We start from the raw sequence: 69,808 nt of genomic DNA on the forward strand, positions 1-69,808 counted from the left end.
ACCGACTGAGTTACCCAGGTGCCCTGTAGTGCCATTTTTAAAAGGACACAGATAAGAGCTGCATTATTCTAGTGATTGGTTAATCATTGGCACCTTCATATCCCTCTAATAAATTCCACAAAGTTGTAGATTTCACAAAGTCTGTTATTAAAGTTTATGTTAAGCATTTATTGAAAATCCTCCCCTGAATGTCCTGCCTAGGCCCCACATTAGACTAGACCAAGTTTTTCAAGAAGATTACTAGTCTACTAGGGGATGCAAACAAAAACATCAGGGCATCGTAATAATAGAAATGAGGTAGGTCTGGGTGTGGTGACACAAAAGGTGGTGATGGCCCAGACAGATCTGGACCATCAAGTAGGAATTTGCCAGAAAGAAATAATGAAAATTAAATCAAAATCTCAATAAATGTGAAACAACTAGGGAGCTTTAGGAGTTGAGAAATCCCAAGCTTATTTTTCACATGTCTTTTCAAGTATACCGTTAAGTTCCACTAAGGTGAAGACTACATATTTTGTTAACTATAATCAGCACCAACCATAATGTCCCATATATTTGGTGCTCCATACACTTTAAAACAATAGAATATCTTGTATGCCAGGGGCACCTGGCTGGCTTAGTCGGTTGAGCATCTGACTTCGGTTCAGGTCATGATCTTGCGGTTCGTGAGTTTGAGCCCCATGTCAGGTTCTGTGCTGACATCTCAGAGCCTGGAGACTGCTTCCAATTCTGTGTCTCCAAATTTTTTTTAGAAGAATATCTTGTATGCCAGGTTAAGTTATAATTTTATACAGAAAGTAGTAGGCATTATTAAAAGAGTATTAACCATGACAATTAGGCATTGTTAGATGTATGTTTTATAGATTGTTGGGAAGGGAAGGCTCTGAGGAAAATGGAGGGAAACAGGACCAGAGGCCTAGTTGTGGACATTCCTCCAGCACTTGCCCCTCTATTTCCAACCATCACTTTCCTCCTGTTTTTCAGATCAGCTCTCATCATAATAAACAGAACTCCTATGAATTCACATCCACTCCACAATAAAAATTGGTCTTGCTGTTTCTAGTTCCCTTTCAGGCTTTGGTTCTGGGCAAGATGACCAGCTTTTGGAAGGTTTTGCACAGAGAAATGACATAACCTGACTTAAGTTTTAAAAGACCACTCAGGTTGCAGTATAAGTGAACAGACTATAGAGGAACAAGGATGAAATCAGACACATGCAGGCCTATTTAAAGAAGACAATGGGGCGCCTGGGTGGCTCAGTTGGTTGGGTATCTGACTTTGGCTCAGGTCATAATCTCAACATTCCGTGAGTTCGAGCCCCACATCAGGCTCTGTGCTGACAGCTTGGAGCCTGCTTCAGATTCTGTATCTCCCTCTCTCTCTGCCCCTCCCCTGCTCATGTTCTGTCTCTTTCTTAAAAATAAACATAAAAATATTAAAAATATGTATATATATAATGGGTTGGACTAAGGTGATAGCAGTGGAAATGGAAGAACAGATTGGGTAGGTGTTTGCAAATCTGTCTGATAAAAAGTGGTAATCCTATGTTCTTCAATGGGAGAACTCAGTATTATAAAGATGTCTATTAACCCTATACTTATAAATTTAATATTGCAATAAAATGCCAAAAAATTTTTAAATTTCTAAAATTTATGGAAAAGTAAACAAGAATGATAAGCAAAATGATAATGTGCACTCATATAGTGCTTACTCTGTGTTACCCTGCATGCATTTAATGCAACAACTCTATGAAGTAGATGCTAGCAAAATGATAATGTGCACTCATATAGTGCTTACTCTGTGTTACCCTGCATGCATTTAATGCAACAACTCTATGAAGTAGATGCTATTATCAACCCTTCTTATAAACTGAAGCCCTGACTGGTTAAGTAGCTTTTCCAAGGTGACATAACTAGTAAATAACAGGATTTAACCCCAGGTAGACTGGTTCCAGAACCTCTCCATTTAACCACACTGAAAGAAGAATGAAGAGGAGCTGCCTCTTCTATTAAAAAAAATTATATAGGGGCACCTGGGTGGCTCAGTCGGTTAAGCGTCTGACTTCGGCTCAGGTCACATTCTCACGGTCCGTGAGTTCGAGCCCCGCGTCAGGCTCTGGGCTGATGGCTCAGAGCCTGGAGCCTGTTTCTGATTCTGTGTCTCCCTCTCTCTCTGCCCCTCCCCCGTTCATGCTCTGTCTCTCTCTGTCTCAAAAATAAACGTTAAAAAAAAATTTAAAAAAAAATTATATATATATAGAGAGAGAGAGAGAGAGAGAATACAAATATGTATATTACATACACACACACATATATATACCTTATGCTATACATATAAAGTTTTAAAAGCTTAAGTGTGTAACAGTGCATGAATGAACGGACCAATGGAAAAGAAAAACCAGAAATATATATGCGAATTTAGAATTCGAAAAGAATGAAGCCAAATACATATGGGAATTTAGTATTGGAAAAGGTGATACTTCAAATTAATGAGAAAAAGAATATTTAGTAAATGATATTGACAACTGAGTATCTAGAAAATATAAGTTATAACTTACCTAATACAGTTTTAGATAAAAATAGGAGCCTTTAGGGGCGCCTAGGTGGCTCAGTTGGTTAAGCATCCGACTCTTGATCTCAACTCAGGTCTTGATCTTGGGGTCATGAGTTCAAGCTTCACATTGGGCTCTGCACTAGGTGTGAAGTCCACTTAAAAAAAATTGAAGTGCTTAAGTATTTTGTACAGTATTACAAAAAATGATACAAGTAAAATATAGAACATTATAAAAAAATCTCAGAAATATAAGAAGTCTCTTAGAAGGTGGGGTCAGGCATTGATCTGTTTTCATGGTATAGATCTGGACTCTTACCCAACGGGTCATCTATTATTGCTTTGAATAGTGAAGATCTAATCATGTGATGCTGGAGCAATTGGACATCCAAAGGGGTGGAGGTGGAGAACCTCAACCTAAGTTTCACACCTTATACAAAAATTAACTCAGGGGGTGCCTGGGTGGCTCAGTCAGTTAAGCATCTGACTCCTGATTTCGGCTCCGGTCATGATCCCAAAGTTGTGGGATCGAGCCTTGCATCCGTACTCAGTGTGGAACCTGCTTAAGATTCTCTCTCTCTCTCCCTCTGCTCCTCTCCTCAATATATATATATATTAGAAATATTTTTTAATTAACTCAAAATGGATCACAGACTTACATACTTACATGTAAACCTATAAAACTTTTAGAAAAAGCACACGAGAAAAAATTCAGGATGTAGAGCTAAGAATACTTTATCTGACTCCAAAAGAATGATCCATAAAAGAAAAAAACTGGTAAGTTGGACTTCATTAAAATTAAGGACTTAAGTTCTATTTTAAAAAAAGCAAACCCTGTTAAGGGGATTAAAAGACAAGCTGTAAACTGGGAGAAAATATTTGTAAGCCACATATCAAAGGACTTGTATCTAGAACACATACATAAAGAACTCTTAAATATCAACAGTAAGAAAAACAATCCAATTAGAAAATGGGCAAAAGATATGATCAGACATTTCAATGAAAAGGATATACAGATGGCAAATAAGCATATGAAAAGATGTCCAACACTAGCCATTAAGGAAGTACAAAAATAAAATAAAAACTAGTAACACAAATGCTACTGAGAATGCAAAGAAACTGGATCACCCCATATTGCTGGTGGGACTGTAAAATGCTGCAGCCATTCTGGAAATAATTTGTCAATTTCTTTAAAAACTAAACATGCAACTGGGGCGCCTGGATGGCTCAGTCAGTTAAGTGTCTGAGTCTTGATTTCAGCTCAGGTCATCATCTCACTGTTCATGAGATCAAGCTCTGAGTTGAGCTCTGTGCCTACTGCGCAGAGCCTGCTTAGGCTTCTCTCTCTCCTCTCTCTGTCCCTCCCCTGGCGCATGCTCTCTCTCTCTCTCTCTTTCTCTCTCTCTCTCTCTCTCTCACACACACACACACACACACACACACACACACACACAGTCTCCCCAGATAAACTTTTAAAACAATAATAATAAAAAAACTAAACATGCAATTGCCATATGACCCCGCAGTTGCACTCCTGGGCACTTATCCCAAAGATTTTCATTTAACATAAAAACCTGTATACAAATGTTTATAGCAGCTTTATTCATGATAACCCCAAAGTAGAAACAACCCAGATATCCTTCAATAGGTGAATGATTTTAAAAGTAGTTTCATTTTCGCACCTGGCCGACTCAGTTGGAGGAGCTTGTGACGCTTGATCTTGGGCACATGAGTTAGAACCCCACATTAGGCATAGAGATTACTTAAATACATAAAAACTAAAAAAAAGTGATTTCATTTTATTCATACCTTTTTTGCACACTTTTATTAAAAAGGAACACTATTGATACAACACCCTGAATAAATCTCCAGAAAATTATGCTGAGTGAAAGCAGAGAATTCCAAAAGGTTGTGTAATGCATGATTCCATTTACATGACATTCTTGAAAGGACAAAGTTATATGAAGAACAGGTTAGTGGTTGCCAGGGGGTGTGGTTATAAAAGGGGAAATGAAGGATCCTGGAAGCTATGGAAAGGAAATGTTCTGTATCTTGACTATATCAATGTCAATATCTGGGTTGTAATATTGTACTACAGTTTTGGAAGGTATTACCATTGGTAGGAACTGGGATGAAGAGTACACATGATCTCCCTCTATTATTTCTTACAACTGTAAACGAATCTACAATTATCTCAAAATAGTTTAATTTTAAATATCTAATTGATGGGGTTTTGGGGTGATGGTGGGATTCTGAGCCAACAGCCAAGAAGGAATTCTTGAAGACATCTTTGGTGCAAAAAGGTGTTTTTACTAAACACGGGACAGGACCTGTGGACAGAAAGAGCTGCACTGGGATTGTGACGGGTAACTGATTATATACCCTCATGTTGGGAGTGGGGTTAGGGGCAGCGTAAGTCTCTAAGAAATTTTGGAGGCAAGGATTCCAGGACCTTGAGGGGCTAGCTGTTGTTAGGAAAATGGCATTTATTACCGTTTAGTAAAAACGGTATTTATCTCTCTGTTATGAGACCCTTCAGATGTATATCAGGGGACCACAAGCTTGGAATATGATTCCCTGCATATACCTTGGGGGAGTTGAGATAAAGGAAGTTTCCAAAAGTAAGGGAATTTTTCATTTGCCTTAGTTTCCCACATCACCATGGCAAGCACTTAAACCCCTTTCCACCTTGGGCAGGGCAAGTAGGTGGTGGTGGTGCTAGTTTGTATTTTGCCCTCAGCTGTGTTATGCTCCCTCATCATTAATCATGTGGCATGGTCTTTCCTTCCCCTCCAGTGGTTTTCCATTGTTCTTAAGATATGAGATCCTAGAATGCTAAAATCTGTCCTCCTCCCAGGACTGCCAGCTCCCTTCAGGATTTCTGTGTTCCATCTGAGAAGGAGAACAAAGGAAAAAGGAAATGTAGATAAAATTAAATTTCCTTACAACTTGCAGCCCTTTGACATACTTGAGACACGCAGATTATGACATTCCTCCAGGAACTCTCAACTGTCTTAATACTTTACTAGAGGCAAAAAGCAACCTTAGCTTAACAATAACCAGACCTGCAGGACACTGCAAGTCCTCGTTAACATATGAAAGTCCTTTTGGAGGGGCACCTGGCTGGTTCAGTTGGTTGAGCCTCCGACGTCAGCTCAGGCCTCGATCTTGCATTGGGCTCACTGCTGTCACTTCTGAAGGACTGTCTCTACCCCACCCTCCAACTTAAAAGTATATAACCAATTGCTCTTCACAATTCCAGTATAGATCTTTCAGCCCACGGTCCTGTCCCATGCTTTAATGAAACCACCTTTTTTGCACTGAAACATCTCAAGAATTCTTTCTTGATCGTTGGCTCTGGGACGCCAACATCACATCACATCCATAACTGGCATTCTTTCAGTTCCCCGGCTTGACCTTCTGGGGAGTTTTTGCAAATGCTGTTCCTGATGGGGTTTTGGAGTGATGGTGGGGTCTGAAGCCCACAGCCAAGAAAGAATTCTTGAGATGTCTTTGATACAAAAAGGTGATTTTTTTAAAAGCACAGGGACAGGACCCATGCGCAGAAAGAGCTGCCTGGACTGTGAGGCAAGAGTGGTTATATACTTGGGAGTTGGTGGAGGTAAAGTCAATGGGAAGTTTCCAAAGTCATATGCTAAAGGCTCATAGGATTCTGGAGGCTTAACTATTGTCAAGCTAAGGTTGTTTTCCTCTCTAACAAAAAACATTAATCAGACAGTTGGGAGTTCCTGGAGAAATGTTACACTCTGCCTGCCTCAAGTATTTGTCAATGGGATGCAGGTTATAAAGGAAATTTAATTTTATCTACCATTTTCTTCTGCCTTTATTTCCCAAGTCACGATAAAGGCTCAAATCCTAGGACAACCTCCCTAACTTCTTTGACTAAGTCAAAACCTCTTTTAAGTTCTTCTTACCCAGTGTTTTCCTCTTTGTACTTCCGTTTACTGCTGCACCTTTGCATTTGTTTGCACGATTACTTGATTAATGTGTTTTCGTTACTAGGCAGGTAGTTCTACGAGAAGAAGACCTGTAGCTGTTAAATTGTTCGCAAAACAGCTAGCTCCGCAAGACGAACGCTTACTCATATTCAGGATTGACGAACTGCAGGAATGCCAACCTACTGGCGAGGCTCTCTGGGCCGGAAGCGTTCTATAGGCGTCGCGCGCGTAGTACGTCACTTCCCCCTACCGCCTCTACAGGAACCACTCAAATTCCTGTCACTTCTCTGACTACCTTCGTCGTGGACATGGCTCTGCCGCCCTTTTTCGCCCCAGGTCGCCCAGGCCCGCCGCCCCTGCAGCCGCCGCCTCCCGCTCCCTTCGGCTGTCCGCCACCGCCGCTGCCCTCCCCGGCTTTCCCGCCGCCTCTTCCCCAGCGGCCCGGCCCCTTTCCGGGGGCCTCCGCCCCCTTCCTCCAGCCCCCGCTGGCTCTGCAGCCCCGGGCCCCCGGGGAAGCCTCTCGCGGCGGTGGCGGCGGCGGCGTCTACTACCCGGTGCCGCCACCGCCGCTGCCTCCGCCGCCGCCCCAGTGCCGGCCCTTCCCGGGGACTGACGCTGGTGAGCGGCCACGACCGCCGCCGCCAGGCCCGGGGCCGCCGTGGAGCCCCCGTTGGCCTGAGGCGCCGCCGCCGTCCGACGTACTCGGGGACGCGGCCTTGCAGCGCCTGCGCGACCGGCAGTGGCTAGAGGCGGTGTTCGGAACCCCGCGGCGGGCGGGCTGCCCACTCCCTCCACGCGCGCCCGCCGGGCCCAGCCTGGGCGAAGTGCGCGCGCGGTTGCGCGGGGCTCTGCGCCTGGTGCGACGGCTGCGCAACCTGGGCCAGGCCCTGCGCGAGGCCGAGGCTGACGGCGCGGCCTGGGTACTGTTGCATGCCCAGGCTGCGCCGTTGCGCGCCGAACTGTCCGAGAGACTACAGCTGCTGACCCAGGCCGCCTATGTGGGTGAGGCGCGGCGGAGGCTGGAGAGGGTCCGGCGCCGCCGGCTTCGGCTTCGCGAGAGGGCTCGGGAACGCGAGGCCGAGCGGGAGGCGGAGGCCGCGCGAGCAGCGGAGCGCGAGCAGGAGATTGACCTCTGGAGGGTCAAGTGCGTGCAGGAGGTGGAGGAGAAGAAGCGGGTAAGAGCGGCAGATGTGCGGAGGCTGGGGGGTAGTTCAAGTCTGGAACCTGAAGGGCCGTGAGGTTTTGCGCTGTCGTTTCCTACAGCTAAGCCTTTTTTTTCCTCAGCCGTAAATTAAAAGGTATCCAGCATTTCCGACATCGTATCCCTATACTGATTGCCTGTTAATGTTGTATAATACAAAACACAAATGGTCTAGGTGCACCGCGAGTTCTGTAAACATAAAGTATAGGATTACACAGTGGCGTTGCAGGGATGACGGACGCCCTGCCTCCTATTACAACGTTATGTCCGCTTACTAACATTCAAGGCAAACAAGAATCTGTGTCCTTGCTTCTTGTACTGGTCTGGGTGATTTTAAGAATACAAAATATAGAACACGTGGGTCCTTGACGCAAGGAACATATACTCTAATTGACTGTTGGGGCTATAGTGATGACTTCTGCAGGATCCCTTTGTTTAGGAGTTTTAAACCAGATATTACCAACACCCTCCCCCCCCCCCCCCGCCCCGTTAAACAATGGTGTTTTTGAGCACTTGCCAAATACTAGGTGCTACTCTAAATTCCTTGCATATAACAGATCTTTAATCCTTGTAACAACCCTGAAAGGTAAGCCATTTTACAGATTAGGAAATTGAGGCCTAGAGAAGTTAACTTGCCAACAGTCACACAACTGGTTCCTAGCTGTTTTGCTCCTGATTTGAGCCCAGGTTGGCTGATTCCAAAGCCTCTTGATCTTAAGCTCTTAAGTAGGGGCCACAGTGAAACTGGAAATTGGTCAGATAGTTGTTTAAGGCATTCTCATTACTTCTGAGTGCCTGTAGGTGCTTCCCCTGTCCCTTCACTCTACAACTAGTTAGTATTTCCTCCTTCTCATACTCCTTGTGTCTGTTACTGCCTAGATTCTGATACAACTCCTTCCAGAAATGTAGTGATGGCAAACTTTGTCTTCACACCTCCAGGAATATCAGTACTTTTAAGGAGAATACTTGGAGGCAACACTGTAATCTAAGGAGTTTGTATCAGTTTCACAGACATTTAATAAGAACCCATTATGTGCCAGACCCACTGCTGGGTGCTGGTGATAGGGACGATTAGGATATAGTGCTTGTCCTTGAGGGGCTTAGAGCCTCATGGGGACCATGTCTATACAGCATGGTATGTGTTAGGGTTTCAACTGTAAGTGCTATTGGAACCCAGAGAAGGAATATCCAATCTGTTGGGAAACAGGGTAAGGGAAGGCTTTGTGTATGAGATAGGGGACCTTTGACCTGAGTCTTGAAGGAAATGTCAAAGCCAAGTGAAAGCAACAGGTGCAGTTCCAGGCAGAGAGAGTAGTACAAGCAGAAGAAGGAAACTGTATGATGTCTGTATGATGTGGTGGTATTGGTGAAATTACAGGCACTTATTTGATACACGGGTTGAGAGCTTTAGGCAAAAGGATCTTTCTTACCACCCACAATGAGGGGGTTGGAGACAGGGTCCTGTGAGTGGTGGTTTAAAGAACCAGAGTTATTTCGTCTACTTGTGAACCAACTTAAGAGTAGGATAGGGTCTTATGAAATCTTGCCATTTGCAACTACGTAGATGGAACTGGAGGGTATTATGCTAAGTGAAATTAGTCAGAGAAAGACAAAAATCATATGACTTCACTCATATGAGGACTTTAACAGACAAAACAGATGAACCTAAGGGAAGGGAAACAAAAATAATATAAAAACAGGGAGGGGGACAAAACAGAAGAGACTCATAAATATGGAGAACAAACTGAGGGTTGCTGGAGGGGTTGAGGGAGGGGGGATGGGCTAAATGGGTAAGGGGCATTAAGGAATCTACTCCTGAAATCATTGTTGCACTATATGCTAACTAATTTGGATGTAAATTAAAAAAAAATTAAAAAATTAAAATAAAGATGGTAATGGTGTATATTTCAAAAAAAAACCAAAAAACAAAAACGAGTAGGATAGGGTCTTCCGTGTTTGAAAGGCTGTCGTGTCACAAGATCCTTGGCACTTTAGAACACTGGAGTGCAAGCTATGTGTGTTGGGGGTCACTGACAGAATTGTAGAGTCCTGGGCCTTTCCAACCCCATTCCTTATCTTCCATTCTAATCTAAGTCTTTGGGTCCAGGAATCTGCACTTTGAACAAGAGAGCTCCAACTTAAAGTAAGTTAGATGCAGATGTTCCTTGGACTGCACTTGGAGAAATTCTGAGGAAAAAACAAAGATGAGCTCCCACATGGAAGCTGCAGAGATTAACCCCTTGGCTGGACCGGAGTGGAGAGCAGTTGTGTATAGCCCAGGAAATTGGGATGTAGATCCTGTGGAAATTCTTATCCCTGAGACTGCCTAATCCTCTGAAGTCTCACTGCTGGGCAGCTGTTCTCTGCTTTGAGGTTGTTCCTAATACTAGGTTTCATAGACTCTCTTTCTTTTCCAGGAGCAGGAACTTAAAGCTGCTGCTGATGGTGTCTTATCTGAAGTGAGGAAAAAACAAGCAGACACCAAAAGAATGGTGGACATTCTTCGGGCCTTGGAGAAATTGAGGAAACTCAGGAAAGAGGCAGCAGCAAGGAAGGGTAACCATGGCTTTGCATTTCTACTTGGATTTATTCATCTCATGCCCCACTCCTTCCCTTTCTTTATCCTAGCGCCCTCTCTCCCCCAAATTTTTGAAGGAAAATGTTTGATAATTAATTATTTTCACCCAGTAAGGTAACAAAGTTTGTCAGTAGTACCTCAGAACCTTTGAAGCAGGAAGCCTCAGAAATTGTTCATATCTTGATTGACAGGGTTGAAAAGAGAGGCAGGTGTGGGAACCCACTGCACTGCCTTTCCCTTGATTCATCATCCCCTCCTCCCCCGCCCCCAGGCATTCCTGGCCACTTTTCTGAGTGAGGTTGGCATGGCTAGTCACCTTTGCCCATGTGCCAAGGCAGAAGCTGTCCTATATTTACTGTTTACTTTACTTTGCTTTAGAAGGTGTTGAAAACTTGGCATGCTCCTTTGGATATATTTCAAACCTGAAACATTGATATTTTTAGAGTTATGAATGGTTGGATAGGGCAGGGAGCACCTTGCAGAGTGTACATGAATGTTTTCAGCTTACATGGCTGTCACTTTTGGATCAGAAAATCTCATTGGTTTCCTCTTGCCTCTAGAGGGAGCACTGGTTTTCTAGAAGTTCCCTAGTTGTGCTTTGAACATTTGCCTATCTTGATCTTTGCTTTTGCCAGTCTATTTGTGTGGAGGGCCTTTAGTCCCATCTTTGCCATTTTAAGTTCTCACTGTTCTTCCAAAACTAAATACAGATGCAGCATCCTCCATCCTTACCAGAAATGGGCTGAGGTGACCTGCTCCTTCTCACTTGTACCTGGTTTGGACCACATACTGCCTTATTTAGTAGGCTATAGGCCGTTAATATTCACCAAGGATATTTGAGAGTACACAAATTAGCAAGTACCATGGTAGCAAATTATTTCCCCTGTGTGGCTTAAAATATAAATGAAAACTGTGAGTCAGACCCTTCGTAATTAAGTTTCATTGGGTTGTGATCATTATGTATTCAGCCAAGCTCATTTACTAGCTAAATGATAAGTTTCTGCATGCCAGCCTTTAGAGCGGTTGATTCAGATTCAGGCCTCAGATGACCCCCATAGCACATTCATGAGTCAAAGGGGAGTTTGCATCTACTGTGTCTAGCCTTACCTCTTTTTTACGAGAATGAAAACCTGAGAGCTATTATTTAATATTCCCCTACCCTATGTCCTCTGTGAGGTGAGTGGTCAGTAAACTTTTGCCAAGTGAATTTACTAGCATAATTTCTCACTCTTAGTCTTCCTCACTTTCATCCAAAAGAAGGAGGAAATTTTGGAGGAATTGTGATCTATAAAAATAAGCAGCCTCTGTGGAGTTAATGGGCTTGGGCGTAAAATGATTTGGTAACAAGCAGCTAGTTGCGTTATATACTTAATACTTCTCTCTCAAGGTGCATATACCTCCAACTAAGTACTGAGAGAATGAGGTTGGATATGTAAGTAAGCAGGGCCACATTGCAAAGTGTCTTATGGGCCAGACTAGACTTCTCACCTATGCTTAAAGGTGAGAGGAACCATGAAAAGTTCTAAGCAGAAAGTGAAATGACAACAATGATTGGTGGGCAGAGCAGAGAAAGGTTTGCAGCATCTAGGAAGAAGGGAGGAAAGGAGAGAGACTAAGAAGGCTGTTATAGTCTGGGCACAGATAATATGGGAGTGTGAACTATGGGTCATTAAGAAATGAATAAAGGAGCGAGGGAGAATACACGTGTATAAATAAATAACTTGGGGAACTCAGCAGTAGTAGGAGGAATATACTTGGTGTTGACAAGTTCAGTTTGGGACCTGTTGAGTTTGAGGTGCCTGTTCATCAGCATGTAGCCACAAGTAGGAATAACCTTAAAAGAGTTGTGTGGCCTGAGATGAGGCCAAAAAGACAAAATCCTAGGGAATGTAAAAATAAAGATGGATAAACAGGTGGCCACAAGAGAGGTCAGAGAGATAGGAGAAAAAGGTAGGTCCTCTGCCTCCTTCTGGAAAGTGGCAAATGCTCAGAAAGATTGTGTAATCTCAGGCAGGTTACTTAAACTTCTCTTTGCCTTGATTTCCTCATCTGTAAGAAGGATGTTTCTAAAGATTAAGAGACATCCATGGGAGGGGTGCCTGAGTGGCTCAGTAGGTTAAGCGTCCCACTTCAGGTCAGGTCGTGATCTCACAGTTTGTGAGTTTGAGCCCCGCATCGGGCTCTGTGCTGACAGCTTAGAGCCTGGAGCCTGCTTCAGATTCTGTGTCTCCCTCTCTCTCTGCTCCTCCCCTGCTCATGCTCTGTCTCTCTGTCTCTCTCCTTCAAAAATAAATAAAAACTTTAAAAAAAGAAAAGAAAAGAAACATCCATGGGAATTAGTACCCAACAGATGATCAGTGACTTATGCTAGGTGCATTTTTTCAGTGAAATGGTATGGGTTGAAGCCAGACTAGACTACATTAAAGAGGGAATAAGAGATTAAGAAAAGCAAACAGTGAATTCAACTTATTAAAAGTTTGCCTGTGGTGCTCACCTGGTTCAGTTGGTTGAGCATCCTACTCTTGATTTTGGCTCAGGTCATGATTCCAGGGTTATTGGATCAACCTCCGAGTCAGGCTTTGCGTTGATGTGGAGCCTGCTTAAGATATTCATTCTCTCTCCCTCTCTCTCCCCTCTCTCTCCTTCTCCCCCCCCCACCCCATCCCTCTACCCTGCTTGCATTCTCTTTAAAAAAAAAAAATGGGAGTGGGGCACCTGGGTGGCACAGTTGGTTGAGCGTCCCACTTCAGCTCAGGTCGTGATCTCACAGCTTGTGAGTTCAAGCCCCGCGTCAGGCTCTGTGCTGACAGCTTGGAGCCTGGATCCTGCTTCAGATCTGTGTCTCCCTCTCTCTCTGCCCCTAACCCACTCGCATTCTGTCTCTGTCTCTCTCAAAAGTAAATAAACATTAAAATAAAGTTTAAAAAAAGAAAAAAAGGTTTGCCTCTGAAGAAAGGAGTGAGCAGTTGCCTGGTTGGCTCAGTCAGTTAAGCATCTGACTTGAGCTTTAGGTCATGATCTCATGGTTAGTGAGCCCGAGCCCCACCATGGGTGAGCCCTGCTTCTCTCTCTCTCTCTCTCTCTCTCTCTCTCCCTCTCCCTCTCTCTCCCTCTCCCTCTCTCTCTCCCTCTCTCTCTGCCCCTCATGGGATTCTTTCTCTATCTCGCTCCGCCCTTGCTCATTTGCACTTTCAAAAAAAAAAAAAATGAAGAAAGGAGTGAGCAAGATCAATATATGTGGAGTGGTAGTGTGGAGGGGCGGGGTGGTACCCTTAGGGTTGTGGGGAAAATTTGAACATGTATAATTGCGGAATGAGTAGAGGGAGAGGGTCAGAGAGACACAGGAAGGATACTTGACGGCTCAAAGTCCTGTAGAAGGTAGGAAGACTCCGGTCCCAGGTGGAGGTATTAACTTAAGTGTAGAAGGATCTGTCTCCACTAGAATGAAAATGAAGGAGGGGGCGCCTGGGTGGCTCAGTCGGTTAAGCGTCCGACTTCAGCTCAGGTCATGGTCTTGTGGTTTGTGAATTCGAGCCCTGCATCGGGCTCTGTGCTGACAGCTTAGAGCCTGGAGCCTGCTTCAGATTCTGTGTCTCTCCATCTGTCTGCCCCTCCCATGCTCATGCTCTGTTTCTCTGTCTCTCAATAATAAATAAACGTTAAAAAAAAGAAAGAAAGAAAATGAAGGAGACAAGGAGGGGTAGTAATGCGGATGAGTGAAATCGGGGGCCGAAAGTTAAGAGATGTCCTGCCTGCTAGCCTGTGTTCTGTAAGATAGGCTGGATGGTTTGCTGAGAGGCAATAGAAGAGAAAGGCTTTAGGAGAGCAGTGAAGGTTTGAAATAACTGCTGTGAAGAATGAGTGGGAGCCAACTAGAAACCCATGGGAGTTTGGTTGTAGGCAGGTGCTGTGGGCCCAGCTGATGTAGTTCTATACTGGCACTAGGCTACAATATCAGTACTTGCAGGAGTATTCTGCAGCTGGCAGGTGAGCACAGAGCACAGAGTTGTTAGGGTTTTGCTTTATGGGTGACCACAGGTTTTGATGACGACCACTAGAAAAGCGAGTAGATTTGGATATGTTCATTTGGAACTTCTAGTGAGGCTGACAAGAGTCTCTGGGGAGAAGGAGATAAGACTACTGGGAAGGTAGAAAGTCCTAGTTTGGGAAGAAAAGAATTGTGCTTAAGACAGAGGTAGCAGGGTTTTTTGATCATTCCAAGGCTCAAAGACTGGACAAAGCCCTAAGGTGTGGGTGGCTGAAGGGGAAAAAAGAAGGTACTGGTATGTAGGAACTGCAGGAACTGGATGAGGAGTGGTGGAGGTGGAAGGAACTAACTAGACCGTGTCAGTACATGGGGCCAAGAGGAAGACTGGGTGAGGGTTGTCGATTCTGAGGGAGTAAGTCATGGTGATCAGAAGTGATCAGTGAAAGGGTGAGGGATGTGTGGGTTCGTGGTTCAGGCCTAGCAGCCTGAGATGGGAACAGGCCACTGCTCCTCATGGGATCTGGAGGCACTTTGGGGCTGATGCAGTGTCTGTAATTTCACCATACTGGCAGATTTTAGTACTGTCTGGCCCTTTACAGAAAAATTTGCCAGTTCCTGGTTTAGGTAAAGAAATTAAACAAAATCATGAAATTATTATGAAACAACGTAGTGACAGCTTGAACTTCTCCATGCGTAAGAATTTTGTGTGTATTTGGAAAATATTTGGCAACTTAGTAAAAGATGGATTTGAGTTGTAGAGTTTCCTTAGTTGGGAATGAGTGCCAGCCATGAGAAAATGATCTGGAGAAATGTTAGCCATGGAGGTGAGGCTAGGAGAGCTAATTCCATAACCACTTAGTCGCAGTGGTTGAAGGAGAAAAGAAGCAGACCTCCAAAGGCCTTGATCAACTCTTTTAGGAAGCAGTTTATTACCACATTTAGGCAGTCTTTAAATTTTTTTTTTTTTTTAACGTTTATTTATTTTTGAGACAGAGAGAGACAGAGCATGAACAGGGGAGGGTCAGAGAGAGGGAGACACAGAATCCGAAGCAGGCTCCAGGCTCTGAGCTGTCAGCACAGAGCCCGACGCGGGGCTCGAACTCACGGACCGCGAGATCATGACCTGAGCCGAAGTCGGCCGCTTAACCGACTGAGCCACTCAGGCGCCCCTAGGCAGTCTTGAAAGTACTCATGAACATTTCTTCTCTTGAGAATTTATCATATAGAAATAATCAATAGAAGGAAACAAGTAACGTGCCCAGGAGTATTGATTGTAACAGTATATGCTAACAGGACATTTGGAACAGCCTAAGTGTCCAGAAGTTGGGAGCTTGTTAAGTAAATTATGGTACATTGAATTGATGAAACAGGATAGAGCCATTAAACAAATAATTATAAAAATTGGAAAAGAATGTAGAGAATTGACCTGGAGCTGTAGAAGTTACACATACTATGTTGAACTATGTGAAGTTGATAATGTATGGACAAAAATGACTGCAGAATCAATGGGGGAAATAAAAATGGTTTATTGTGTTAGTGGGATTTGAATTTTTTTCTTCCTGGTATCCGGTATTGTTAAAATGCTCCCATAATAAATACATTTGCAAGAACTAACAGGATGGACTACACCCATGTCACTCTAGGATGAATCATCTAGCAGCTCCAGCAGCTTTTATGTCACAGAGCCATGTGGCTAGTGAGTGCACAACTGCAGTCTACTCAAGTATTCATTAAATTTTAAGGTATTTTCCTTAAAAAATAAATATAAATATAAAAAATATTTTTCCTTATGGAATTTTATGAAAAATTTCACACATGCACAAAAATAGAACACCTAAATAAAATACCCATAATCAACTATGATGCCCCTGTCACACATAATGAAATTAGTAATAATTCTTTGGTATCACCTAATAACTAGTCTATAATCAAATTTTCACAGTTGTGGCTCTAGCTGTGTTGGCCATCCTTTTAGCTGACTTCACAGTTAAATCAGGGTGACTAACCATCCCAGGTTTCCCAGGATGCTGGGCTCTCAGTACTAAAACTGGGCAAACTGAAATATTTGGTCATCCTACACTAAGCAGCAGACTGTGAGGTTAGTAGGTTGGTTACATGTATTTCTTCCTCACTATCCAAGTGTCTTCTCTTAGAACTTCAGATTCAGTCAGAAGGTAAATTGTTTATTACTTGGTCTGGGAGCCTGTGCTGTGAGAATATCACAATGAAGAAGTATAAGAGTTTCTCTCTTCAGTGAGCTCTCTGTCCAACCAAAGGATCAAAACCATTAGAAATAAAATCAAAGGTTAAGTGGTATGATCCAAAGAGAGGACTTAGAGAAAGTCAGGGTGAGGTCAGATTAATTGGAGACTCAAGATCAAATTGAGCCTTGAAGATTGGTTAGAATTTATAAACTAAGCAAATTCATAATGTAAGTAGGACTTTGTGTCTGCTCAGTAGAACACATGTTGGGGATAAAAAGTTGTATCTAAAATGCTGTTTGGATCTCTTCCTAGGGGTCTGTCCTCCAGCTTCAGCAGATGAGACTTTTGAGCATCATCTTCAGCGACTAAGAAAACTCATTAAAAAACGCTCTGAATTATACGAAGCTGAAGAGAGAGCCCTCAGAGTTATGTTGGAAGGAGAACAAGAAGAAGAGAGGAAAAGAGAATTTGAAAAGAAACAGAGGAAAGAAAAAGAGAAAATTTTACTTCAGAAGCGTGAAATTGAGTCCAAGTTATTTGGGGATCCACGTAAGTTCTTTTGTAACCAGTGGAGAAAAGAAAGATGCTAGATTGGCAGCTCTTTCCCTAATGGATGATCTCAACCTAAACTAAGGTGGTAGGCAGCAAATGAAACCTTTGAGACTTAAAATTCTGAACTGTGTACTGGAAATCATGGATAAAGATGAAACGTTTGATCGCATTGTTGTACTGTCATAGTCATAGGTTCAGTCAGCTTGCCTCTAGGTATGAGACATGATGATGTGGTAATGTGCCTTTTCTTTTTCAGATGAGTTCCCACTTGCACACCTCCTGCAACCCTTCCGACAGTATTACCTCCAGGCTGAGCACTCCCTGCCAGCACTCATCCAGATAAGGTCAGAGGGGCACTCTCCATGCCGCCTTCCCCTTAGGTAGCAAGAAGCACTTACAGTGTTTATTTTGTTGAGGTGTATTGCTTTTTCTTTTTTTAGGTTCCGTACAGGTTTATATAAAGTTTTTAATTCTGAGGATGCCACATAAATCTTGTTTAGTCCTCAGTCCTTGAGAAATAAATGTCTCTTTTAACAGGTGAAGAAACTGAAACTCAGGTTGTGACTTGCCCTTTGTATTATCTCATGCTGTAGTTGTTACATTGACTTAAAGCATCGGCTTCCTTTTCCTAATTCTCTTCTGCTGCTAAATAGACCAAGGGAGAGAAACCCTCCCTATCTACTTGCCTGTGGAGACTGATTAAGTCCCAAACTGACTTGTGAGTTCTTACAGGTCGAAGCCAAGAGAGCTAGGAACAGGGGGTCTCATCTTAACCTGCAGTTATTAATGAGCTGGGTAGAGTTTTCAACTCTTCTGGGTCTCACTTTCCTCACCTATAAAATGAAAATGTTAGACTGGAATGTGGCCTTCAAACTTTAGCAGTAGTGCTCTTCCCAAAGGCAGTCTTTTGAGAAATCCATTTGTAAAACAGTTTGAATGAATGGGTTCCGTAGGTGTAGACAGTTTAAATCTGTTATTGACTGGAAGCACTTTGTTATTTCTAGATTCCCCAGAACATCTGCTTGGGGCCTAGTGGTCCTCAAAGCCTGGTTTGACAATCACTGAACTAAGTGATCTATCAGGTTCCTTCCAAAGCTCTAATGATGGTTATTAGCATACCAAGTTTGTGTTCTGGGAAAAGTATATTTCTGGTTAATATATAAGTTTTAGCTTTTATTTATTTATTGAGAGCAGGGGAGGGGCAGACCGGGGTTGCGGGGGCGGGGAGAGGTGTGCGGGGAGAGATGTGCGGGGAGAGAGAATCCCTAGCAGGCTCTGCACTGTCAGTGCAGAGACCGACGTGGAGCTCTATCCCACAAACTGTGAGATCATGACCTGAGCTGATATCAAGAGTCAGACGCTTAACTGACTGAGCCACCTAGGCACCCCCAAGCTGTAGCTTTTAAATATAAGTACAGTTGATTCTCATTATTCACAGTAGTTATGTTCTATAAAAGCTGCAGTGTTGAATTAGGGAATGCCAAATTCTGTTCCTAAAGGAAATACAGGGTTTGGTTCCTGTGAGCCTCGGACCACAACATTTTCGTGAACCAATCAATACATAACATTGTTTTGTGGGTATTTCTTTTAAAAAACACTTTGTTTAATATATATTGTCGATTCATTAACACTGAACTCATAGTTAACAGCATTATAACTCCTGCCTCAACATAGCTTTTCTAATATACATGTACTCTCTGTAAGGCATATTCCAGCCTTCTCATTCTAGCTAGCACTGCAACAGTATACTTAGGGGCCATCTTAAATAGCAAAATAACCAATAAAAGCACAAATATGTGAAAAATGCAGTACTAAATACACTGCAAAAAGGACACTTTACAATATGAGGCTGAAAACAGTGTCACCTTATTTGACGACCGTGAAGACAGTGTCACCTTATTTGACTTCAGCTGGGAATGTACCTGTCAGTGACTTAGATTTTTCATGGCTCTGCATGTTGGCAAGTGACCATGAAAGCACCACAAGTAACGATTATGAAGTTACACATAAATTTTAGTGAATAGGCAACTTTGCGATTATGGAACCTGCAAATAATGAGGATCAACTGTATATTTATTGTTGGGTTACCCATAAGATCATACGTTGTTTGCAGTTTTTTCCCCCTTTATGTGTACATTTAAGAAATACTGTCCTTTGCATAATGCCTAGAAGTCAAATTCTTGAGTGGACTGGTACATCAGTCACTTGAAAGCTAAGTCCTGAAATAGAGTATTTAGTTGCTGAACATCTTGCTTGGAATAAAACAAATAAACAGTTGTTCTACAATGTTCTTATTAAGGCATGATTGGGATCAGTACCTGGTGCCATCTGATCATCCCAAAGGCAACTCCGTTCCCCAAGGATGGGTCCTTCCCCCGCTCCCCAGCAACGACATCTGGGCAACAGCCATTAAGCTGCATTAGTAAAGACGCTCCAGAAGTGTGGTCCGGCCAAGGCTCTTTCCAGCTCTAAATACTAGTGATGCCACCATCTTCTCGTGCTATAGACTAAACCACAACCTCTAAACTCCATGTGGCATTGTTCTACCCAGAAGTTACGTTTTCCTTGAGTGCTCTGTCCTGGCCAGAGATGCCTCTTGAATCAGGAGATTAATATGTTTCTTCAGGAAAGGACCTAGGTGAACTGGGGTTATTACCACAGAAAGTGACCTTGGTTCGCCCAATTTGCCTCTGTTTTGAAGGGGCTTGGTTCAGAGTGACTTGTTAATTTACTCTTTAACTTCTTGTGTGGTGATGGGTAAGTACACTGCATACACTCAACACAAATGTGCATTGGGTAGACTCAGCCCTTCCCCCAGTACTGAGTGTGAAGGCAAGCTTTGATGTAAAACCTCTTTACCCTCTTTACCCAAAGAACCCTCTCACTTCTAGGAGGAAAGGTCAGAAATGCTTTATCTGTGGTTTTATGAATCCCACTTTTGGTGCAGCTTGAGAGGCTACAGACTGGGCTGCCAGAAAAGCTCATGGCCTAGTCTGGTAGTCATGTGGAGAACTTGGAAAACCTGTATCCATATTGGATCGTGTTTTAATGGATAATGGCTGCATCTTCCCATGTTAGAAGGATCCTAACAAAAACACGTGTTATTTAAGTTCCTGAAGATCTAGTTGTTCAGAATCCCCAATGATAGAAATTTATCTTAACCTCCCTCAGTCACATTGTAGGGGCTGGTATAGCTGTGGAATTTTCTTAGGAACTCAAACTTTCAAAAACACCCATGTAGTTAAAGCTGGGAGGAAAGCAGATAAAAATAGTAAAATTTATTTTTTTATATTCATTAATAAATGCTATTGTGCCTGGGAATGATCAATCATAACATGCCAGGGTTTTTGTTTTATTTTGTTTTGTTTTGTTTTGCTCTTTGTCATTTATCGTGTTATTTATATTTCCGAAAAGCTAAATAAATATCATTTTTATTTTTTAGTTTGAGCCTTTGCCCCCAAATTTGTTGCCTACCAAATCACTACACACACTTTAACATGAATGAAACACATTTTCACTCCAAAATGCAAACTTGTCAAATAGACATTTGCTAGGAGAAGGTGAATCTCCAGCACCAAACTTTGTGGAATCCAACTCTAGATAAGCAGAAAAGGACGACAACCTTGGAAATGATTTCGTGTAGTTGGAAGTTCTGGGGTACAAGATGCTAACACCTTTGTTCTTTTTCTGTTTAATCTGCATTGTTAAATTTATATAGTATGCACTTCAGAGTTAACAGATAGGATATGAGGGCCAGCGCTCCAAAGTGTGTGTCTAAGTTCATATACCTTAAAATCTGTTGTGATTAGCCTCACATAACCCCCATAGGCCTGTGTGCCCTTTTATAAATCCCCACCATTTGCTGTCTGATGAGATGTAGGAAGAATAGAAATAAAAGATGAATTGTATGATGTGTTCAGTATGCAGGCAGCCTTGTCACTAAGACATCTGCATTGATGGGGGCATGAGTGTGAAGGAGGGATTCAGGAAAATAGGCAGCAGAACCCAAGAGGAAGGGATTTAACCTCAGGTGGAAAAAAGCCTTCCCTCTTTCATTCAGCTTCTGCAAAGTTTTAATAAAGTAAACATTATTTTTATTGTTTGGCTTTGTTTTGTAAGTTTTTCCTCGTTTATCACCTTGCATGGTGGTGGTGGCAACAGCCACTGGTACTTGATGGGTTTAGAAAGACATAGAGTAGTGCCTGATGAATTGTACTTGTGAGAATATAGACAGTATCATTGTAATCTTTTCCCCCCAAAAATCTTCTTTTATTGTGGAAACCTTCAAGCATCCGAAAATAAAGAGAATAGTATAATTTTTTCTGTATATCCATCATCTGGCTTCAGATAATTGTCAGCTTACGGCAAATCTTGTTTCATCTGCAACCCACTACTCTATAGACTATTTTGAAGCAAATCTCAGACATTATATTAATTAAGTATTTCAGCATGTGGGGCTCCACTTTGGGCATAGAGTCTACTTAAAAAAATTTTTTTCAGTATGTGGCTCTAAAAGATATTTTAAAAATGTAACCATAGTGCCATTATTACACTGAAAGAAATGAATGACTTCTTGATATCATCAAATTCCCAGTGTTCAGATTTCCTTATCTCACAAATGTGTGTTTTACACTTGGCTCAAATTAAGATCTAGATGCAATCTATACACTGTTGGTTGATATGTTTCTTAAGTTTCTGATAATCCGTAGGTCTTTCTTGCTTCCTCCTGTGTACTCTTGTACCCTTGAGATTTATTACTTGAAGAAATTTTTTTCCTGAAGTTTCCAGTCTGAATTTTGCTTGTTGCAGCCTTGTGATAGCATGTTCCTCTGTTTCCATATCTCTAATTTAGTGGTTAGAGCTGCATTGCCCAGTATGGTAGATATGTATCGCTATTGGGCACTTGAAAGAGAGTTTGAAATGGAGTTTGAATTGAGTTGAATAATTACACCTATGGATCACGTTTCTATTGGACAGCACTGATTAAGAGTGCACACATTTTTTGACCACATACAGATTGGAGTTTTCTGAAGAATATATTATACACCTGGTGTGTACTCCATTCAGGAGGACTAATGTCTAGTTGTCTGTTTTTGTGATCTTAGCAGCCACTGGTAATCAAGACCTAAAGTCATTCCTTTGGAGTTGCAAAACAGTGATAGTTTAATTCTGCCTTTCTTTCTTTAGTTATTAGCTGGAATACTTCTAAAAGGGGAAACATCCCCTCATCAACCATTTGGTTACTGTAGGGTACAATTGGTACAGGAAAGGCAAATACATATTTTTTTTATTTACTAGTTTTCAAATTAATGAGCTGGTTCCCTAGAATCCTCCAAAGGTAACAAGTGAGTTTTATTTTGAAGTATCACTATGAACTCAGATCTAACCATAATTGTCTTTCAACCCATTGTTATTATTTATCAATTGTCTCATCTTTGGCCACTGGGAGCCTTTTTTTCAATTTTTTTTTTTTTTAATGTTTGTTTATTTTTGAGACAGAGACAGAGCATGAACGAGGGAGGGTCAGAGAGAGAGGGAGACACAGAATCTGAAGCAGGCTCCAGGCTCTGAGCTGTCAGCACAGAGCCTGATGCGGGGCTCGAACTCATGGACTGTGAGATCATGACCTGAGCCGAAGTCGGCCGCCCAACCGACTGAGCCACCCAGGTGCCCCTGCTAGGAGCCTTTTTGACTCAGTTTCTGAATTCCCTTTCAATTCCAGTATTCCATTCCAAATTTGTTTTACATATTGCCTATTCCAAACCTGGAAACAGTCATTTATCTAATAATAAATTAGTGGAAAAGGTATTTATAGGCCATAATCTGCATGATAGGGGTGGTCATTGTTATTGCTGCTTCTTGTTTGTTGGTTTTTATGCTTTTAGTCAGAACTAGGAATTACAGTTCCCTTGAGCCATCAGCCTTTTTCTAAATCATGCCTTTTTTATACCTATATTCTTTTTTTAAAATGTTTATTTAATTTTGAGAGAAAGAGAGAAAGAATCCTAAGCAGGCTCCAAGCTGCCAGTGTAGAGCCTGATGCAGGGCTTGAACCCACGAACCACGAGGTAATGACCTAGGCCGAAACCAAGAGTCGACACTTAACCCACTGAGCCACCCAGGCACCCCTGTACCTATGTTCTTTTTATATTGAACATAAATTAATGAAAATAGAGAAATAAACTCATTCAAAGATGAATCAGAAATGTGTTGATTCATCATGTCCTGTATATACAAGAATATTGTTTATCTTATTTCCCAAAAGAGGAGACCCTGGGTTGGGAGATACTCTAACAAAAAGCATTTATTTTAAGAAATTAGGTAAATACAAGAAAGATTAAAAAATGAAATAGATTAGTTGTATGTTAAATACTAAGTGTTCTTAGTGGCTGAGTTTATGACGTCAAAGAATTTGCTACAAGCCAATGAACTTAATCACTCTAAACCCATTCATGTTCCTATGTCCATGTGACTTGGGCAAGGGTGTATCAAGAAGCTTAGACAGCATTATACCATCTGCTGTAGCAATTCACTTCTACATATTTTGTCCACAGGGGAGCTATCCTGGGAATCACAAGGTAAGTACAAAGTATGTCTTGTTCCATTCAAATAATATAGAATATATAGAAGGAATGTGAGTGCTGTGAAGTATTAGCAGTGATTATTTTAGGGACTAGTGACTACATGAGGCATTTCCAACTAAATCTGTTTTTTTTCTTTTAATGCTATAACCAATAAACTATTCCTGTATAATTGTTAACTTTTTTTAAAAAAAAGTGTGAGTAATTACTACACGCAACGTGGGGCTCAAACTCATGACCCCAAGATCAAGAGTTATGTGCTCTTCCAACGAGTCAGGTGCCCCTGTTAACTTTTGGGTGTACCCATACAGTAGTTCCTGACTTAGCACGTCTGGCTATCTATGAAGATTTTGTTTCCAATGCAGGTTCTGTTTGCCTTTTGGAATAAACTGAGTTTCTCACAGTCTCTGAAGCAAGGATCGAAGTCTTTGAGGCAGTTGGTGCTAGAGCGCATAACTATACAGAGCAGTAGGCACCTCTCAACTTAATTAGCTCATGCTTGCCAGAATATGGATTCTAGGACTTGAACTGTGTTCTTAGAAAATGGTTTTTACCATTTGCCAGGAATGATACTAAGTGCTAGAGATGTGAAAGGGAGCAAAAAGACAGGATTCTTGCCCTCCTGGAATTAGATCTAGAGTAGAAAAGCTTAAGAATACAGATAATTAGTTGTGATATGTGCTACAAAGAAAAAGTGGTTAGTCATCATTTATATTTTCCATTGTTCAAATATTTATTAAATGCCTGTTGAAACTCAGATTAATTTGCTAAGTATAAGGGCTATAATGGTGAGGGGGATAGGTTAATATCCAATTAATGGATCCAGCAATCAAAAAATGTACTGAGTGCTTTGAAGGAAAGGTAAATGGTTCTATGAGATTAGGCCCTTTTTTTTTCCTTTTTTAATGTTTATCTATTTTGAGAGACAGAGTGCAAGTGGGGGAGGGGCAGAAAGAGGGAGACACGGAATCCAAAGGAGGCTCCAGGCTCCTAGCTGTCCGCACAGAACCCCCGACACAGGGCTCAAACCCACAAACTGCAAGATCATGACCTGAGCCAAGGTAGGATGCTTAACCAACTGAGCCACCCAGGCGCCCCCAGGCCCTTTAAAGTCTTAAAAGCCACTGTACTGGGTAGATCTACCCAAGTTTGGGGGGCGGGGGGGGTGGATCAGAAAAAGCTTTTTTTTTTTTTTTTAAAATTTAAATTGTAATTAGTTAACATACTGGCTTCAAGAGTAGAATTCAGTGATCACTTACAACACCCAGTGTTCATCACAAATGCCCTCCTTAGTGCCCATCACCCATCTAGCCCATCTCTCACCCACCTCCCTCCATCAACCCAGAGTTTGTTCTCTATCATTATGAGTGTCTTGTGGTTTGTTTGCCTCTCTTCTCTTTTTCCTCCCCTTCCCATATGTTCATCTGTGTTTTTTTCTTAAATCCCATATATGAGTGAAATCATATGGTATTTGTCTTTCTCTGATTGACTTGTTTAGCTTAACATAACATTCTAGCCTCATCCACATCATTGCAAACGGCAAGATTTCTTTCTTTTTGATGGCTGAGTAATATTCCAGTGTGTGTGTGTGTGTGTGTGTGTGTGTGTGTACGCGCGCGCGCGTACCACTTCTTTTTTTATCCGTTCATCAGTTGATGGACATTTGAGCTCTCTCCATAGTTTGGCTATTGATGTTACTATAAGCATCAGGGTACATGTACCCCTTCAAATCACTATTTTTGTATCCTTTGGGTAAATACCTAGTAGTACAATTGCTGAATTATAGTGTACTTCTATTTTTAGTTTTTGGAGAAATCTCCATGCTCTTCTCCAGAGTAGCTGCACCAGTTTGCATTCCTACCAACAGTGCAAGACAGTTCCCCTTTTTCTGCATCCTTGCCAACAACTGTTGTTTCTTGTGTTGTTCATTTTAGCCATTTTGACAGGTGTGGTGGTGGTATCTCATTGTGGTTTTTATTTGTATTTCCCTGATGATGGGTGATGTTGAGCATCTTTCCATGTTTCTGTTAGCCATCTGAATGACTTCTTTGGAAAAGTGTCTATTCATGTCTTCTGTCCATTTCTTAATTGGGTTATTTGTTTTTTGGGTGTTGAGTTTGATAAGTTCTTTATAGATTTTGGATACTAACCCTTTATCAGATATGTCGTTTGCAAATATCTTCTCCCATTCTGTAGGCTGCCTTTTGTTGATTGTTTCCTTCACTGTGCAAAAGTTTTAATCTTGATGAAGTCCTAATAGTTCATGTTTACTTTTGTCTCCCTTGCCTTCAGCGACAAGGTAAGGGAGACAAAACTTCTAGTAAGAAGTTGCTCTGGCTGAGGTCAAAGAGATTGCTGCCAGTGTTCTCTAGGATTTTGATGGTTTCCTGTCTCACATTTAGGTCTTTGATCCATTTTGAATTGATTTTTGTGTATGGCGTAAGAAAGTGGTCCAGTTTCATTCTTCTACATGTAGCTGTCCAGTTTCACAACAGCATTTGTTGAAGAGTCTAGGAAAAGCTTTTCTGAGGAGATGATGTTTCAGCTAAGCTATGAGGCATAAACAGCTATTCACTAGTGCAGAGGAGACATGGAAGAAGAATGTGGCAAGAATTTGGAATAGAATATGCAAAGGCCTGTGTTGGGCTAAGAGACCAAGGCAATTGAAGACTAGCATGGCTAGAGTAAGACAAGAGGGGAGGGGGTAGGGGCCAGACACTGCAAAGCTTTGGAAGCCCTTGTCAGGAGTTTGATTTTTATTCTGAGAGAGCTGGGAACCATTTGGGGCTTTTAAGCAGGGGATTGGCTTAGTTTGCTATTTTGAAATGATCACTTTTGTCTCAGTGTGTGAAACAATTACAATGATAGGACATAAGAGGATATGTTGGACACAGTTGTCCAAGTGAGAGATAATGGGGGCTTGGACTCCCATGTTAGCAGTGGAGGTAGCGTGAAATGGGTGGATTTCAGAGATTTAAGAGAGGAAATTTGGCAGGGATATGAGATGAGTGGTCGTGAGGGAGAAGAGAGTGTCAGGCATGAGTCCTCAGTTTGTATATCTTAGACGTTCCTTGAGACAAGAAATTCTGGGGAGGAGGAAAAGTTTGGGGGAGGGGAAATCAGGAGTTCACTTTAGGTATGTAGAGTTTGAGGCACCCTTGAGAAATCTTGGAGGAGATGCCTTGTAGGCAGTGGTGTTTATGAATTCGATCTCTGAGAAGAAGTGGAGAATTTAATATGAGTCATTGGCACATAGATTATTGATGCTGTGGGCAAGGATGAAGTCATTTAGAGTATAGTGGAGACCTTTATAAAAAATAATACTTATGTCAGTGCCTGGGCTCCAGGTAGACCAATTACTACAACCCCCGCTTGCCCTGCCTCTCACCCCTAGGCTCAGATGCAGCCAGACAGGCACAGACCCATGGAGAGGTCCTAGATTATAGCCTGCTGAAGCATGCACAGACTGGCCTTCCCAATATCCCCACTTCCCCATCCTCACCCCACCCCACCCCTTCAGACTCATCAAAGCTTTCTCCACTGCCTACTGAATGGAGTCAGTATTCCGTTTTCAGGGCCCTCGCCAGCTCTACCTCAATCTACCCCTTCAGTCTTAAGGCAGGCTGCTTCCCGGCACAAACTATCTGAGTCATATGCTTTGTCCCCGCTCCCTCCTCCCCCCACCTCTCTCTGCCCTGCCTCTGTTCCCTGACTCAAGCTGTTCCCTCCCTGGAGTTATGCTCTCCACTCTACCTTTAACCTGCTCACAGGCTGTTCCCATACTCTTCAGGATCCAGGTCAGGGTCCTGTCAGGGTCCTTCCTGAAGCTTGCCCAACTCACATAAGGACTAGAATACTTTCTTTCCGTTGAAGAATATCATCATTTAATGATCTGTACCGTTTATTTTATACTTAGCAGAGATGACTGTCATTTTAGAGTGTGCTCTAACTAGATCATGTCTTATACTGTAGCTCTTCCTATTCCTATTTCCAGAATTCTCAAATTCTTAAATTATTCCAGAAACAAGTGTAGAACTGAGTAGAGAATATCTATTAGGATGCAGATGCTGGGTCAGAAGTAAGAGAGGAGGAGGGTGGCCCTGTACCTGCTCAGTGGACAGGCAGTCCACACGTGGGTCTCAACAAAGCTGTGGCCTTTACCCACAGCTCAGAATTCTAATGACAGCTGAAAATGTGGATGATAAATCAGAGAATGCCAAAACTTGCTAACTTTCTTATGTCCCTTACAACTCCTTACGCCTCAGAGGTCCCCTGATGGAACAGGCTGATGGGGCAGATAACTTAATGATCACAATGGGACTTGTCTGATTCCTGTAGCATAAAGAGCCGCTCCCAGTGCTCTGGGAGACTGTCTCTTGGCATGGGGTGGAGAAACCTTTGGAGTCTTACATACAGTAGACACAGACTAGAGTGGGCAGGCAGTGGAGATGAGGGAATTAAAGGATTTGCCCATCTGGCCTCATTTGACCTCTCTGCACTCAGATTACTTACTCTGCCTCTTCTCATGATCTCCTGTGGGCATGGGGATGACCCCAGTGACCCCTCGCAACAGGGTTTTGCAACATCCTAGTAGGGATGACATTGTAGTAAGCCAGAGATACTCCCTGGTGCAGTCCCTGGTAAACCCTGATTGTTTGCAAAATGCCAGACTGTGGTCAGGAGTCTAGATTTAAGTATATATTATAGGCAGTCTCAAGAGCTTGAATTCTTTGTGAGTTTCATTTTGTTAAGAGAACAGAATCTTTAGTTTAAAATACATAACAAATAAAATCCCTTGCTGTTGTGAATATTATTAAACTAACAGATACTATACTTGATCTCAGCCAAAAGGCCCAGAAGCTATGTATGAATTAATTTTTCTTAGATTTCAGCTTTAGTAGTAGATACTGTTGACTAATACTAATTTAACTTTCTCAATAGTGCATGAGAGTTCATTCTCATCAACACTTGATATTGTCAGGCTTTTTATTTTTAACCATTTGTGTGTGTGTGTGTGTGTGTGTGTTGGTATCTCATTGTTTTGTTTTGCATTTTCCCAATGGCTAATGAGGTTAAACAACTTTGATGTTTATTTGGATATACTCTTTTATGAAGTTAACATCTCTTGCCCATTTTTGAATTAGGTCTTTTTCTTACTGCTTTGTAGTTCTTTGTACTTACTGGATACGAGTCCTTGGTCAGATAGGTGTGCTGCAAATATCTTCTCCCACTCTGATTTGTGTTTTTTATTTTTTGTTTGTGTGGTTCTGTTTTGTTGTTTTACTGTCTTAATGGTATCTTCCAATGAATGGAAGCCAGTTTGTCAGTGTTTTCCTTTATGGGTTAGTTTTTTGCAACCTGCCTAAGAAATGTTTACCTATTCTAAAGTCATGAATACATTCTCCTATTTTATCTTCAAGCTTCATTTTACCTTTCACATTTAGATCTGTAGTCTACCTGGAATTGATTTGTGTGTGTGATGTGAGGTAGAGGCCAGGATTTTTTTCTAGGTGGACATCCAATTGATCCAGAACCATTTACTGAAAAGACTTTTGTTTTCCTTATGCTCTCTGCAGGGCCAATTTTGTCGTAAGTTAAGGATCCATATAAATATGGATCTGTTTCTGGACTTTCTGTTCTGTTTTATTGGACTCTTTGTAAGTCCTCATGTTAGTACCACACTGTCTTAATTCCTGTAACTTTAAAGTAAGTGTTGGTATAGTATAAATCTTCCAACAGTGCTGTTTCTTCTTCAAGATTGTCTTGGCTTTTCTTAGTCTTTTGTCTTTCATTTAAATTTCAGAGTTAGTTTGCCAATTTATCCCCCAAAAATAAGATGGAATTTGACATGTGGGGTCGACAAATCAATTCAGGGAGAATTAATATCTTTATGACATTGAGTCTTAACTCATGAACATGGCATGTTCCTCCAATAAATATTTTATAGTTTTTCACATAGAGGTCTTATATATCTTGTGTTAGTTTGAGTCCTAGAAGGTTGGTTGATAATATTACATGATATCTTATTTAAAATCTCACTCTCTAATGACATTTTTAAAAGAATATTTTCGGGGCGCCTAGGTGGCTTGGTCGGTTAAGCGTCCGACTTCGGCTCAGGTCATGATCTCACAGTCTGTGAGTTCGAGCCCCGTGTCGGTCTCTGGGCTGACAGCTCAGAGCCTAGAGCCTGTTTCAGATTCTGTGTCTCCCCCTCTCTCTGCCCCTCCCCTGTTCATGCTCTGTCTCTCTCTGTCTCAAAAATAAATAAACGTTTAAAAAAAAATTAAAAAAAAAAAAGAATATTTTCATGGTTTGTTGTTTGTATAGAGAGATATAGTTGATTTTCATATATTGACCTTGTATCCAATGACCTTGCTAAATTAATTTACTAATTCTAAGAGTTTTATTTATAGATTCCTTTGGATTTTCTACATATAATTATATCATCTACAAATAATGGTAGTTTAATTTCTTTTTTTCCAATCCTTATACTTTTATTTTTTTCTTTTCTCTTTTTACACAGGCTAGTATCTCCAGTGCAATGCTGAACAGAAGAGACAATGGGGATATCCTTGTCTCAATCTTGGGGATATCTTTCAGTATTTCACTATTAAGTGGCCTGTTTGCTTTAGATGTTTTAGTGATATTCTTGATTATGCTAAGGAAATTACTTTCTATTCCTAAGTTATTAAATGGGCTTATTTGTTTTTTCCTAAAATCATGAACGGGCATTGATTTTATCAAGTGCTTTTTCTGCATCTACAGATATAGATAATCTATAACTTAAAATTTTTATTCTATTGACATTTATTTTTACTCCCAGTGATTGATATTGGAATATTAAGACAATCTCTCATTCCTGAAATAAACTCAACCCAGCAATGTTGTATTTTTCTATCCAAAATTATTTTTATTGAGATTTTTGCAGTTATGTTCATGAGAGATTGACCTTAATTTTGTCAGATTTGGTATCAGGATGGTGCTGAAATAAAAATGAGTCAGGAAGTATTTCTTTTCTGGAAGTGTTTGTAATTTGACATTTTCCTTAAATGTTTGGATGAAAACTCTTGATGACATGCTTCAGCACTAGTGTCATAGGCCACATTTTGGGAAACAATTGTCTAGGGCAAGACTTAAACATGAAATAGTCAATTCTTGTCAGTTTGAATGCTCTTGTTTTTGTTCATTTCCTCCCTATGCAGCACCAGCCACTTTACTTTTTCCTTCCCAGCTGTGTGGGGCTCAGCTAAGTCACCACACGGGAGAGTGGTAAGGCCATTTGAGACCAAGCCTGGTTCTCAGGACTACACTCTCTCCCTGCCACCAGGCAGCCTGCCCCAGTCCTGCTCAGCCATCTCTACACTCCTCTGACAGAATGAATGCCCTCGATGATGTCCCCTTCAAGGTGCCCAACGGCTTTGTGATAGGCACAGAGCCCCTTCCTGGGCCAGAGCTCAGCGTCCCAGCTTGCAGGGAGCTTCTGCTGGGTTCTATGGTAAGTATATCTCTCTGTCCATCTATCTCCTTGTCTCTGGGTCTATAGATCTGATGCTGAGACTTGGGCTTGGTTCCTTGATTTTATTTTATTTTAATTTTTTTAAGAAAGGAGCTACAAAGCCTTTAAAAAAATTTTTTTATGTTTTTTTAATTTTATATTTGAGAGAAAGAGAGACAGAGCACAAGCAGGGGAGGGACAGAGAGATGGAGACAGAATCTGAAGCAGGCTCCAGGCTCTGAGTCATCAGCACAGAGCCCAACACAGGACTTGAACTCACGAACCATACATGAGATCATGACCTGAGCCGAAGTTGGATGCTCAATCGACTGAGCCACTCAGGTGTCCCAAAGCCTTTTTTTTTTTTTTTTAAATATTTATTTATTTTTGAGAGAGAGAGAGAGAGAGTGTGTGAGCAGGGTAGAGGCAGAGTGAGAGGGAGACACAGAATCTGAAGATGGCTCCAGGCTCTGAACTGTCAGCATAGGGCCTGATGGGGGCTTGAACTCACAAACTGTGAGACCATGACCTGAGCTGAAATCAGGAGTCGGACTCTTAACCGACTGAGCCACCCAGGTGCCCCTTGTTCCTTGATTTTAAAGGGCAACAAGGCCATTTCTGTTATATTCTAGAGAGTTTTGGAAATAACCCAAGAGGAAAGGTGTTGCATCATGAAGTCTGGTGGCTTGTGATGGGGATTATTCAGTGGGTCTTATTTTAAGCTTAGGATAACTGGAAGCCTGCCTATATGAAGAACTGAGAGTCATTGCAAGGATGCTCCAATTGCTCCCTTCTCCGCCAGCCTCCTGGCATGTCTAAAACTCTACCGTTTAGGATCACTCTTATGAGCTAAGACACTATCTCCAGAATCCCCTGTTAAAATGCAGACAGTTACAGGGAACCCATTAGAAGGGATTACTATTCCATAGACCCGAAACACATCAGCCCTAGAGGCACCCTCGAAACACCCCATGCCCCACAGCTCACACACTGGGATGTGTACCCAGTGTATGTGGTGGTATCACATACCCTCAAGATAAACATGATTATTTAACTTCTGGGAGAGTCAAGTTTACTTGAAGATTTAGGGGGAGATCTATTGCATTTGTATTATAACACAGGTGTATCATGAACTAGAACACAAAATTCACATGAATTTATAAAATGAAAAAACAAGATTGCAAAGAACTGTGGAACTGATGTGGGGCCTCTCAGACTCTTGTATGTTCATTCTCCACTGTCTGCAGAGGGCTTTGTAAAAAATTCTGAGGATCTGGGTCATCCCTCACTCATTTTGCACATGGGAAATCTGAGGTCCAAAGAAGGGAAATAACTCGTCTGAAGTTAGTGGCCATGGCAAGACTAAAACTCAGGTCTTGACTCCAAATCATTTCATATTAGCTAAGAGCAGGATTGGAATGTAAGAGACACTGGACATGGATTGTTCCAAGGTTAAAAAAAAACAGGTTGTAGGAAGTCAGGTGCAGAGAGTCCAGTCCACAAAGGAGAAAGAGGCTCTAGTGGCCTGGGGGCACAGGAGCAAGAGACTCAGTGTGGTTTTTGTTTTATCTGCAGAACCTGGGGTTGCACTGAGGCTCCTTAGGACCAAGGTCTCCAGAATGGAAAGAAGCTCTGTAGAGCCCAGAGCACATGTCCAGGGGCCCATCCTCTGTAGGGCAGGAGCTCTTGCTTTCTCCAGGCAGCTTGTGCTATGGGTTCTTGCCCTGAGTCAAAGTCGGCCTCTATGGTTGGGAGTAGAAATTTGCTTTACTGGAGGTGGATCATTACAGCTTTTCCTTACATGCTGAGCTCAGGCCAAGCTGGGAAGAGGCTTTTCTGAAAGTTACTTCTCTTAGAAGCAGAACTGGGCACCTTTCTGCCAAGTCCACATCTGGTGTCCTAGCCAAGGTGCTGACCCTGGCTCTGCCCCCCTCCTCTCAGCAAGGGTATCTGCACTCCCTTGAGCCATTTCCCTTCCTGGGCCTTCCCTTCTTTTACTGCTGGGCCAATCTAACAGAGAAGCATGAGACTCCAAGTATGATTTACAGCTTCTCCTGGTAAGTCCTCTGAGTTCATTGGGCTGTATTCCCAGTATTTGGAACTTGGAATACATTTTCCCATAACAATGGGAATATATAACATGGGAAAATATGGGAAAATATGGGAAAATATATTTTCCTATAACAATGTTACAGATAGAGGTTAGATTACCTGTGAAAAAATAATAACCACAGCTACTATAACTGAGCACCTGCTGTACACTGGGCCTATGCTTAGGTGCTCTTTATACATTCACTCTTTTTTCTTTTTTTTTTTTTGTTTTTTTTTTTGTTTTTACATTCACTCTTTTTTCTTTCTCAGATTTATGATAACCCTTTTAGCAGGTATGTGTTCCCACCCCATAGCACAGGAAGCCAAAGCTCCCATCCAAGTGATACACAGGGTTATGTTGCCTGTGCGTGACACACCCAGACTCCAACATGTGTCTGTCAGACCCCAGAAACCCATGTCCACGCATACATCTGGCTGCCCTCTCCCTTCCTTCTATATTCAGAGCCTTGGCAAGTCTGTGTTTTGTTGTTTCAGAGTTTCCCTTTAATGAGAGTTCATCACTGTTAAAAATTTTTTTAGAAGAAAAGTACATTCACATAGTTTAAAAATGAAAAAAAATCTATAAAATGGTAGAGAGCAAGTGCTGACAAACATTTCTGTAAAAGGCCAGATAGTAAAAAACTAGGGCAATTAAACTCTGTTGTAGGGAAAGAGTTATAGTTTTGGAAAGGGGTGGGTGGGAATGGTTGTGTTCCAATCACACTTTATTTATAAAAGCTAGGTGAGGGGTCAGTTTGGCCCACAGGCAGCTAGAATATCTAGGGAGAGTGAAAAGCCTCCCACTGACACCTTCTCATCCACCCAGTTTCCCAGCTCCACCCCCTCACTGGAGAGAGCTGTTACTCATTTTCTATGTATTCTTCCAGGGATTCTTCTGTATATATGCACAAATAAGTACAGCTATTGCCTCCCTTTTTACACCAAAGGTAGCATTTTTTTTAATGTTTATTTGTTTTTGAGAGAGAGCGAGCGAGCACCCAGAGCAGGGGAGGGGCAGAGAGAGAGAGAGGGACAGAGGATCTGAAGCAGGCCCTGTGCTGACAGCAGAGAGCTCCATGTGGGGTTCGAACTCACGAGATCATGACCTGAGTCAAAGTTGGACACTTAACCGACTAAGCCACCCAGGCGCCCCACAAAGGTAGCATTTTATACATACACTGTTCTTCTTGACTTTTTTTTAACCTAATATGTTTTAAGATCTTTCTATATCAGTACACGGAAAGCTTCTTCAGTTTTATTTTTTGCTGTATAGCATTGTGCATTATATGGATATATCCTACTTTACTGAATGGGTGCCCTCTTGATGATCACTTGGGTTCTTCCCAGTCTTTTCCAATTATAAACAATGTTACATGGAATGACTATATGCAAATGTCCTTTTGAATTTTTGTAAGTATTTTTCCAAATTGCCCTCCATAGGGGTCACTGATTTACATCCCAGGCAGCACTCTACAAGAGGCCTGTACCTCCCACACTCTCCCACAGAATGTCCTCAGACTTTGGATCTTTGCTGAGGGCTAGGCGGATGGTATCTCAGGGTAGTTTTAATTTGCCTTTCTCTTGTCAAGAGTGAGGTTGAGCAACTGCTCGGGTGTTTAAAAGCCATCTGTATGGCTCTTTTCTGTGGACCATCCATATCTTTTGTTCATGTTAAGCTGTTGGTCTTTTTCCAGTCTATATCTAGCACTCACTATATTAGTAAATGTAGCCCTTTGTCTGTGATGTGAGTGCTGTTTTCCCCTAGTTTGTCATTCGTTTTTGACTTCGCCTATTGTATCTTTGCCATGCAGATTTTGTACATGTGTGTATCTGTACTTTTATGGCTTTTGGATTTTGATTTACAGTGAGAAAGGTTTCCCCCACTTGATCTTATCAAGGATTTCTTTCCTGTTTTCTCCTAGTACTTTTATGGTTTCATACATATATTTAATGTTTGATCCTTTTGGAAATCATCCTTGTATAAGAGAATTTCTTCCAGCTAGCTAACACCATTTATGTTTGTTTTTTGTTTTTGTTTTTGTTTTTAGCTAACACCATTTATTAGTCCGTCCCTCTATTTCCCATTGCTTGAGATGCCACCTTTATTATTTACTAAAGCCCCACAGATATCAAAGTCTCTTTCTGGACTTCCTATTCTTTACCTGCATCCGTGGAGGCCGAATTTGCTATTCACTTGTCGTTGATATTCATCCACCCCATTGCTAGCTAAAACTGAGGGTGAGAGTCGGGTGGTGATGGATGCCTGGGATTAAGAATCGGAAGCTGCCCAGACCTGGCAAATTTTTGGCTGAATAGGTTCCCGGAAGGCCGGGGAGTAGGAGTGCGCCCTCTGGCCCCGGTTTGGGTCCCAGAGCCTCACGTCGCCATCTACTTGCAGCACGACTTCAGCCTGGAGAGGAGGGCGCTCTTCTGGGTAGAGGCTGTCCTCCGGGGACCCTGCCCGTTCCAGTGCGACGCCCCGGGAACGGCGTCAGCGCCTCCCGCCTGGCTGTTGCTGGTGAGTCCCGACCGCGAGCCGGTGCCGATGCCTGCCGCAGACATGGGCCCTGAGGCTGGACCCCAGCAGCGGCTTGAGGAGGAGGTGGAGGAGGAAGAAAACCAGGACGAGGACCACGACGAAGAAGAAGCCGCCTCCACCAGCGAGGAAGAGCCACGTCCCTGCAGCCCCCAGCCCGGGCCCCCTGCGAGCCCCGCCCCCCCTGCGAGTCCCGGCCCGGGCCATCCACGGTGCTCGCTGGACGTGCTGCGTGGCATGAGGTCGGAGCTGGCCGGAGCGCGGCGGCGGCTCTCTGAGGGCAGGCTGGCCGCCCGCCCCCGCGCCCTCCTGCACCGCATCCGCCACCGGGCGCTGAGCCTCTGCCCCAGCCCGGCACCGAGTCAGTGCCCCGTGCCGCCCCCGGGGCCCGCGCCCCCACTTCCCAGCACCCCCGCGCCGCCCCCGCGGCCCTCCACGGCCGGCGCCATGCCCCCGCTGCGGAGTCACAAGCCCACGGTCGCGGTAAGGAACCTTCTAGCTCCGCCAAGCCCGCAGGCCAATAGTCTGGGTTCCTAGCCTGATTCGTAGCCCTAGTCTCCTCCTCTCTGCTCTCCTCCTCCTTACCTTTAACTGTTCTCATCTGGCCACGTACTATGCTGTCCTTCCTGTGGCCCTGGGCCTAGAATATTCCCTGCTCAGAGGCCCCCATTCCCTGTTTCCCGCTGTTTTGCTTCTATTAGGGCACATGCCACAATAATTGTAATCATCCAGTACCTGTCCATCTCTTAGGGCAGTGATTGGATGGCATCCATTTTTGTTGCCAGGGCACCAAGCTGCAGACTTGGCCAGTAGGGGGTGCTCAGTGAATGTCTGTTGAAGTAATGAATGTGACTCAAATCTAGGGCTTCCCACAGAGCAAGAGCTTCCTGTAGGATGGATGAGCTGGCGACTCAAAGAATACTCACTGAGCAGTTATTTGCTGCTGGGCCCTGAGTTTAAAGAGAGAAGGTCAAAACCACAGGACAAGGAGAGTTGGCCAAAGGGGTGTGGGACAAGACAGCACTGAATAGTGAGAGGGATCAGGTGTTGAGAGGAGGTGACAGTTTTTGCAGACTGGGAGGCTTTGGGACAGAGGATGTGCACCTGCAAGAAAGGGGAGCAGAAGTGAATTTAAAGTAAAACCCAGGTGACTGGGTGGCTCAGTCATTTAAGCATCTGACTTCAGCTCAGGTCATGATTTTGTGGTTTGTGAGTTCAAGCCCGAATTGGGCTCTGCACTGACAGTGTGAAGCCTGCTTGGGATTTTCTCTCTCCCTCTCTGTCTGCTCCTGTCGCACTTGATCTCTCTTTCTTTCTCTCTCTCTCTCAAAATAAGTACACTTAAAAAAAAAAAAAAAAGTAAAATCAGTGAAACTTAAGCCTCAGACCCCTCACTTTGCCTCTCCCAAGGCCTTATACCTAATTTTATCTTCACAATTGTGTGCCTTGAGAGATCCAAATTATGTAAGTACCAAACTCCACAAAACGTGGATCTGGAGCAGATGGAATGGGTCAGGATTGATAGCCAAAGGTGGCAGTTGGGCACAGCTTTCTGCCCCCCAGCTGCCCTGCAGTCAGGCCAGGAGATGCAACAGAATAAGGCCCAGCTGAAGTTTAAATCCCAAAGACAGACTAGAAGTCTGGCTTTTCCCACTCACTGGTGTATGACCTTTGACAAGTCACTGAACTGCTCTGAGCTATCCCTGTTCTACCTGTGAAGTGGGCCACTTGACCTCGCACAGTTGCGTAGAGCAAACTCAGAGAAGAGGCTCTGTAAATTGGACAGACCACACCGCATCAAGGGCCAGATGGTGATGCCAGGATGGCTCTTCCTGGTGCACATTAAACTTAACTCTAGCAACAACCCTGTTGGGTGGGGGAGGATTGGGGCACATGTTCTGTACAGGAGAAAATTGAGGCAGAGAGCAGCTAAGAATTATTTTTTTAAATATTTTACTTATTTTTGAGAGAAAGAAAGACAGTGTGAATGGGGGAGAGGCAGAGAGAGAGGGAGACACAGAATCTGAAGCAGGCTCCAGGCTCCGAGCTGTTGGCACAGAGCCTGGCGTGGGGCTTGAACTCACGGACCATGAGATCATGACCTGAGCTGAAGTCAGACACTTAACTGACTGAGCCACCCAGGTGCCCCACTAAGAATCTTTTTTAAGGTCAAAAGAATAGACTCAGATCCTAAGATTTTGATGTTTTCCAGTTAAAACTGGGGGTAAAGCAGACCCTAGAGTAAGTTTCCCTGGCAGGGAACCCCTTGAAAAGATAGGAATGGGTGGGGAATTCATGTCACACATACACACTCTGCCCCAAGAGCCAGGGCAGCAGCTAGGCTTCACTTGGGGAGAAGGGATCAGGGTAGTTTGTTCAGAGTTGGCAGACGGGTGCTTCTTGACAGGGAATGGGGTGATGCTGGCCAAACTGATATGCCTTCCAGCCACCCTCCTTACTCTAGGGTCTGTGCGGGTCCTCTCAGCACAGCTGTGCCCAGTCCCTGCCCTGTTCCATGCCCTGCCAAGCCCCAGTCCAGCCACACTGAAGAAGGAGGAAGATCCACCTCTGCTCCCCACTCACTAAGGTGTGGAGTAAAGAATCCTGAATTTGATTTTGAGTAGGGCTCAGCTCCCAAATGTGTGTTGCTTACTCAGTCATTAACTTCTCTGAACCTTGATTTCAGTATCTGTAAAATGGGATAATAGGGTGGACCTATGATATTTCTCTTGTGGAAATATTATCATTTACTGGCCTGTCAGTAAAAATGTCCTGCCCAGCCAGGTGTCACTTCCAGTAACTGACACATCCAACCTGTCTGTATTTCAGTCCCTCAGCCCGTATACCTGCCTGCCACCTCTTGGGGGGGTGTCTCAGAGTCTCAGCACCTGTAGAGCACACCCTGCTTCTGCTGACCTGCTGTCTGCCCTGAGCCAGGAGGAGCAAGATCTCATCGGGCCAGTGGTTGCCCTGGGGTATCCCCTGCACAGGGCTATCGGGGCTCTGCAGAAGACAGGGCGACAGAGCCTGAGCCAGGTAGGTGCGTGGGGCCCAGAGCTGGGGGAGCTGTGGGTCTGGAGCCAGGGGAGGGGCCAAGTGGTTTTTATCTTTAACATGAAAAAGTTTTTTCTCCTCTTTAGAAGCAGAACCTTAGCCTGGCATTAATTGTTGAGGGTTATGAGCAAGTTTCTAGACCCTAAGGCTATTTTCTCCATAAGAGTTTATCAGGAATCCCTGTGCCCAGAGAGTTTTAATATTCTATTCCTGTCCCAGTCTCTGCCCCAAGCACAGGAGCTTTGGGCAACCAATAATCTTTCCAGAGATCCCCAATAGAACTTTCTGCAATGAGAGAGATGTTTTATACCTGTGTTGTCTAATACAGTAGACATTAGCTGTATGTGGCTATTTGAAATATGGACAGTGTGACTAAAAAACTGAATTTTTTTACTTAATTATAATTAATTTAAATTTAAATAGCCACATGTGGCTGCTGGCTACCATATTGGAAGGCACAGCTCTAACCACTTCCTTCAATGAACAGTTTATCTATATTCATATCCATCTCTTTCTCTTTTGATCTACCCATCCATCCATCTAATCAACAGCATTTACTGGGAACTTCCTAGGTGTTTAGATGCAGTGGGGAGCTATGGGGAAAACTCCCTCTTGATGGAAGGGCCTGCAAAGAATTTATGGCCATTCTTAATCGACCACAAGGAGGTTCTAGTGATCAGGAAAGTCTTCATGGAGGTGGCACGTCTTCAGCTAGACTTCAAGGATGAATAAGCTCTGAATTTGAAGGAAAGAGAAGGGATGATATTCCAAGCAGGAGGAACAGTATGAGCAAAGGGGTGGAGAGACAGCAAGGAAGGGTTTGGGAGGCCCTGATCCCACCAGTCTTGCTGGAGTGCAGGGTGCATGATGCAGGCTGGTAGGAGATAAGACAGGGAAAGGGAGGGGCGCCTGGGTGGCTCAGTTGGTTAAGCAACCAACTTCGGCTCAGGTCATGATCTCACGGTTTGTGAGTTCCAGCCCTGAGTTAGGCGCTGTGCTGGCGGCTCAGAGCCTGGAGCCTGCTTCTGATTCTGTGTCTCTCTCTGCCCCTCCCCCGCTCATGCTCTGTCTCTCTCTGTCTCAGAAATAAATAAACATTAAAAAAAAAAAAAAGACAGGGAAAGGGAGTTGAGGGCAGATTGAGGGTGCCTTGAAGACTGGGCTGAGAAGTTTATAAATGACCCACTAACAACAGGAAGGCATGGAAGGATTTTGAGTTGGGGCAGGAGGTAACATTGAATGCCACTGCCCGAACCTCCCTTCTCCCACCTGAATGTAACATCCCACTTCACGTTGTTTCTGACACATGGGGACTTTTTTGGTTGGAAAGCTGAGCTGAAGGTATCAAAAGGTCCCAGGGCAGTTGGCACTTAGTTGTCTCTGTGCCCCCCCCACCATCAGAGGGCTTGGGCACTCTCTCAACAGTCATGTAGATGACTGCTATGTGCTGGGTCCCTGAGGTCTGGAGCTGCCTGCTCTTGGATAAGAAGTGACAAAAGGAGAGTAACTCTCAGACTGGAGCTGAAGCAGGATGTGCTGCTGCCAGGTTGAGGAGGTGGGCGAATGCCCCTAGCCCCCTTCCCTGCCCATTCCTGCTTCTGCTCTCCTCTGGCTTCATTGGTCTGTGCCTTGTCCCCCGTGTGGTTAACATGGAGGCTGCTGACATTTCTTGAACACCTTCTTTGTGCCAGTCCCTCAATCAGAGAGTATTCAATTAGGCCTTCTCAATTCTGCACAGTTGCCACCACTGTCCCCACTTTGCAGATGAGGAAATTGAGGCCAGGGAGGTTCATATAAACAATCAGTGGCAGAACTGGCATTGAGGCCAGGCTGGTTTGACTCTGAAGCTTTGCTGCATGCTTCTTTTCTCTCATTTCTTGTGGGAGAACCTTCCAGGGAAGCATCCCAGGCTGATATGAAATTTAAAAGTAGATCTAAAGTTGCCCCCACCTTCAGCTGCTGCTGAAAGCCAGGACCTTGGCCAAGAAACTGGCCAAGAGGACTATGAAGGACCAGGCCCATGGTGCGGGTCTGCACATTAGTTGGAGCCAGCACAGGGCACTGGCCTCCCTGTGGGTGGGCTGGAAGAATCACATTATATCAGGAACATTGTGTTTCCAGATATGTACTGACCACCTGCCTGGCCAGCCAGATCTCTGGGTGGCCTTCTTCCCTGGTGGTCAATCAGGAGCCAAGCCCTGAGGTGTGGGCCTGAAGGACTACTGGATGACTTCATCTGTCCTCCCCCACCAAGTTAATATTCCCCGCTGTTCTGTGAAGTTCTGCCATTAACTGAGCAGCTCCTTTGGGTTCAGATTCTTTCTCACCTTAAAGGATATATACTATAGTAAACCTCTTTGGCCAGAAATTAATGACAGATGGTCCAGGAGGGAGGTTATGGAGACAGAGCTCTTAGAAGAGCCAGGGAGAAAAGAGGAGATACAAAAGATAAGCTTTGTCCATGATTGCTTCGTTCCTTCCACAAGGATGGATGTGCCCACTGACTGCTTATAGGACAGCATGGGCAGTGTGTATGAGTATCCATAGGCCAGGCACCTTGCTATGGGACTCCAGGCACCTAAGGGCCCCTCTTTGAGTCTCACTTTCCCTATTCACAGAAGGGAGGGGGAATATGTGTTTATAATCAATTACTTACAGTCACATCCTTGGGTGTGAAAGTGACATCCTTACCCACCCTGGGTCCTGAGGCAGACCTGGTGACTTCTACAGTCTTATAGGCCCAAAAGCTGACCAACCAGCAGAATCTTTACAAATGCAGATCTACAGGACCTACTCTGGAGGATCCCAGCCAGTGAATCTGGAGTGGGGCCAATGGCCTATCATTTTAAAGATCTGAAGGTGGTTCTGATATGCAGCCTGGCATGGAGTCTACTGGTATGGATTGAGGTCAGCCATCCCTTGAGTCAGTGGTTCTCAGCCTTGGCTGTACATTAGAATTACCTGGAAAGCTATAAAAATCCCAGGGCCCTGAAGTGCCTGGGTAGCTCAATCAGTTAAGTGTCGGACTTTGGCTCAGATCATGATCTCACGGTTTGTGGGTTCAAGCCCCATGTCAGGCTCTACACTGATAGTGTGGAGCCTGCTTGGGATTCTCTCTTCTACCCCCTCTCTCTGTCCCTCCCCTCCTCACACTCTCTGTCTCAAAATAAACTTAAAAAAAAAAAAATCCCAGTGCCCAGACTGCCCCCTAGACTGGTTATATCAGAGCCTCTGGAGGCAAGCATCAGTGGTTTATGGGTAAAGTTCCCAGGCAGCTACAGTCAGCACCAAGGCCAAGAACCTTTGCTGTGGGTGAACCAAGAGGCAAAGGGCACATCCATCACCTGCTCTTGACATACTCCTGTTTCCACCTTTGGAAATCCTGTCTACTTTTCAATGCAGCTCAAAGCCCCTCCTCTAGCAGTTGAAGCCCCTCTGCTAGCAGCTGGGCCCCTGATGGACAAGGCTGAGAGGTCAGATGATCTAGGCTGTAGTCCTGGGTCCCTGGGCAAGCTGTCCACCCTGCTTGGACCTGTTTCTTCAATTGTGCTAGGAAGGCTTGGCTCGGTGGTTTACAAAACATGCTCAGAGCAAGGTCTAGGTGTCCTGAGGCAGGAGCATTGGACTCCTGACTCCCCTGCTCCTGCCCCCAGTTCTCCCAGAGCAGCTCCAACCTTCCTATTATTGTTGAAGCCTCCTGATGCTTGGACAGTTCAGAAGCTAAAACAGTTTGAAAACCATTAATCTGTATGATCCATGCTTTCTGCCCAGCTCTGAAGGTCTGCAGAAACCCGACCTGTTTCTTTTCCACTTATACCTGTAATTCTTGTGGTCTGCAGCCTTCACTTGGCATCAACTCTCTATAAATCTTGCTTTGATTTGCCTGGCACTCATGATTTCCCGTATCTGGTTCATCTCCCCCACTAAGCTGTGAGCTCCCTGGAGGTGGTTCTTAGTTCATTTTATAAACACAGCATACATTTATTTAGCTCCTTCTGCCTGCCATGCTGGGTGCTCTGGGAACGCAGCAGTGAACAAGACTGATACAACCCTTCCCTCATGGAGCGAGAAGTCAGCAGATGAGAACATTGAGGAAGATAGTAGAACAGCTACAGAGTCGTATGTGCTCGGATAGGGGAAGCATGGGTGCTGTGGGAGCAGCAGGCAAGGCACCCAGTGGAGACTGGGGGCAGAGGCTTCCCAGGGAAGAGGAGTGAGACTGACCTTGGCGGAGGGAGTTAGATATGCAGAGGCCTGGGGCTGCTGAGGGAGTCAAGGCCACTGATGGGCAGGGACAGGCCTTTGAGCTCTGGTAAGGAGGCAGTACTTCATCCTGAGGGCAAAAGCAACTTGTGGTGACTGAACACGGAGTGACTTGAACAGGTTTTCAGGCCTGTGGGATCTTCCTCTGTCCTCCCTTTCCCGGCACTGGGGCTCACATGGTCCTGGGTGGCGGACACATATGTATCCAGGGACGGGGGTGCTCACAGGCATGGAGGGTGAGGAGGCTGCTTTCACATGGGTGGGTGCTTACCAGAGAGGGTGAACAGACCGGGATGGGTGTTGGGGAGACACCTGTGTTTCAGGCCAGTCGCACTCCCCTGCTTAGGTTCTGGGAACCCTGTAGGTCATCCTGATAGCCCTTTCCCTGGATTACAGCCCCCAGTTTGGGACAGTTGGTCAGAACTTGCTGCCCACCCGTCCCTAGGTCCCCAGAGGAGGCCTTTGTCCCTCTTTTATTGGCTCACAGGGTCTCTGGGGCCATTTCATGTATGGTGGGTCGACTGGTCAGCCTGGTCTGAGCTCAGGCCTCACCGAGGTCCCCAAGGTTCCTCTTAATCTGTTCCATCGGCTGACCGTGCCACTCCTCTAACCACACCCCTTTCCTCTTTCTGGCCCAGTTTCTCAGCTACCTTAGCGCCTGTGATCGGCTGCTGCGGCAAGGCTATGAGGAGGGCCTGGTGGAGGAGGCCATGGAGATGTTCCAGTTCTCCGAGAGCCAGGTCAGCAGGGCCACCTGCCCAGGCCCAGGGGAAGAGGAGGGGAGGGATGTGAGTGCACACACGAGCCTAGCATACAGGGGCACACCCGTACCAGAGGCACAGCCTGGGGGCCATCAGGAGCTAGCCTGCTTGCTCAGCCCTGGGGAGAGGGAGACAGCCCAGGGAGGCAGAGGGAGGGAGGAAGGGAGGGAAACAGGAGGCACGGCTTTTGTGTCATGTAGCTGAATCAGTACACAAATATTATAGAGTGTCTGGTCTGTCAGATACCCAGGGAGGAGCCAAGTGCAGCACAAAGATGCTTAAACTCTGCTTGGGGCGTTTGCTGCCTATCTGGAAACCCAGAATGCAGGCACCCGGGGGCCCAGTAGTACATTCTGAGTGGCCAATGTATATGAACTGTCCACAGTGTGCTGTTGGCCTAGGCTCTGCTGGGCAGCTCTTCACAGGGGCTGAGGGAAGGACAGAGGGATGGGAGAAATGCTGAGGAGGAGGGAGGGAGGATAAGCAGAGACTTTTCAAGCACTGGGATCAGAGGAGGAAGGAAGGCAGAGGCTGCACTGTGTGAAACCTCGGCAGGGTTTGGGGCCTGGGCAGAGACCCCAAGCTGTGCATCCTCTGGGCACCCGTATGCAGCCTCCTTCTTTTTGTCCGAGTACCAGAGCACAGAGAGTCAGGAATGGGCCAGAGTGAGGGAGTAAAGACAGGATGGAGCCAGTGGCCAAGCCAGGGCCTCCTTCCTTGGCACAGGAACGGAGGTCCATGCCCATGTCAGCCAGAGGTACAGGCAAAATGTAGGTGCTGCCCAGGATCAGGCTTACCTGGCTTGGGGAGTCCTTAGCTTTCTGGGAATAGATACAGCGGGCACCAGGAAGGGGGCTCCACAGGGAGATGGCTGGCCTGGCAGAGTCCCCAGCACTCTCTCTGCTTCCACTTCCTCAGGCAGGGGAATTCCTGCGCCTCTGGGAACAGTTCAGTGACATGGGCTTCCAGCAGGACCGGATCAAGGAAGTACTGCTGGTCCATGGCAACCGCCGTGAGCAAGCCCTGGAGGAGCTGGTGGCCTGTGCCCAGTGACCTCGGCGCTTTCCACAATGCCTGTGCGTCCCTCAACCCGTGCCAGACCTGGCAATCCATTCCAGCTCTGTTATTAAGACTATATAAGAGGGGTGCCTGGCTGGCTTAGTTGGAGCATGTGTCTCTTGGTCTCAGGGTTGTAAGTTCAAGCCCCACTTTGGATATAGAAATTACTAAAAAAAAAAAAAAAAAAAAAAAGTAAGTAAACTTACAAAAAAAAAAAAAAGACTACATAAGCATAACAGTGAGGTGTGCTCATTGTAAAAATGTAAATAATGCCAAAGGTGGAGGTAAATATTGTAGGGGAGGCCAAACTTTACCCATTTAGGTTTTCAGCTGGGGCTCTTGAACAAAAAGATTAAGAAGAGAAAAACAGTTTATTAATGCATGTGGCACACATCATGTGGGAGAAACCTCAGTAAAAAAGTAACTCAAAGCAGCAGTTACAGCTCTGGCTTCTATAGCGTTTTCAACAAAGACAGTAAATTTGTAGAGAAATACAGGACAAAGGAAACCGGTTTTAGGCTTCCAGGGATGGCATGCTGTGGGGAGGGTAAATATGTGGAAATAAACTAAGGAGTAGGAATATTTGCAGATCCCTCTGGAGTATCACTGGGCTGATAAAAATCTATTTCCAGAAAAGGGGAATTTATACCTTAGAATTAGGCAAAATTGGGGGGTGGGGAGGCGAGGAAGGGTAGGGAGGGCCTTTTTCCTGCATTTGCTGCTCTTTTTTTTAATGTTTATTTTTGAGAGAGAGAGAGAAAGAGCATGTGAGCGTGAGCAGGGGAGGGGGAGGGGCAGAGAGAGAGGGAGACAGAATCCAAAGCAGGCTCCAGTCTCTGAGCTGTCAGCACAGAGCCCGACATAGGTTCGAACTCATGAACCCTGAGATCATGACCTGAGCCGGAGTCAGACGCTTAGCTGACTGAGCCCCCACAAGTGCTCCTGCATTTGCTGCTTCTTAATTACCTTCAACTCAAAATAATTTTTATGTCAAAGAGGCATATTTTGGGGTGATATTCTGGTCTCCTTCAATACTAAAACAATCAGCTGAGAGTTGAAAGTGTTTGCTTCTGGGGAGGGATAGAGGGGGGAGCATGGACAAGGAACTGTGTTTTTTCATACAAGCCTTGTAAAACTACCTGTATTGGACTCTCTGTGTGCATTAGTAATTTTGATTTTAAGAATACTAAAACAGGGGCACCTGGGTGGCTCAGTTGGTTGAGCATCCGACTTTCGATCTCAGCTCAGGTCTTGATCTCAGAGTTGTGAGTTTGGATCCTGCATTGGGCTCCATGCTGGGTGTGGAGCCTACTTAAATAAATAAATAAATAAATAAATAAATAAATAAATAAATAAATAAATAAAAATAAATACATGGTGAGCAGTTCTTTTTGGTCCTGTGGGCTCCTGGTCATAGTGTGGAAAGAACATCTAACTGGTTCAGAAGACCTAATTCTTATTTTGTTTCTGCTAATGACTGGCTCAAGGCCTCTTTGGGCCTCAGTTTCCCTGGGAAAAGTGGAGAGACTGGACATGGCTACTATCCATAAAAATCCCCTGGAGAGTGTTAAAGAGTCCCAGGCCCTACTCCTGGGTGATTTGATTTTAAAAGTCCAGTTTGGCAGCCCCAGGAATCTGTTTTGTTTTTGTAAGAAACTCTCCAGGGTTGTTTTTTGGGGTTTTTTTATCTTTTTTTTTTTTTTTAATTGCTTTTGTTGTTGTTGACCTCCTGCACCCATTTCTTCCAGCCACTAATCTGTTCTCTGTATCTCCAAGCTTGGTTTTTGTTCTTATGGTTTTTTTTTCAGATTCCATATATAAGAGAAATCATTGTGGTATTTGTCTTTCTCTGTCTGACTTATTTCACTTAGCATAACACCCTTGAGGTCCACCCATGTTGTCTCAAATGGCAAGATTTCATTCCATTTATGGCTGGATAATATTCCATTGTATATATACACCACAGTTCCTTTATCCATTCATCCATGTATGGACAGTTAGGTTGTTTCCATATCTTGGTTATTGTAAATAATGCTGCAGTGAACATGGGGTGCATCTATCGTTTTGAGTTAGTGTTTTTGTTTTCTTTGAATAAATACCCAGAAGTAGAACTTCTGGGTATTTATTAGATAGTAGATCTATTTTTAATTTTTTGAGGAGCCTCCCTAGTGTTTCCCATAATGACTACACCAGTTGCGTTCCCACGAACAGCACACAAGGGTTCCTTTTCTCCACATCCTCACCAACACTTGTTATTTCGTATCATCTTGTTAATAACCATCCTAACTGTTGTGAGATGACATCTCATTGTGGTTTTGATTTGCATTTCCCTGATAATTAGTGATGTTGAGCATCTTTTCATGTACCTGTTAGCCATCTGTATGTCTTCTTTGAAAAGATGTCTATTTAGATCTTCTGCCCATTTTTAAATAGAAAAAAAAATTTGTTGTTGTTGAGTTATAGGAGTTCTTTATATGGTTTGGACATTAGCCCATTATCACATATATGATTCACAAATATTTCTCCCATTCATTAGTTGCCTTTTCATTTTGTTGATGATTTCTTTTGCTGTGCAGAATCATTTTCTTTTGTTCATTCACTTGTTCATTTTTGCTTTTGTTGCTTTTGCTTTTGATGTCAGATTAAAAAAATCATCACCAAGACCTATGTCAAGGAACTTACTGCCTATGTTGTCTTCTAGGAGTTTTATGGTTACAGGTCTTACATTCTAGTCTTTAACCCATTTTCATTTAATTTTTGTGTATGGTATAAGATGATGGTTGAGTTTTATTCTTTTGCATGTGTCTGTCCTGTTTCCCCAGCCCCATTTATTGAAGAGACTATCCTATCCCCATTGTATATTCTTGGCTCCCTTGTTGTAAATTAATTAGCCATATATGTATGGATTTATTTCTGGGTTCTCTGTTCTGTTGCATTGATCCATGTGTCTGTTTTTACACCAGTACCTCTGAGGATTCTTATTCAATATAATGGGCCCATGGCCAGTGTGTGTGACCCTCAGGGCCAGCAGATCTAGGCCTTCTTCTGCTCTGACAATCTGGCAGTCTTTCCTTATTTGTGGAGCAGACAGGTTGGGACCAGGATTATCTCCAGTCACCCAGGCCTACCCTCTGGAGGACCCCAGGCATTGAGAGGACCAGTTGTGGGAACTGTTCCATGATGAGGCAGCAGAGGTCAGAAGCCAAGACATTAGCGCCCCCGCCCTTCCCAACTGGCCCTGTGCAAAGACCTGCAGCAGTTACCAGAGAATCAAGACCTCTCAGACATCTCCACCCAGCGAGCAGGACTGGACCTGGAGCAGAGGTCCGTAAAAAAACAAAATCTTCCATGCTTCTCATGGCTTCAACCCAGACACCTTGTTGGAATGTGTAGTGAGGACTTCTGCAGGCCTATACAGGCCTAAACAACAAGTCTGGGACCAGAACCCAGGACTCCTCAGGTCTATCCAGCCCCTGGGTGCTTTCCACTAAGCCTCAATGCCTGCCAACTTGAAATCACATTAAAAATATTCTTTGGCCTTAAAACTTGCTTTGAGTAACTTGCGGGCAATGCAAAACTATTTGAGAACATTGGCAAGACGGCATAAAGTTGGTCAAAAACAAAACTGCACTTGAAAAGAATAAAATTCAAGTTCAATTTCTAAAAAAGCAGTGTTAAATCCAAACCCATTTGTATTCTGTTTGTTTTTAAAGATTTTTTAAGTAATCTCTACATCTAGCATGGGGCTCAAACCCACATCCCTGAGACCGAGAGTCACATGCTCCATTGACTGAGCCAGCTAGGTGCCCCTCAAAGCTATGTGTGTTTTGATTAAGGTAGTCTGGCCTCGGCCTGCCACCTTATTAAGTGCCCTTGATTAGAGGCGGCCAACTGGCAGGCTCCTCACTCATGTTGCGCGTCCTTCCGCTATGCCACTCCTCCCATCCTTCGCCCACCTGCACAAAACTTCCCACTCCTAGGAAACTACTGCCTGATTTAAAATGGGGCATCAATCTGACCCCTAATTTCAGCTCAGGTCATGATCTCTCAGTTAGTGAGTTTGAGCCCTATATCAGGCTCTGTGCTGATGGTGTGAGGCCTGCTTGGGATTTTCTCTCTCTCCCTCCCTCTCTTCCCCTCTCTGCTCACACCCTGTCTCTCAAAATAAATAAATAAACTTAAAAAAACAAAACTACTTTGTTAAAAAAATAAATAAAATGGGGCATCAATCGGCACATTATAAATTTAAAATATTTTTAGGAGGTGGGATAGTGTAGTAGTTAAAGGCATGGGTTCTGAAGCTGAAAGCATAGATCTGAGCTGAAACTGTAGCCTTATCACTAACTAGCTGTGTCACCTCTAGAAAGTCCCATATCCTCTCTGCACCTGAGTTCCTTATCTATCAAATATGGATTCTGAAACTTCCCAGTTGGGATGACTGAATGAGATAGCACACAGGCAGCTTGTGGCATGGTATCTAGTAGCTATTTACTGGTTTATACATATTTATACCCTGCCGTGGTTCTGTAATCACTGCTACCTTTACTCTGATCATCCTCCTCATCACTGTTATGGTCAACAAATCTCTAGCATTTATAATGGAACTCAGAAAACCTGGGAGAACGCCTCCAACCCCACCCATGACTCAGCCTCTCTGGTCAGCAGAGTGTAAGGAAGCCACAGCAGAGGATTCTGGGAGTACCACCTGAGAGGGTAATCTCTACAGCTAATACTAAGGGTCAGGTGACTGTATTGGTGGCCCCTTGAAACAGCAGCAGATGACACACTTTGCTACCTGAAGGCAGGATCTTAACAAGATGACTCTTGGAGAGGGGGCCAGGAGGATGGCGGAGCCAGGGCACTGGGTGGCAACCGAGGTCTGGCCTGGAGAAGCAGAATGAAGCAAATTCTACCTTGTTTCTTGCTGTCACTTCTTTCCCCTCTACTCTGCCTCCTGTCTTCCCACCATGTTCCCTCAGAGCTCAGTGCCAGCAGATTGAAGAAGGGCTCCTGACTCTGGGAGTTTAGGGGTGGGGGGAGGTAGTGTCTCATAGACTATTTCTGGCTGAACTCTCAAGTTCTTTGCTCCCTTTCCGGGGAGGGGGGGTGGGGAGGTGTGTGTATATTGCCCTCTAGCTGACCCTTCTGCCTCCTTCTTATAAGGACCTTTTGTGATTACATCGGACCCACCTGGATAATCTAGGATAATCTCCCATCCTGAACCCTTAACTTAATCACATCTCCAAAGTCCTTTTTACCATGTAAGGTAACATAATTCCAAGGATTAGGACATGGATGTCTTCAGGGGACCATTATTCAATGTACCACAGAGGGGCAATGCTTAACCCAAAATAATATGTGACTAATGGTGGAATTTCAAGCAGTCACATAAAGGAGTTTTGTTGTGTTTTGCATTACTCTTTATACAAGGGACGTTTCTATTTTGGAACAGAACGACTACAGAGCAGGCCTTACCCAGAGGCCAGGGTCTCAGGCAAGGCTGGGCGCTCACCAGGCTCAGGCTGACAGCTGGCTCCACTCTTCTCCCACCTCTGGTAGGAGCCTCTGGGGGCTCTTGCTTCAACTTGAGTCAGCCTTCTGCAGCTGACAACAGTCTCCTGGCACCAGGAACAGCACCAGCTGAGGGGCTGCCAGAGCCTCCTCTCAGCCCCTGACCTTTCCACTCTGGGGATGGTGGAGGGGGTACACCCTCAGGTGAGGGCTGGCCTCCAACGATCAAGTGGAGAAGTCAGGATCCTCCCCTTCCTGAACCCCCCTTCTCTCTCAGCCCCCTTCGCTCCACACTTCCTCCCAGTCCCTCCCAGGCTGACCTCTAGCTGCCCTGTCCTCTTATCTGGTGATTAGAGAATTCCTTTGGTGGCCCCTGCAGGGAGCACTCTTGGCCTGTTAAAAGAGGATTTAGGGAGAGATCAATGCTTAACTCATGAGTAGTGGTTCTTAAGTGATGGTTTTCAGGCCCAGTAAAAGCTGGCAACTGGAAGGGGTGACCCTCCCGTCTCTTCATCTCATTTGACTATCAATTCTGTCTGTTGTAAAACTCACTGCAAGGAGCATCTGAGGCTCTAGGGAGCTCTGGAAATGAGCTAATGGGGGATGGGGAGAGGTTTCCAGAGCACCCCCCTTCTCCCCAGCATGGGACCTCCCAGTACATACCTCTCCTCACTCTCCATTGTCAGGGCCAGGGCTTTGTTCCCAGACATGCTGGGGTCAGAGGAAAGCTTTAAGAATCAGGACTCTTCCAGAAACTCTCTCTGGTACGCACACACTCACTGGCCTCAGGGAGGAGTTGTGGAACATATATGGCTGCGTGCTAGGGACAAGGGTGGTCCTGAGTGGGGCAAGAACTGATCACTCAGTCCTACTCCAGAAAGGACCCACTCAACTACCAAATCTTTTAAGCATCTCCCATGAATTCAGCCCTGCACTAGTCCCTCTAAGAAGACACAGCCCCTGTTTCTAGGTGCTACACTCAGTTGGTATAGCCAAAGCTACCACCAAAGAACCATTCACTTACTAATTCTTCCACCCAAGAAACCTTTATTGCATACCAGCTGGGTGTCAGGCCTTGCTGGACCCACAATTAGGAAAAGGTGGGAAGAAGAATGAGAAATGGCCCGGCCTGGGGCAGGCAGGTCACCAGTGCTAGGTTGGCCAGCGTGGGTCAGCATGGCAGCTGGCTGAGAGCAGGTCAGTGCCTGTGCTGGTGACGATGGCAGTGGAGGCAGAAGCACAGGCAGGCTTTGGGCCAATGAGGGCGCTGGAGGTCGCACTTTGCCAGCTCCCCCTGTAGACCTGGGTCCTAGCCAGCACCCCTGCTGGCTCTGCTCCCAACTCAGCAGTGGGGCACTCACCCCTGTCCCTGCCTCTCTCCCTCTCCTGGCGAGTGGCCCTGCCTCCTGCCCATTCTCTTCCTGAACCTGTCCTTATAAGGCCACCCACTCAGGAGATGTGTGTGTTGTCTGTCCTCTGGGAAGTTGCCCACACAGCGTCATCGGCTGTTTTACTGTTCAAGATTTTTAATCTATGATTTTATTTATTTATTTATTTATTTATTTATTTATTGTCATTAAAAGAATGTTTTAAGGCTTTGCAGAGACATTAACTGGGTGTTGGGTGAAGGCAGAAGGATGAAAGCCTGGGGCCCAGGACCCAGGATAGACTGGCCCCAGGGCATGGCTTAATCACAGATTCTGAATACCCTCAGCAGTCAAATAATCCCATGAACCTCAGCAGGCCCTGTGCTGAGCACAAGGAAGAGAGGGAGGATGGCGATCAGAGGGGGACATCGGGGACTCCACCATGAGGACAGAAAATCCATAAGCCACCAATTCTGGTGCAGCGAGGGCAGCCTCCAGGCAGAGGTGAGACCCCATGCTGCAGGAGCTTTGTGCCTGGCTGGGAGATCTAGGAAGGGGGCACAACTGAGCCAGGCCTGGCAGGATGGGCAGGAGTTCTTCACATAGAGAAGCGGAGGAAGGACATTCCAGTCTGCAGTCACCCAAGCGCAGGACAACCTGGGGCCGGAGGGGAATGGTGAACTCGTCAGTGTGCCTGGACCATTGTGGCTGGCCCTTAAGGAGTCTGGGCTTGGTGCTGCAGCCAGGGAGCAACAGTCAACACAGTGGAGCCAACAAGGATGATGGAAGAGAGACCTTAGCAGTCACTACAGTTTTCTGGACACCCACCTACTCCGTTCCCTTCTACCTATTCCATTCTATTCCAAGGTCACTCCCAATTTTAAGTGACACCAGTGAACGTGGAGGAATTTCCTCCCCCAGCTGTGGGCCATCTTAGTGTGTCATCAGTCAAGATGCCCTGTCCTCCCCTGACCAGGGCATGGGCATGTGCCACCCACACAGCGCCAGGCTGACTCTTCTGTGTAACCTTGGTATCTTGAGCATACTCATTCTGGCTGCAGCCTCGGAGGGCTGTAGACAGTTCCTGCTGCAGTGGACCCTTGCCACTGCTCAGCTCCTGTCCTTTCCCAGACAGGTGCTCTGGCCTTCCCGGGAAGCCTGGAGCTGCCCCAAGTCCTTCCAACAGAATCCTGTTCTCCTTAACTTAGCCAAAGATGATTGCTCTTGCTGACAGCCACAGCACCCTGATGGATGCAATGAGAGAACACGAGTAAAGGCAGCAGCCAAATGGGGTAGGGAGTGTGTCCTATCACTTCTGGAACCTAGAGAAAAGTCTAAGACTGTAAAGTGGGATGAGGGAAAGGTGGTTGGAGGCTTGCAAGCCCTGGTTCTCACTGAAGGGACTTCTCTCCATCAGGGAGCCTACCTTGTGGTCCTATAACTGCCAAAGGGGCTGCCTCCTTCATTCCTCTGTGAAGCCCTGGGTGCAGGGACTAAACCTGGTTTGTCTCTCTGACCCTGGTGCCTGCCACAACCGGTGGTTAGAGAATGTGCTCCAAAGTGTTTGCTGAATGAAGAGGAAGGAAGGAAGGGAAGGAGGAAAACCCACGAAAGTTAGCCCACCGAAGGGTGGCCCATACTCAAAGGTAACTGACTTCCACAGAGGTTTCACCAAATTGCCAGGTGAAAGTCTCACCAGAAAGTATTAAGGAAAGCTCTGGGTACCTGGGATAACACCATCAGTGAAGTGATTTCAAGGGACAAAGGCAGCCAGTCCCCATTTCTTAAGTGCCCTGCCTCTCAGAGCCTGGAGGGACCACATGCGGGGCCTGGTGTCTACTGGGAGGGGCCTGGTGTTAATTGGCACAAGGCCTCCTAGTACCTCAGGGAAGGGATAGAGGGCCCAGTTGACTCATGACCCCTGGATGTGCTCTTTTGGAGAGAATGTGGCCCCTTTTAGATTGGTAGCAGAGCTGAGCAGAGACAAGCATGGGTCACTGTCCCACAGGCCAGAAGCAGCGACCACACTCTGTGTGGTGGACCAGGCTGAGCTCTGAGGAGAAGGGCAGGTGCTGCAGGTCAAGGAAGGACCATTTCTGTCTCTATGATGAGGGCCTCTGCGAGAGCCATCCCAACCCCAGGCTAGGTGGAGACAGGTGACCAAGGAGATGGCCTAGCAGCGGTTCAGGGCTGTTTTCCAGGTTTCTAGGTCACTACTTCTGAAGCTAAGTGTTGGGCGTTCCCCCAAGTGTTCAGGGCTTTCAGTTACTGGGACCAAGAATATAGGGCTGATACTTTTCAGTATGTGGTGAGAGGACTCACATGCCTGCCCCTCCACCTTACCTGGGCCTAGGTCCCTAAGACAGTGCAGGGTCAAGGAGTTATATTCTGGAGACAATGCCTAATCAAGAGGAATGGTGGCAGATACCTTCAAGGCCAAAGCCCCACTCTGGCAATCTCAACCACACCATATAGTCATTAATTACCTTCTCCATCTGGAGTCAGAGCGACTACTACTGGCAGGACAACCCACTGCCCTCGCCTAAGGGCACAGGGCTTTCTGGTTTACCGGCACTTGCTGTGGGCCTCACACTGTCCTAAGCTCCTTCTGTGTACTATCTCACTCACCTCGCAACAGCCCTCACTGACAGATGCCACCTGAGGCTCAGAGAGGTTAACACCTGCCCTAGGTCATATGGTCAGAAAGTGCTAGAGTTAGAATCCAGAAGGTCTGAGCTAGCAGCTGGAGTACTCTGGCTCCCCTCACCATGGGCCTGGCACACACATGCCCTCATCTGACCACATGACAAACATGTGCACAGATAGGCTATCATCTTCAGTGACAGATACAATGGAGGGCTCAGAAAGGTAATGCAACCAGGCCAACATTACTCAGCAAAATGGATGGCAGCGAAGGTCTCCAGGGCCCCCCTTATGTGTCCTGTAGGATCCCTTCGTTAAACCTGGTAAAGGTCAGGTCTGGCCAGGGCTGCAGGGAACCAGGCCCTACCTAGAGGCCGGGGCTGCAGAGCTGCCTGGTCCCTGGCTTGGGACGGGACAGCAGAAGCTGTGCTCCCTGAAGCTCATGCATCTGGTCCTGTTTCCGTTCCCAGCCACTCCTCAGAGAGCCTCTAAAGGTCACTTTTTTCCCCTCAAATTCAAGTGGCTCGGGAGGCAAAGGCCCTAGCTTCCGGACACGGAGGCACCACCCCTTCTGGTAAGATGTTCTTCTGGTTCCCATCACTGTGTAATCAGGCCAAGGCCTGATGGACATTTTCCAGTATCCTTTGCTGTGCCCAAACCTAGCCACTCAGTGATAGATGCCTGGAGAGACCAGGGCCAGAGGGGACAGCGCATGTATCTCAGCAGGAAAGGATGGCACACTCAAATTGGGTCATCAGAGGCTCTTTGCAAGGGCTGGAAGGCTACTACAGGAACAGTGCAAGACTAATGACACAGAGGCTCTCACCACTCCTGGGCCTGGAGAGTGAGTGGGAGAAGAGCTGTAACTTAGGCCACTGAAGGGAGATCAGTGTGAGGCAGCCCTGCAGGGAGGGGGCCGAGAACAAAGTCCCCTGACTTCCCATCTTCCCCACCCCTCACCTTCTGCTGGTGCCTCTCTTCTGAACTGCAGTCAAGGGAGCCCAGTGATTTACCCCCCAAGGGCAGCTTCCTGGGGTGAGGAGCAGGAGAAGGGGAGAGTGGACCTGGAAGGGCAGATGGGATCCGTGCAGCAGAGGGCAGGGTGAGGGGCTTGGCACTGAACTCAGGAAACATGTTATCTAGTTTCCATATTTACTACCTCAAACACCTGCTGTGTCTCTCCACTTCCTACAGAATAAGGACCAAGTTAGCCTGGCATTCAAGGCTGTTTACACTCAGATTCCAACCTACCTCCCTAATGGGAAGGCTAGTGGTGCCTCACATAAGTTATCTGCACAACGACTCTGTATACGGTTAAGTCTTATAATCACAAACGTTTCATAAAGAAACCAAGTTTGCCCAGGTGACACAGCTGGCAAGTAATGGAGCTGGAGTATGAACCCAGGTCCCCTGATGCCAAAGCTGATGCTTACTGATCATGCCATCCTGTCTCCTCACTGAATGATAAATGCACAGACTACAGGACAGTACTTGGCTCATCCAAAGCCTGCCTGCCTGCCTCATGAAGAGACTCCTGATAAAGGGAGGGGGTGGAGAAAGGGATGTGGAAGGTGAGCATAACACATGGTGGCCTGTAGGTTCTCACATCACTCTTACCAACCCTCCGGGGCAGGAACTGTCCTCCCTGTTTGGAGCTGAGACACATTCATTTTAGCAACATGAAGGTACTTAGCTGTGGTCACAGGGCAGTTACTGTCAGAGCTGGGGTTGACTCCAAGATGAGCTGGCTGCCTGGCAGACACAGCTGGCCCTCTGCTGAGCCTGCAAGATCCTCAGTCCCTTCTTTCCACCCCCACCCCACTAGCAAGCTCCCTTTCTGAGCACCTGCACTTCCCTCTGCTAATCAGGACTGGGAGTGGGGGGGTTAGGCGCATCTACAGAAAGCCCTTGTTAGAATGAAAATGTTACTGAAAAGCAAAGCACACTGGGCCATGCTCAGGATTATCAAAATTAGTGTGTGTGTGAGAGATTTGAAGGGCACAGGTGCCCAGATGCCACATTAGAGTTCAATTCCTTCGTCTCTGTCCACTGAATGAAAGCGGAGGGCTGAAAGAATGGGACGCCAGAAGGGCGAGACTTAACTAGAAAAATAAGGATGGAGGTTTGGAATCAGGGAGGGCAGGCCTGATCGGTCATTTGGGGGAACCTCCCACAGGTGTCCTGCAGGCAGCACAGAGATGCAGCATGGTGTGATGGGAAGAGGATTCTGGAGATGTGGGTTTTAGCTCAGGGTGGTCCCCTGCGTTGCTGTATGTCTCCGGGCTGGTTACTTCCCCCCAACCCTGACTTCCCTTTCCTCCCTGTAAAAAGAGACAAAATACCCTTGCACGAGATGTTTATACCCTGGCCCAAGACCCTGCAGCCCCACAGAAGGCTCCCTTTACCTTGTGTTAGTTGCTGAGAAACCAGAGAGAGGGGTTCCACCTTTCCATGCTTCCCACTCCAGCTGGGGCCGAATCATGTGGGTTGCAGAGGACACCATGTGGATGAATCCTTAAAGACCCCTCCATGGGGGTCCCATGTTCTGTGCCCAGGATCAGGTGCTCAGAGGAGGACTCTGAGCTGACATCTGTTTCTCCCATCAGCACAGTTAACTTGCCCCTATTCCTGGCAAATGACAGCAACCTGAAGCAAAGCAATTAGGGTGAAAATGAGACCCAGCTGCTCGGGACCAAAGGAAAATAAATGGACAGCCCTGTGCGTATTCCAGTATTCCACTGCAGAGAGGAGCGATTCCTCACAGGATGATTAGCACTTCCAACTCCAGTCTCCTTCCCTCTACTGAAGGCAGAGAAGTGAAGGCAGAGCTGCTGTTGTTCTCAGATCCCACTCTCCCCTGGAAGTACAGTGAACCCCACAGCACGTCACCTCCCCATGAAAGCCTCCCCTGGTCGCCTGCCCTGCCAGAAAGGATACTCCTCTCCTCTGAAATCTGAGAGCCTCTATGAATTTTTCCTCTGATTGATCAGTTCATTCATTCATTCTTTTGACATTCATTGAGCACCATTCATTCATTAAATAATTAAGCCCCTACTATGTTCTAGTCACTGTTCTGAGTCCTGGTGATAGAGCAGTGAAAAACTCTGCCTTTGTGGAGCTCAGGTTTTAGTAGGAGGAAACAGACACTAAAGAAGTGAGTTTAGCATGGTAGATGATACTAGATGCTATGGAGGAAAATAGGAGAAGGGAGTAGAACAGCAGAGAAGGGGGAAGTAGATTTTATGGCGGGGGGGCAGGGGGGGCTCAGGAAAGTCCTCAGAATGAAAGTGATATCTGAGCAAAGGCCTGTAGGAGGTAAGCAGTCATTCAGGGGCTAAGTGGGGCAGGTATGACTGACACGTGTACCTGTGCAAAGGCCCTGAGGTTGGAATGTGCTCGGTGTGTTTGAAGCAATGTGGCCTGGGATAGAGTGGTAAGAGATGAAGTGAGGGAGGAAATGGGGCAGGGGATTCTGAAAGGACTTGGGCTTTCACTCCAGTGAAATGAAGAACCACCCAAGGGACTGAATGGAGAAATAACAAGGTCTGGCTGGCATTTCATTAGTATGGCTCAGGCTGACACATGAGCAGACTGAAGGGAAGCAGGCCCTGGGTGGAGGGTGGGAAGTTCCGGCTTCTCCTTCTGCCTCTGTGAGGCAGGCTATATAACCAAAACAGGATAGTTTCCAGGGAAAGGAAAGCTTGGAGTGCAAGGCTTCCAGAGTCTGGGTCAAGGAGAAAGTGTGTGGCGGATTGGAGAAAGATCCAAAGAATTGGGCTGCAGGGCTGTCATGGAGGCTCAGGAAAATGCCCCTTACTGCATTAAGCTCTGTGTGTGTGTGTGTGTGTGTGTGTGTGTGTGTGTGTGTGTGTGTGTGCGCGCGCGCTGCGCGCTGCGCGCAGCGCGCGCGCGCGCGCAGATCTCTCTGGGAGGACAGACTTCTCAAGAGTGGGTTTCCAAGCTGGGACAGAGAGATTTTTTTAAACCCTGCCATCTGGGTTTAGTAACCCCTAGGTGTCTATCTGTATTTGCCCACCTGTATCTGGTTTGGCCTCCCAAACACCTTCACATGTGGTCAAGTCTAGGTGCCAGGGTATAAGAGGCTGAGAATCCCAAGTCCTTGCTCTTCCACTTGACTGGCTGTGTGACTTTGGGTGACTCATTTGAGCTTTCAGGTGGTTTGCTCACCTGCACACAGACATGGTGAGCACCCTTGCAGTGGGTGGTGGGAGGAACGACAGAGCCTGACCTATAAGGTCAGAGAAGGGGGGCTGCATTATGAAAACCTCTCCACACCTTGTGAAAGGGAGGGACAATCTGTGAAAGTGCAAACAGCCCTCAGAGCCTTAACAAGTCATTAGCACCCTCAGGAAGCAGGCTCTTAGAATACCAGCTAGATCCTAAGGCAAGATAACCCAGGAAAGTTAATTTTCCTATGACAGGCAGAGGGAAAGGGCATTTAGAGGAGCAGGTAAATCCCAATAAGAGGTGGTGCAGAGAGAAGGGTAACAGGGAGAGGAGTGCTAAGGAGACTGGCAGAAACACTTTGTCCATCTCAGAATGTCCATGAAGGAGGGAAGCAGCTACAGACAACAAACATGTGGCCTTGGGTTCAAAGCTGGGCTCTGCTACTTCCTAGTTGTGCCTCTTCTAATCACGTGACCTTTGAGTGTTTGGATTTTTTTTTTTAATCTTCAAGAGTAGGGGTTTTGCCAAGCTGTGTACCACTTAAAATTCTTACAGAGCTTAAATCAACTGTAGGAAAGCTCACTGTGAACACTGCCATTATCATGCACAAAAGACATCTCAGAAAGGGCTGCTCTGAACCAAGGAATACCACCACCCCAGGAATACCACCCCACCCTGTGGACAGGTTCACACAGCGAGCTGCAAAAGCTGACAAACACAAATCTCTGTGGTTTGAGAGGACAGGTGAGCTGATGGATCTCAAGATGACAAATCTCAGGGTGTTCAGCACTGGTCGGGAGGAGTAAGGAGAGTGCTCTAAACTGTTAAGAGAAATTATCCATAACTTAGGAATAGGTAGGGGCACCTGGATGGCTCAGCCAGTTAAGCATCCTACTCTTGATTTCAATTCAGGTCATGATCTCATGGTTTGTGGGTTTGAGCCCGCATTGGGCTCTGTGCTGACAGGGTGGAGCCTGCTTGCAATTTTCTCTCCCTCTCTCTCTCCTCACCCCTGCTCATGCTCTCTTTCTCAAAAATAAACATTAAAAAAAAAAGAGAGAAATAGGCAAAAGGACTATATATCTTTTTAATGTCATTGTGGGGCAGAGTTGAACAGTTAAGCATTATTTAATTCTCTCGGGAAAAATTAAATACCTCTGTTTTACAATTTATTATTGATTAGAGTCCTGACTTTGCAAAGCTACGTGCTAACTAGTAGCTGCATGTATAAATAGGTATATGCGTGTATGTGAAGTCCAATACAGAACCACCAAAGTTACAGTTTTATTGCCCTGGAAGACACTAACCAGCTTCACCTCTTATTGTAGCAAAGGTACTTCAATATGTCTTTTCCAACTAAAGACACAAATCTCAAGTGGTCTTCTGAACCACTCTTTTGGTTCTCTTGTTAATGGGTTAAATAAACCTCTGACATGTGATAAAAATTATACTTTGACAGAATCAAAAAGTGAGAGAAGGTATCCAACTCCCACAATGAGGTAGGACTGGAGAGGGAAGACGGATGTGAAAGTACTTTGCGCGTTATTCACAGGATGCAAAAATCAGGATTTATTGATGTGATTCATCAGATTAGGCTATTCCAGGGCAAGCAGGTCCTGGGCTTCTGAGGGCAGCATTCTCCAGGGCCTGGGACATAGGTCAGGGAAAAAGGCAGCTAGAGCAGCCCTAATGCTAGGCTCCATGCTGACGCTGCATTCTAGGCTTGTGATGAGGTTAGGATCTCCTATGGGTCTCAGGTCCAAGAGGATGGAGACCATTCGGGACACCCAGAGAAGTCTGCCCAAGGGCATGGAGAAGCTGGAGGACATCTGACCAGACATCAGGGTAGGAATATTCTAAAGAAGGCACAAGAGTCCTCATCCAACACCAGGTTCCTAAGGAGTACAGCCTCTACAGCCTGAGGTTCTTTTAGGACCTCATTATTTGATTCTGTAGGTGGAAAAGTGCTCAGGTCAGTTGACAGGACAATAGGATCTCTGCGCTTGCCATCTGCACATGTGCATGGCTTCACACATAGAATGATGTCAGTAAGGGGTCCAATGAGCAATGCAGGTAGCCAAGGTCAGGAACAGCCAACCCTGCACAGAGGAGGTGGGTACAGAGCCAAAAGAAGGGTGAGGGGTGGAGAGGAAAGGCATTCCAGGCCCAGAGAATGGCAGGAGCAGAGGCTAGAGGAGAATGAACCTGCAGAGGGTGGAGGAGGGATACAACTGAGGGAGATGTGACAGTGAGACCCGGCCAGGACTGGGCTCCTACCTTGAGTAACCTACAGTCATGGAAGTTAATAATCCACTGCCCAAAGGGTGATGGTAAATAAGTAAGTGGGCAAGGGGCTTGCAAATGAGCTCTCCCCTGCCAGTCCACATCCTGTAAGGGGGTGTGGGGAACCCTACCCCCGCTCCCCATCTCACTTCAGGTTTAACTCAGTTATTGTCTCTGCAAGCCATCCTAGCCTTGCCTCCTCCCCAAATGCCTCCATCTACAGCTGTTCCACCTTAAAGGCTGGGCTCTCAGAGCCTCTTGCCACCTGCCCCAGCTTTCCCCCATCTCCTCTTCTGAGCTGTCTGCACCTTCTGAGCCTCCCCTGCAGCAGCTAATTATCCTGCCTGTCTTCTCCATACACTTTGTATACGATCCTCCTTCCTGCAGTTACATATCTTTCCTCTCCGTATTTTCCCTTTGCCCGGATTTCTTCAATATTTTGTTTTATTCCATTGTGAGGGTTTTTGTTTTGCCTGTTGCCTTTAGCCCTCGTGGATCAAGACAAGTGTGTGTAAACCTTTTGTTGTCTTGGATTAGACTCTAGGGCTTTGTGGACCCCTCTGGCAACTACAGCTACATTAAGCCTAACACTGTGCTGGGCACACAGTAGGTGCCTGATTTTTGCCTACTGACTGGCAGTTCGATTAACATCACCTAACTCACTCCTAGCCATTCTCAATTATTGGCCCATTCACATACAAGCCTGAATTACTGAAATCCTACCCCCTCACTGGCATTGTGACCCACCATCTCTCAGCAGAGCCCAAGTAATTTGAGGGCTCAGACCCTGGCGTCGCCCTTACTCTTTGAATTTCTTGGACATGTTCATATCACCAGAATGCCCAAGACCTGGATGTCTCAACCAGGGAGACAGAAGTTCCACACAGCTCCAAAGGCCGGCTTTATAGACTCTGCCATGGCTCAGCGAAGACTCCGGGATATCCCCTCCTAAGACCAGCCCAGGGTCACAGTTCTGGTGTCGTGGAGGCCACAGGCCCCGGGGCGCCAGGAGGCAGTCTAAGAAGAAAGGCCTGCAAGGAGCCGGGCCTTGGGAAACCGGCCTTCTCCCTGAGCAACCTCCAGGTGCCACCCTCGATGGCATAGAGCAGCGTAAACATGCGGTTGACTGTATAGACTGTATCGCCGCGCACCACCGCTGTGAAGAGAGCTCCCTTGCTGTTGACAAACTGGCCAGGCAGCGCCGTCCACTGGCCCGTGGCCAAGTTGAAGCAGTCGATGGCGCAGTGTAGGAAGTCGTCGGAAGGTCCATTGCGCACCACATAGAGGCTGTCGCGGTGGGCCACCATGCAGTGGCCGTAGCTCTGCGGGCGCCGCAGCTCGGCCACCGGCAGCCACGTGTCGGCCCGCACAGTGTACTCTACTATGGCCGTGGTGTCAGCCGGCCTCCATAGACACACAAAGAGGCGGCCACACGCCTGGGCGCAGGGCACGCCGGCAGCCGGCTGCGGCAGGTCGGCTACGAAGCTCCAGCAACCCGCAGCGGGGTCGTAGCGCTCTACAGAGCTCATGGGCATCCTCTGGAACTCGCCGCCTATGGCGTAGAGGCGGCCGTCGAAGCCAGCCAGCGCCGTGTCGTAGCGCGGCTGGTGCGGGCTGGGGAATTCGCGCCACGTGCCGCTGGCCGGGTCATAGCAGAAGCCCAGTTCCACCACCTCCTTGCTGGCGCCCCTCACGCCACCCACGATATACAGCTTGTTGCCCAGCGTGGCCACACCCGCCAGCAGCGTGCTGGCCTCTAGGGGCAGCGCGGCCAGCGTGCGCCACGCGTCTTCCTCCTCGTCTAGGTAGCACAGCGTGCGCGACGCGTCCTCCAGGAAGCCGGGCGCCGGCGTGTGCGTGCTCACGGCCACGTAGCTGCTGGGCCGCAGCGCCGCTACGTAGGCGCGCGCCTCGGGCAGCGCCAGCTCGGCCGCGAGGTCGTGCGCGCCGTCGCGGATGAAGAGCGCGGCGCTGTGGAATACGTCGTGCAGGCCGAAGACGGCGGCCGCGTCGCACAGCAGCGCGCAGTTGTCCGACGTGAGGCTGTGCTCCAGGAAGCGCGCCAGCGCTGGCGCCTGCAGGAAGGCGGCGCACTCCACGGCCTGCAGCAGCTCGTCGGCGGCCGCCAGCGCCGGCCGCTCGCCGCGCAGCACTTGCAGCATGGTGTGGAAGCCGCCAGCGCTCAGCGCGCCCAGGCGCACCTCGGCCGCGCGCGTCTCCCGCATGCCGGAGCGGAAAAGGCCACGGAAGAAGCCGCAGTGCTCCACTAGCAGGGCCCGCTCGGCCTGGAAGAGCTGGCCGCCCACCCACACTTGCACCGGGGGGGCCTCTGGGGCCCGCGGCATGACGAGCGGGTCTGGCGGGGGGCCGCCGCGGGGGCCTGGATTCAGCGGCCACCACCGACTCTGGGGCTCCCCCGGAGCGGAAAAAAACTTCCCGGGGGATATAAATATCTCCCTGGCTAAAGATAGTATGGCTCATGTGATGTGGTGGCCGGCAGGCTGGATGGCTGCTGGCCGGAGGGCATCTGGGAGTCATGCAGGGTCACTCACTTCCGTGTGGGAAATAGAAACAATAGTGACCACATATGGAGCACCTAATGCATGCGGGGCACTGTGAGAGCTGCTTACGAAGATACCCCCTTTTAACCTGTACTAAAGCGACTGTATGCTCCTGTGCAAGTACCCCAACTCGGCCTTGTTTCCTCAGAGTGTGACCAATAAGAACATCTACCAATTGGGATAATATCTGTAAGATGTTTAAAATGAGGCTGAGAGAATTTACATGAGTTGTTCAAGGTCATTCATCTGGGAAGAAGCAAGGACAGGATTAACATCTAGCCCACCCCACTGGGTTGGTGGGTAGCTAAGTTTCTTGGACGCTGGAGGGAGAGGCAGCAGAGATAAAGCAAATAGAGTGGACCGGACTGGGGTCGGGAGCAGGTTCTAATTTAGCCTGAACCTCTGCCCCTGGCTCTGGGCTGGTTCAGTCTCCTTTTCAGCCTTGATTTCATTCTCTGTAAAAAATGGGAGGGTAGCAGGTGAGCGTCCTTCAAACCTCTGAATGTGGAAGTACTCCTTGACTTGAGCTAGGAATGGGAAGCTGATGTCTGCTCCCCACTCGTCCCTCCGTTGCTGTGTAGCTCTGGACCTTGGGAAAAGGTAAGTGGGGCTGATGAGAGGATCATAAGTATGTAGATGGGAAGGGGAAGGGTTCTTGAAATAATAATAGTTAACACTTAATTTGCATGGTATGTCAGGCACTTTGGTAAGCCATTCGACTCCTGTCATTCCTGCAGTAATCCTATGAATAGATAGTCTCATTTTTCCTCATTTAATAGATGTTATCCATGTATTGCTCACAGAAACACTATGAGTCTCTATTTCATGGATGAAGAGACTATGGCACCAAGAGTTTAGTCACATGCCCAAGGTCACATGGCAAGAGAGTGGCAGAGCTAGGACTGGCTTGCAAACAATCTGACCATAGAGAGTGTTCCCCTGACTACTGTGCTCTGCTGCCTTTCTGTGCTACAAATGCTGGGTATTCACCTCTTGACAGGAGGTCACAATTGGAAGAAACTTCAGGCTCCTATGGTTTAACCCCTTCATTTACAGTGGAGGACCAAAAAGGGAATTGGCCTGGGTCCTGTAGCTTGGAGCAGACAGCCCTAAGCCTCCTGCTGCTGACTGCAGGGCATTTTCCCCACTGCAAGAAACTTCCTTGAGTGACCAGCTAAGACTTTGGGTTCCAAAATGTCAGGTGGAAGAGAGCTTAGAGACTATTTTCTTCTGCCACCTTACTTTACAGGTGGGGAAACTGAGGCCCAGACCTGTGTAGGATGGTATCTGCCATTCAGGACATGTTCAACTCCAGGCTTTCTTTAGGAAGATGGAGTGGCTCACAGTGACAAAGCCACAGTTGGGAGGGGGCAGGGGAACTTCTCTCACCGCTAGGACACACACACATGCACAGATCCTCACGTATGAATCTGCAGGCCAATGCAAATGTGCCTCTTCTGCCAGGGAACTCCCACCCAGTTCACTCAATCAAAGCAGGGCAGGGATATGGGGACCACTTGTGTGAGCCTGGGAAGCCAAAGGCCTGGAGGAGGCAGCCAGAAATATCCAGGACGCTCTGCCCCAGGGACCAGACAGGAAGAGTAGGAGGAGATAGAGGGGGTGGGCAGGAGTCCTCACAAATACTATCCCAGGCCCTCTGCCAGCCTCCCTCCTTCCCTGAAGCCAGACATTGGCTGAAAGCCTGACAGTCGCCCTCCTGGAGGAAAGTGGACTCGGCGGTGCCCAGTCCTGATTCTGTCCTTGCTGGTGGCCTCAGGGGTGGGGAGAAGGTATCCAACTGTTCCCATTTCACAGATGAGGAGAGGAAGGCCTGTAGATGGCTTGGGCTTTTCCTTGTTATGAACGAAGATGTGGGACAGGGTTGAACCCTGTCCACTGACCCCAGGCTCCAGCCCAGTACTAGCCTTTTCTTAGAGGAGGGAAACAGCTGCCTCCTGCCAGGCCCAACCTAAGGGACAGGGGGACACAGTTCTCCCAAATGGCCTATTCCAGGCACCTGGTAACTGGCAGATAGAGACACTGGCTGGCCCTCTCCTGAGAGGAGTGGAAGGAGAGCAACTCTTCCTGGCTGAAGCTGGCTCCCAGTCCCAGTTTTTCACTAGTCCTGCTCTGGCTTCAGTGGGTTGGGGCACTGTGTACACACCCAGCTCTGGCTTCAGCAGCCAGGCAGTGGGGAGGGGGTCACCCAAGGGGGGGGTTCATGGCTCTAAGACTGGCCTGAGGATCAGCCATTTGGCCCTCCTCCCAAGGCCCCAGTGGGGTGTTGTCTGCAGCTGGTGAGAGTTTCCTCTACCAGACAGTGAGCATCCCTCTGGGACTCGGAGAGGATGAGGAACTATCCTGGCTGTAGGCAGCCCACAGAGTTCCCAGGCCCTGCCCGACCTCACGCCAACCTCTCTCTCCACTTTGCACCCCCATACTGTGTGAGGTTCAGGGTGGGGGCAAGGAAAGGGGGAATCTGTCTGTGTCAGACTCTGAGCCTTTCTAGAGCACTCACCTAGCCTTGTTCATCTCTCTATCCACAATACCTGGCACCAGGTCTGTTAAGTGGACTCCTGGGCCCTAAACCAAGTGGGAGTCCCCAGTGTGATGGAAGAGACAACCCCATTCCCCAAAGTGCCTGCAGTCTCATAAAGGAGACATAGCCACAAGATGCCCTGAGCCTGATGGTGGACCCTTGACCTTGCCACCCATGGCAGTGTTTCTGCACACAGGGTAGCGAAGCGCTTGCCTGGGCCTGAGGAAGAGCAGTGGACTAGGAGGCAGGATTCTTGCCAGGTTCTAATGCCAGTACCACCACTGACTTGCAAAAGCTACCCAATCTCTCTGGGCCTTAGTTCTTCGTCTGTGAAATGGAGCTTGGATCTGACTTCTAAGGTTCTGTTTAGCTTTGACATCTGAATTTATCACTGAACGACCACAGAAGTGTTTGTCATATTGTGCTTCCGGGGAATACAGTGACGTCACAAAGGGGTCCCAAAAGCTTAGTTTTATGTGGAATGGCTCCTGGGAGGTGGGTGGCAAGGGTAGGACCTGGCATCTGGAAATCTTCACAGGCCTTACCTGTCTAGACCTGTACATGTCCTACTCATTCTCTCCAGAGACATCTATCAAATACATGCTCCAGGTCCACTGCTGGGCAGGGTCATTTTGAGCACTTGAGGGCCCCTTATAGGAGCCTCAAAGATTGGGTGTAGGGGATAAGGAGGGTCGGGCTACTTTGCCCTGGCAGAATAACCTGTCTCTTGACTTTCAGTGTCCGAACTTCTGTTTGCTAAACAGTTGTGGCTTCTTGGTAGATGGGTGAGAAGTATGTGCTATTCATGTCAGGGGAGTGGAGAAAACTATCTTTTGCTTTTGTGGGCCATGGGCTAAGCTCTGGGTTGGGACACTTTCATGTTATCTTATCTAATCCTTAATATTATCCCTATTTTAAAGATGAGAAACTGAAGCCCAGGAGGGCAAAGTAGTTGATTCCATGGTCTGACAGTAAATGGCTCATTCCAAAGGCCTTTCCAGTCCAGAAGTGCAACTGGCACTTCTGGGTGGACAAGCAGCGTACAGATGAGGAGACTGAGGATGGGGAAAGGGGCTGGTTGCAGTTGTGAGGCTGGCACTTTTATTCCCAAGCCTCATACCAGAGGCACACTGTGGGCACTTAGCAGTCACAGCTGAGGGCGGAGTAACCAGCTGGCAACTTGTTCAAATAGTCTCTGACCTAGATGAAAGTTAAGGGTCATCTCATCCCATCTTGCAAGTCATGATGGAGTCTCCTTACAACACCTCCTGGAAGTGGTCACCCCCTTGGTTGCCTTCAATATTGGGGGGCTCACTTCCTCTAAAGACAGCCCCTTCTAACTACAGCTCAGATGGTTAGCATTCACACACCAACCTGGAACCTGCCTCCTTACAGTGCCCATCTACTGGTTGGTCTGCATTTTAAAGGAAAGTAACTTGCCCAGCATCACAGGCAGGGACCTAACAGAGCCCAGGTTTACACCCAGTTGGATCTGCAGGGGTCCACAGCTTACCCTCCAGCAGTTCGCCAATGATCTTGGTTCTCTTCCCATAGACCCCTCCAGAACCAGTCTGTTCTCTCAAGACTGGGGCCAGCCCAGGGAAGTGGCTGGAACTTGGCTCCCACTTTTTCTCCACCTACAACTCAAAGGAAAACCCTTGGGCATTAGCTCTGTGCGTGAATTTGGCCCGAGGGTGTAATCTAAACAAATTTTTCCCAACACCTTTCAGTCTTAACACAGCTGGTTTACCATTATCTCCTACAAATACAATTAGGCTGAGTCAGTATTCATGTCCTATTCTGGGAAAGAATTTTCCTTCCTGGTTGAGAAGTTATTACCATCAGGCTCTGACCCCAGACTGCCTTCTGATCTGGCTTTCCATTTCTTTTTCACATGGGTGGGTAGATTAACTGGGGGAAAGAGAGGGAATTGGGGATGTGGGGTTGGAGGGAGAAGGGCTGCAGTGAGAGGTCTCAGACTCCTATGCCCCTTCCCACTCTAGCCTGGAGTATATTTCAAAAGAGAGGCTCCACCTGGTTCTAGAAAGTACTCAGACCTAGAACGGGGGGCTGATGCTGTCACTCTCAGGCTTGAATCACATAATGGGATTTTGGATTTATTTTCCCCTTTCTTTAGTATATAGATGGGGACACCAATGCTCATAGAAGTGAGGTGACTTGCCCAAGGTCACCTAGTGAAAGAGCTGGCATTAGATTCCCTATGTAGGCCCTTTGCTCTGTCTCCATCATGATCAGATTTATCCTGGGTCTCAAAAGAAATGTCAGGTGACCCCTATCAGGCTCATCCATCAATCCTGGAATCATTATAGGCATGAGAGGGTGCCAGGTTTTAGGATAAGTAAAATGCTCCGTTTACACACTAGGCCACAAACACATGCAACTCATTAACTCCCATCAGGGAGAAAATAGTAATCCAGGATGGGTTAGGTTTCTTGAAGCTGGATACATATTGACCATGAAATGTTAGTAAAGAAGTTTCTTCCCCTTCTCAGGAGTCAGGGTTCTGCCTGGAGTTTGCAGTGATGCCTGAGAGTCCCCACACCGAAGGGCAGGGTAATGTAGTTGGGGGAGTTGTGTGCCAAGGCTGAGCTGGCTGTGACTGTGACCTAGAGAAAAGGGCAAGGCTGGGAATTGAACCGGGCAGGCTTCCCGGAGGAGGAGGCGGGGCCAGCTGCGTAGAACAAAGGAAGGAGTGGATTTTTTTGCAGGTGGAAAGAGATTGCACGGAGGTTCAGACTAGGCTGAAAACATCCTTCCCCTCACTCCGCCTACCCCAGCCTCTCTCTCTCCGGTCCTGGGCCTTGCCTGCAGGGTCCGGGGGAGCTCCAAGTGGCGACAGCGCTGTCTTCCAGGCGGAGCCTTGCTGTGGGCTGTACGGCCGGCCAGAGCTCCCTCCCAGCGGGGGGCTCCCGCAGCCCTTACAAGGAGTTTGGCGGCTCTCCGGGCGGCCCCGCCCGCCAGCCTCCACGGCCCCTCCTCCCGCCCGGCTGGGCCGGGCCGCGGGAACGCAACCCTCTCCGCTCTCGACGCCGGGCCCGGCGCGGACATCGACGGGCCCGAGCCCGCGAGTGTGAAAGGAGCCGGCGACTAGCTCCCTAGAGCCCCAACAGGCGGGCACGCGGCTCGGGGCCCTTCGGCAGAGGACTTGTGACCTTCTCAGCAGGGTCGCCATGTCCTCGGTGTTCGGGAAACCCCGCGTGGGCAGCGGGTCGCAGAGCGCGCCCCTCGAGGTCAACCTGGCCATTCTGGGACGCCGCGGGGCTGGCAAGTCCGGTGAGTTGGGTAGCGGGGCGGAAGATAAGGAGTTAGGGGAAGACCCGAGAGACGGGGAGCAGGTGTGGACGCTGTGGACTTGTCTCCCACTGGCTTTGGGGCTTCCTGCGCCCAGGTGGGTTGAGTGAGACACCGCGATTTTCTTCTTTGCCTCAGTTTTTCTGTTGCTTGTTTCTCTACTATGTTCTCAGCTCCTCCATCTCTCATCTGTCTTCTGTACCTTGCCTGTCTTTCCCTTTGTGTCTCGGACACCAGTTGTCTTTCCTCTCTGCCTGTATCTGTGTCTCACGGTCCTCTGCTGATCTCTCCCTTGCTGTTCACTGCTTTCCATCTCCTCTCCCTGGGGCGAGCAGTCGGCCCTGGTGACTAGCACTGCAAGGACATGATCTCTAGCTCAGGCCCCTAGGAGCTTAGTTATAGCTTTGCTATTCTTCAATTTAGTCTGGGGATGAAGGGAGGTGGTAGAGGTCACTGGCTATTGGGATTTTCCAGGGAGGGGCCACCCCAATTCAATGGATTCTGGAACAAAGTGTGCATTCTTATCAAACGT

General features: G+C 46.5%; 4 protein-coding genes and 1 pseudogene across 8 annotated transcripts in view; 3 read left to right on the forward strand and 2 right to left on the reverse strand.

Annotated features, from left to right (window-relative positions):
- Nucleotides 1–6,767: 6,767 nt before the first annotated feature.
- PDCD7 (programmed cell death 7) lies at nt 6,768–21,129 on the forward strand. The gene is made up of 5 exons (XM_019441779.2): nt 6,768–7,684; nt 10,128–10,266; nt 16,793–17,029; nt 17,289–17,376; nt 19,332–21,129. The coding sequence occupies exons 1-5, from the start codon at nt 6,818–6,820 to the stop codon at nt 19,453–19,455; spliced, it is 1,455 nt and encodes a 484-aa protein (XP_019297324.2). The 5' UTR covers nt 6,768–6,817; the 3' UTR covers nt 19,456–21,129.
- A 1,397-nt stretch (nt 21,130–22,526) lies between these two features.
- UBAP1L (ubiquitin associated protein 1 like) lies at nt 22,527–45,303 on the forward strand. 5 transcript variants are annotated; one of them, XM_053888944.1, is made up of 7 exons: nt 23,522–23,610; nt 24,543–24,674; nt 30,137–31,108; nt 35,598–36,218; nt 38,565–38,771; nt 43,691–43,792; nt 44,732–45,303. In XM_053888944.1, the coding sequence occupies exons 3-7, from the start codon at nt 30,989–30,991 to the stop codon at nt 44,864–44,866; spliced, it is 1,185 nt and encodes a 394-aa protein (XP_053744919.1). In that variant the 5' UTR covers nt 23,522–23,610; nt 24,543–24,674; nt 30,137–30,988; the 3' UTR covers nt 44,867–45,303. The 5 variants fall into 5 exon arrangements, with proteins under 5 accessions (XP_019297325.2, XP_053744919.1, XP_019297326.2 ...); XM_019441780.2 differs by lacking the exon at nt 24,543–24,674 and having other exon boundaries at nt 22,527–23,610; nt 30,941–31,108; XM_019441781.2 differs by lacking the exon at nt 24,543–24,674 and having other exon boundaries at nt 30,816–31,108.
- On the reverse strand, nt 28,369–28,477 carry LOC128773373 (U2 spliceosomal RNA; annotated as a pseudogene).
- A 14,832-nt stretch (nt 45,304–60,135) lies between the features above and the next one.
- Nucleotides 60,136–63,446, reverse strand: KBTBD13 (kelch repeat and BTB domain containing 13). The gene has a single exon (XM_019441784.2). It carries the CDS (start codon nt 63,207–63,209, stop codon nt 61,830–61,832), a length of 1,380 nt encoding a protein of 459 aa, XP_019297329.2. The 5' UTR covers nt 63,210–63,446; the 3' UTR covers nt 60,136–61,829.
- Nucleotides 63,447–68,925: 5,479 nt separating this feature from the next.
- The window catches only part of RASL12 (RAS like family 12), a 12,643-nt gene continuing 11,760 nt past the window's right edge, over nt 68,926–69,808 (forward strand). Inside the window, exon 1 of the mRNA XM_019441785.2 lies at nt 68,926–69,258. Within this exon, the coding sequence (XP_019297330.1) occupies nt 69,156–69,258 (103 nt within the window). The 5' untranslated portion in view covers nt 68,926–69,155. The remainder of the gene's footprint in view (nt 69,259–69,808) is intronic.

The sequence above is a fragment of the Panthera pardus genome, unplaced genomic scaffold (genome assembly GCF_024362965.1).
Source record: "Panthera pardus isolate Hobbes unplaced genomic scaffold, ASM2436296v1 HiC_scaffold_24, whole genome shotgun sequence".
Classification (NCBI taxonomy): domain Eukaryota; kingdom Metazoa; phylum Chordata; class Mammalia; order Carnivora; family Felidae; genus Panthera; species Panthera pardus.

Coding starts and splice junctions, on each gene's coding strand:
- UBAP1L (XM_019441780.2), top strand. CDS start 23,458: ATGAACTTAATCACTCTAAACCCATTCATGTTCCTATGTCCATGTGAC. Junction 23,611..30,940: donor GCTATCCTGGGAATCACAAG/GTAAGTACAAAG, acceptor CCCTGCCACCAG/GCAGCCTGCCCCAGTCCTGC. Junction 36,219..38,564: donor GTCACAAGCCCACGGTCGCG/GTAAGGAACCTT, acceptor TCTGTATTTCAG/TCCCTCAGCCCGTATACCTG.
- PDCD7 (XM_019441779.2), top strand. CDS start 6,818: ATGGCTCTGCCGCCCTTTTTCGCCCCAGGTCGCCCAGGCCCGCCGCCC. Junction 7,685..10,127: donor AGGTGGAGGAGAAGAAGCGG/GTAAGAGCGGCA, acceptor TTTCTTTTCCAG/GAGCAGGAACTTAAAGCTGC. Junction 17,030..17,288: donor CAAGTTATTTGGGGATCCAC/GTAAGTTCTTTT, acceptor TTTCTTTTTCAG/ATGAGTTCCCACTTGCACAC.
- KBTBD13 (XM_019441784.2), bottom strand. CDS start 63,209: ATGCCGCGGGCCCCAGAGGCCCCCCCGGTGCAAGTGTGGGTGGGCGGC.